The sequence below is a fragment of the Saccostrea cucullata genome, unplaced genomic scaffold (genome assembly GCF_032062105.1).
Source record: "Saccostrea cucullata isolate Sc308-1 unplaced genomic scaffold, CSIRO_AGI_Scuc_v1 ctg834, whole genome shotgun sequence".
Taxonomy (NCBI): Eukaryota; Metazoa; Mollusca; class Bivalvia; order Ostreida; family Ostreidae; genus Saccostrea; species Saccostrea cuccullata.
Window position 1 is genome coordinate 159,325 of NW_026925114.1, and position 72,089 is coordinate 231,413.

Consider the following 72,089-nt stretch of genomic DNA (forward strand, 5'->3'; position numbering starts at 1 on the left):
CACAGTGACTATATATACTTGGTACGTGACGTAATTTCCTCCTTTCTAAGTTAGCAGACGAGCACATGGGTAGGTTGGTTCAGGCGATACAATCATTTCAATTTTGGATCGATATTTTAAAAAACCCACCCTCCCACCACATTCTTATGCAGTTCACTGTTGAAAATTATATGTGTGTTTTTGTTATCATGATACTGCCGTGTTTTTGCATTATATATTTCAGGAAACGTCGAGACGCACGTAACACAACCGTCATCCGTCAACGTCGAGGTGCAGTTACAGATGTCTTTCTATCAGGATTGTGCCATGAAGATGATGTTAGTTCGTAATCGTCAACCCCACCTCACATGAACGAGTGCTGTTGTTAACTGGTATGACATATTGTGGCGCTATTTGCGCATTTACTTTGATTTTAAACATCGTATGACATCTTGTGGCGCTATTTGCGCATTTGTGGCACTATTTGTGCATTTGTGGCGCTATTTGCGCATTGTGGCGCTATTTGCGCATTTACTTTGATTTTAAACATTGATAAATCAAATCTCAACATTTTTAATACCTGGATATGTTAATGGGATATTGGACATTGAACAATATTGTAATGATTTAACATTGATGACATTGTTGCCCATTCATTTGACATGGATACTATTTAAATGGGATATTGGTCCATTGTATCCATTTTGCGTGGCGTTGTGCATTCGCGCAATTTACCCAGTGCACAATATTTAGCCCATTTGGGGTCGCCAGCCACATTTGTTGTTGATTGTTGGGGAGACGACCCGGCGGCCGCTCCCAAATTTGTCATATGTCACCGCGACCAGATACGCCAAACTTCAAATAAATCCTTTAAACTAATTAAGCGTTATTTTATATAATAACATCTGAGATAATAACAATATCAGTCTCCCATACAAAAATACTCTCTAACAAAACGTGAAATTAAAGACATGTACAATAGTACATACTTTACATATAATAGTAAACTATAGGTCACTAATTGTTAACTTTAACTTACCATATAATCAAAAGTTTTATTGCAATAAATCAGGTTATTTGAGAAGGAATTTTATTTGATATAATTTATCTTATTTTCTCCGATTCTTGCAATTTCGTCAAAAAGGAAGTGTTTATTGAAATAAAATAAATAAATGTATACAACCTTGATATATATGATAAAAATATAAATGCCATAAATCTCAAACGTTATAGGGCCAAAGTTCCATAGTATAAAAGTATTAACTACGAGGGGGTATCAAAAAGTTCGTGGACTGGCGCCATAAAATTAAAACCGCTTTAGGTACATCAATGAATTTTAAAATATCTGGTAAGCATCATCTTTTCTATCTATAAAATAAACCACAAATCATAATTTTATTTTTTAATAAATTAGTAATGTTTTTGTAAACTATGGTATGTCCAGGCGGCGCAACCTCGAATACGACGTTTTTACGACCGCAGTGTAACTGAGAAAAACTCTTTTGATATGAACTTTTGACATCAAAAAATCTCGTTAATTTAGGTATATGTTGGGACACTATTGCTTCATAACATGTGAAATTTTCACCTCATTCTGAAAGTTCTATGAATTTTTTTCCGTAAATTTGACATGGAGTGTCCAAACAAATAAGTACTTGAAAATGACGTCAAAAGGGGGGAGGGATTTCATTTTTTGTTGTTTTACGTCCCATTTAAATTTTAAAAGTACAGGCTACATAGTACTTATTTTATAGCCTCAGTCCACGAACTTTTTGATAACTCCTCGTATATTTGATAATGATAAAAATTAATTTGATGAATACTTATTTATGGTAATTTTTGATAGGACTACTTGAACATGCAGTGTTTTCATGGTATTATGACCATGTTAAGAAAATATGCCATGGAGTGTGTAACTAAGTACATTAGAGTTTGAAGTAAGTGTTATGTACGTTATAATGAACTTGTAGGCGAATTGAACATATCGTTAGGTTGTTTTATTTCATATCATATATGCTATATTATTCATTTGGTCATTGCCTCTTTATACGTTTTGAAGATGAAGTACCCCATTTACTTGATAAATGCATAGAGCTCACAACAGGTGTGGTCTTTTGACAGGAAATGCCTACTTCTTCAATGCACCTGGTCCTTCATACGATGTCTTAAGAGGTCCCTGTTGTTGCCCTCGACACAACTCTGATGAAAGCTGCATCGAGGGATGCACTCCAACAGTCTTGCTTCCGATGCTTGATATGACCTATACATTCTAGTTGAGTAAAAGCAGGTTCATGTCAGAATTTTTTTGAGTCTTACATAGATCAAACTAACTCATGTATTTGTTTCATATTTACAATACAGCAGCAGATAACACATAATGCATCGAAAGGTTCTTTTTATGTACATCTGATGTGTTTTTTTTTAAAGAAAAGGTTAATTTGTTTTCACCTGGAGGAATGAAATCTTCTTTTTATTGAGATTAATTTAAAAACCAAAATCACATAAAAAAGTTGTCATATATGATAGGTTGTTATCGTAACAGATTCCATTTACATATGTATTACATAACACTATTAAAAAATAAGACATCCTTATTTCATTGTTGAACACTATTATCGTGAATCTGAGATAAAAAAAAACATATTTAAAAAAGCAAGATATTGGTTTTAGTTTGTGAAGTTGAATTGAAAAATAATTTGTACCGATCCCAATATTATAAAGTCAAATTCAAGCACCAATATCGTAAACGTAAGACAAAAAAATCTATAAAAAGTAGGATATTCTTAATATTGATTTTTAGTTTGAGAAAAAAAAACCCAATGTAGTCTATATGAATGAATTTCATTCGCTTTATTCAAAAACAATCATGTCCAATAAACAATCATTTCCTAGTCCAATTGTGCGTTATATAATTAAACTATCCTCAACATAAGGAAATCAAAAGATTAAAATTTCTATAGATAATAATTTTTGACATTTTGCGTGATTTGAATTTTCCCTAAAAATGTTTAAAAGCAAAAAAAAAAAAAAAAAAAAAAAAAAAAAAAAAAAAAAAAAAAAAAAAATAAAATAAAAATGGTGAGAAGTAAGTGTCCCACAGAGAAAGAAGTCTCGCCTTGTGAAAGTAATTAACACATAACTTCCAAATTAACTAATGTTATCTTGTAAATCTATCCAATACCCAGTGAACACCATTTTTACTGTGGTAATTATATGGGAAGTAAAATAACTAGTATTTTTATTGACTTTTACTATTTTTTCCAGCGATACAGATTTCCATGTTAAAAAGCTGTAATTTTAAACCAAAATATCCTGTTACATTTTAATTATAATAAAAAGGTATATATAATACTCTCATGAGTAATCGTAGTGGTTGTCGTGCAGGAACAGAAGAAAATATGGTTTTAATAAAAAAAGATTTTGTGGTACTGTGTTTCTTTCTGCACTTTACAACTACATGTTGTATTACTCCGCATTCCCATCTACAAGGTATTTTGAAGTTGTAATTTTTTTTGTAATAAAAAAAAAATATATATGAGTACAAATTCAAAATTTACATATATGTAAAAAATAATATTTTCTGTATAGATAATAATATATATCAATGCTTTGTTTATCAGGAAATGTTGAGGCTCTACTGAACTTAACTCCCTGGAACTGGAAACATCTGAACACATCCGTCAAAGTGGACACCCGAATCTCTGTGGATATTTCTCTTCTGTCTCACTATAGACTTACTGGAAAACATTTCAACAAGTATCAGAGTAAGTACTTATGTTACAAATATAAAAGAAAAGAGCGCCCCCAAAAATAAATCTATAGTGAGAAGTACATGTATATTCAATTTTCATGTAAAAATATCTCCGCGTTCCTTAGAAATAAAATTTAATGAATGGTGCCAAAATATTTTTAGAAGGAACTTATATATACTGTTTGTAGGATTTAAATATATTTTAAAGAATTAAGAAGTAACTGTACACGTAATATGTAATCTTCGAAATTAGAACTCCAAAAGCAAAGAGACTACGCATCAATTCTAAAATTCATACCCAACACAAAAGGGAAAGATGGCGTCTATACTATATACCCTGATCACAGGCACCTGTAGTATGGATAATAACCCCCCCCCTTTTTTTAATGAAAAAAAATGTAAGAGTGTATAATATCTCAAAAATATAAAATTTCCCCGTCAAACACACCTATATGTCATTATATGCAAGAAGATTGTACTTTTTCTCACGTTTAAAGAATGGCCTTATTCGGTATAATAAAAATACACAAGGTAAGAAACAAAAGTTGTAAACAAACGGGGAACCCCTACTTCGAGACAGATTACTAAGGTAATAATTAACGTTACCTATCATAATTTTGCAATCACTCTGTCTGGGGGATGTTCTTTGATTAGTCTCTTTAACCTAAACCCCGCTATTAGCGTTTATATGCCGTAATCAGACGATTTATTAATCGGATACATAGAATTTTCTCCATTGGCAGCGTTAAAGGAGGTTTTGGAGCTGCTTTTCTGTTTCGCCTTATCTGATTGGCTAATTATAATACAGTTTAAATATCTAACCAATCAGATAAGGCGAAACAGAAAAGCAGCTCCAAAACCTCCTTTAACGCTGCCAATGGAGAAAATTCTATGTATCCGATTAATAAATCGTCTGATTACGGCATATAAAACGCTAATAGCGGGGTTTAGGTTAAAGAGACTAATCAAAGAACATCCCCCAGAGAGAGTGATTGCAAAATTATGATAGGTAACGTTAATTATTACCTTAGTAATCTGTCTCGAAGTAGGGGTTCCCCGTTTGTTTACAACTTTTGTTTCTTACCTTGTGTATTTTTATTATACCGAATAAGGCCATTCTTTAAACGTGAGGAAAAAGTACAATCTGCATGCATATAACGACATATAGATGTGTTTGACGGGGAAATTTTATATTTTTGAGATATTATACACTTACATTTTTTTTCATTAAAAAAAAAAGGGGGGGGGGGGTATTATCCATACTTCAGGTGCCTGTGCCCTGATATGAAGACAAAGAAACTGGTGTACTGTGACATGACTACCGAAGGAGGGGGTTGGACGGTAAGAAATTTCATGATTTTCTATTTTAACTACACGTATAATTAAATTTTTATAATTCATTTATTTTAAGTAAATTATATTTTCTTTTGGGGAAGATATGTTTCCTGTATTTTGTATAGTTAAAATTGTAATATCGACTTTAAGTTAGGATCTCTTTTGTCTGTAGATTTTTGACCTCCCCCTCCATGATTTTTATATATGCTGATATAATACATTTTCATTATACATGTACAGATGTAGGTTATCAATAGGCGGATGGACGGATCAGTAGAGTTTTATAGATCCTGGGATTCGTACAAAGAAGGATTCGGTAATGTGGAGGGGGAATATTGGTTAGGTAAGATATAAATTGATTGTTCATCATATCAATTATATGGATCCCCCAATAAAGTTCATAGATAAATTAAATTACGTATCCTAATACATGTAGATCCATTGAGTTACATGCATTTAACAATTTAAAACCCATTTTGAACTAGCAAAATTAGATATTTCGAAGAAATTCCATGTATGCATGTATACTGGTTTCAAACTGTGATTTCTTTTTTGAAAAATGGTATGGTTTATTTTGCAAACCTTTAAAACAAGTCTTAATAAAGTATCCTCAGTTAGTTTAGTTTTAAGTCTGTTCAAATCCTGAAGCCCGGGGGTAGTATTTGGCAAACATTTTGCAACCACTGTTGATAAATGATTTTAAAATCTAATTGAAATTCTTGGCCAAATTATTCAAGTATAACCTGGTTATGTCGGTTTATTCAACATCTATACTCTCAATAAATTCATTTATGATTAAACGTCATTAAGTTTTACAAGCTGCAATATTCATTTATTGTTTTACTCCCCCCCCCCCCCACCCCCACACCCACTCCCAAAATCTTTTTTTTAAATTTGGTTTGCTTGTTTTCACATCTTTATTACTTTAGGGAGGACCTATATCGTTCCACGTTAGAACAGCGTTATTTGACATCACAATAGCGACGTTTCTTTCATACCTGTTGGCTTTCGTGATCTGTGGTTCTGTGATTTAGGCCTAACATTGTAAATAGTCAATAACATACACAATTTCAAAAAGAAAATTTATTCATTACTAATAATTGTTATATAGTTTTTTTGTTAATTTATGGAGTTTGTTTATATAAGAATTCTCTTCCGTTGGTTGATGGTTCATAGCAATTTCAGTAGTGAAAAGAGATGTCAATAATAAGCTGATATAAGTACAAAAAAAAGGATAAAATTCAGCAAAGAAAGCGGCTTAAATCAAGAAAAATATGTTAACTAGCAAATCCAGCATTACAGTAGTTGTTTTTCCTCGATAGAAATTAAAACGATATTTTAAAAAAATGTACTTAAACCTATATCGTTTTAATATTTATCAAGATTTAATTGTATTATAAGTATTGGTTATTGACGGGGAAAAAAGGGGGTCATGTACAAAACGATCGGAATCGAGAAGAAAAGATTATATCAGTGTAAGTTATTACTAATCAAAGTAAAATATTTGTTTTCCGCAAAATAGTTTAATATTCAGATGTTCGTCAGTGCTTACTTACCTTTGTCTTAGTACAGAAAGGTCAATATTTATTACCAAAGAGTATGAAAATTCAAGAAAACCTCATATTTCCCGTTTATTTTATCATATAAATTGTATACTATTTTCTTTACTACAATAAAAAAGATAATTCATTTCTTCAAAACTGATGAATTACAACATTTTCACACAAAGACTTTGTAAGATATTTCCTGTCATGCATGACGGAATTGTTAAAAATACGACAGAGAAATGGGGGTTATACTTTCCTTGTGCTCCATTATAATTTTTCATGCAATATGAATTGCAATTTATTTGCCTTCATTTTAAAGATACAAGTCAAATATTTTACATACATGTTAATTTTGAATATGATTTGACATTGTTCGTTCTTTTTAGCGCATTATTCTGTAGAAAAAAATGTCTGTAAACAATCTATTTTTAGCATTTCACACTGTTTCTGCTCGTACTCCTGTGTAAAAATAAGCATATAAAGATATTAGTTTTAATGCCTTAAAATTTAAAGTAAGTGGTCAGGAATGAAATGTTAGAGTATTGAAAATTTCACACAAAGACTTTTCGGACATAGGTCCCCCTTGAATAATCAAAGAATATATTCAAAATATGAAATTTATGTTTCAATTTTTTCAGAGCATAATTCTTATAATAGATTGCCATTTTGAGCTAGTCCTACCAAAAAATATTGTTAATCATAATTAACTAATAGTAAATTAAAGTTTTCAGTATTACTATGAATTTCAGAAATATGTAGATATTTATTTTTTAAAATTATAGAAAGTAATTTTCTGACATAAATATATATTTACACATTTTTTTTGATATTATATTTAAGAAATATTAACGTTTTAAATCTTCAAAAAAAAAATAAATTCTAGAGTAAGGCGTCATAGTAAGTCAAAGTATTTACTTAAGTTAACTATAGTAAGCACTTTAGTTTACTAAAGTGAAGTTTTGTTAGAGAGAGTACTAATTTTTTGTTATCTTCATTTTTCTTTCAATTCGTTTTGATATATTCATTTTGAAGTAAACTGTTAAATTTATATGAAGGATATGATTACACCAAGAAGATGTACTAAGTATAGCCTAGTTTGTTTTAACTGCATCGATTTCTTCATGTTATATCATATTGGTTTGTCTGTTTGCCATATATCTGTATAAGATATTAATAGTGTAAGTTTTCGTGGTTTAGGAAATGAAGCCATTCACTTACTCACTAAAAGGAAAGAACATGAACTAAGAGTGGACCTTCAGAAATTTACGGGCGAAAAGGCTTTTGCCAAGTACTCCAAGTTCTCTGTCGGAAGCGAGTCCCAAAAATTTAAATTGACAGTCACTGGATACAGTGGTACCGCGGGTGAGTTATTAATAACAATAAGAACAAAATTTAATTATTCTCTCCAAATATGAAAATATTTTATGCACATTTATATTCAAATAAATGGATATGTATTTATGTTTAAACTTTCATACGAGTAGAAAAGTACGTGATAGTCCTGGCTAAAAAGTAAGCATTAAATGACTCTACATGTTGAAAAGTAGGTCAAACTTCAAGGTCAAATTCATGAAGTCAACTAAACAAGACAAAAGTGAGACAAGAAATGTAAAAGAAAATGAATGTATTTCAGGTGATAGTTTCAATCATCATAATGGAAGGTCGTTCTCTACGAAGGATGCAGACAATGATTCTTGGAAGACTTCCTGTGCTGTTCGTGGTAAAGCTGGCTGGTGGTTCGGATCTTGTGATGACTGTAATCTTAACGGACCTTATCTCAAATCTGCCGTCAAAACAGATGAGAGTATCAACTGGGACAAATTTGGAAAAGGATTTTCCTTGAAGACTGCAAAAATGATGATCAGACCCGTAAAATAAATAAATCATGGCGAAAGATTCAATAAAGAATAACTTAAGATGCTTCTTTCTTGTGAATTTGAGCAATTGTTTCATCAATATTTTGACCTTCGATTGGGGTATATATGTAATAACATTTGGATCTGTATGGAATAATATTAGAATTAAAAAAAACTCAAACAAACATTAACGGGGTTGATATATTTTGAACGAAAGTTTAAAGAAATATGCACGCTAACTCTCGATCCCCGCCTTCATTTTGCAACCATTTAATTCAATAGAAATGGCAATTTGACCATAAATCCTTTTTTAAATACAAAGAATAGTTCAAAAGAAATTGATGAATTGTCTTAATCACCATATTTTGAAATAGTCTTTGATATGATTAAATGTTTTTATATCTTTTCTCATGTTTAAGGAAAACAAATAAAACATAAATATAGTAATAAAATATACTGTTTCCGTTATAAATAGCTTTGAAATTGGTGGAAAATAAGCATTTTTGTCGTTTTTTGTCAATCATAACAATTTTTAATTATTAACAAAAATATCATATTCAGTATATTGCAGCATAAGAAAGGTAAATAAGGTAATTTGACAATGGAGAATTTGATGTCATCATGTTTATCGTAATGTTTGTTGTAAGGTTACCATTTTATAAAGTCTTTTTCTTGTAAAGTATCCAAAATTGAGACAAACATACAAAAATTTGTTATATATTTTTTTTTATTTCAACCTTACTTGGATATATCGTATGGACATTGAATGGAAGTAATTGTTATTAACTGATAATGCCTCGTCAATGTTAATATTAAGTTGAGGGCCAAAGTAAATGTTTTTTTTTTCTAATGATAAAGATTTTGAAAAAAATCGACTTTATACGAACCAAAATAGGTCTTCTAATAATGATATATAAAAATGATAATAACAATATCAGCCTCCCGAGCTAAAAATACTGCAGAAGTGGAATAATTACAGTGTTTTTAATTTCCCTATATTCATGAATTAAGAATTTTCCTCGAACTTTAAACCATGGTGATAATTATTTAACTTCGTTTCTAACAAAAAACGGGCATAACACCTGAATATTTGTATACAATTCACCGTAAAATTAAAACCGCCTTGAAATGTAACTTTCTATCAAACCGTAAAATTCTAGACATGTGAAATTAAAGACGTCTACAATACTAAATACTACATAAAATTAACGAACTTGTTGGCAAAGGACCATATGGTTGAGTTGTTTTGTTTTATATTATAAGTGTTATTGATTTGGTCATTGTCTTTATATAAGCTTTAACAAAGAAGTACTAGTCTACCTGATCAAGACATAGGCCTCCCGACTGACGTAATATCCGCTGACAGGATCTTACTTCTCCTACGCACCTGATCCCACTTACAGTGTCTTCAGGGGTCTCTTTGTTGTTTTGTAGAATTAACACCAACGGACTTGTTTCGGATGCAAGATCTGACCTACATAGTCTAGATGAGTGATTAAGTTTAAGTAATTTAAGCAGGTTAATTCCAAATTAATTTTTAGTGTTTCATAGAGCAAACTTACATCTTACACAGATGATACTTCGTTGGAGAAGGCTTCCAAACTTACTTCGACTAATGGATTGGACATGCTGTGTCCTGATAAATGACGATGTTATAGCTTTTTGAGCGGGTTTATTCCCAATAACCATTTAACCCATTGACAAAACACGACTGGATGCAACCAACCTCGTGTGCTCTGCATACCATAGCCGACATTTTAGAGTTGTGAGTACATGTTCAATAGCTAGAAACTAAAGCCCAACCTAGACCAAGACTGTTATAAACGAAAAATTTCAGAATTTTATACGTTAACTTTTGCAAATGTGTTTCACAGTGCGTTTTGGCTTTTCCTGTTGGGTTTTCTTTAGTTTGAGCACAATTTTTGACCGCTTTAGTGAAATAACCACATGCTTAATTTTCAAGGAAGAAAAAGCTATAATCGTACATAATCAAATTATATCAATCATTCGATACAGTTCGCTTTAGCATTTGTACAAATATATAATTATTAATGTCTATCGAAGTACTTTAAGGGGGATGTACGGCCACCTTTAGTGCAGTGAGAATAAAATGTAAACATTTCTTCAAATGGCTAAAATACATTATGTTTTTATCAAATTTTAAGTCTTTATGATAAAGATACAATAAATATGCATAACTGAATGCATGTTGTGCATACATAATCTATACTTTTGCAGAAAAATGCTTTTGATATGATCCTTAGAACTGCGCAGCCACAGAATTCAGCAAAGCCTTAAAAAATCCAAAAAAATACGCAAACTGTGCATTAATGTTCTCTCTACAACCATTTGTTGAGAAAATTTCCTAATTTTTGCACTTTTAAATGATAATTTCAAGTTCAAAACAATGTATCGTTGTCTTCAAATAGAGTGTAAAGAACCATGAAAGTAGTTCATGGATAGCAGCACGTGGTCTATTTTTAGCACAAAATTTTGTTTTCCAGACCTCTTCTTAATATGGAGGGACACGACAATCTTTAAATGTAGAAGAGAATTACAGTTGCTAAATATTTCAAATAATATGAACACTTTTAAAAGAGGAAATGTGTTATAGTGTTTCTTGAAGTAATTTATTTAGTATTATTATCGAACAGTTGTTGAATAGTGTACGTATTGATATAAAAAAATCTTAAACTCTTTGATTCAAGTAAAGAAAAAATGAGCACAATCAAAGTTAAGAATTAAGAGTTTGTAAGTTTGCCACAGATAACTTATAATATCTATTAAAATTTTAATTATCACCATTGAAACACAAAGAAATTAAACACATAAAATCGATATGAATGACCTTGTTTTAGTACCTACTTGTACGAGGGGTGATCAAAAAGTTCGCGAACGTACTATCTCTATACATGTGTATCTACAAAACCACAATTCAGATTAGAAACAAATTTGATGCACACATCGCCAAACACAAGTTCTATAAAAAGCATATGCTGAATAAAGTTTTGCTCACAATGTGAAAATGATGTCATTATGCAGGTACTTGTGACGAAAAATGGTTGTCTCAGTGGAACTCGTTCAACAAACGACTAAAATATTTATGGTATATCTTAAAAATGCCTTTGAAGTGGCGTATAAGAATTTGTTCACAGTTTATTAAGATTTAGTGAAGGAAGGCAGATAGTTAAATATGATACTTGTTATGTTGCCCGGTGAAAGCAAGTTTGAAAAGGGATGTGTTTTCAATTAAGCAATATGCTACCAAAGGCCTCCAATTTACACTTTGAAAAATACTCGAATATTTCAACAATAATATAACTATTAAATACCTAAGCTATCGTTTACTTTTTGATCACCCCTCGTATACTCTGTCAAATAAACATTTACAATTTTCATTACAGCGGAGCAACATTTGAAAAGGAATGAAATCATTCAGAGTGGGTTAGAAGATTTAATAAATAAAAAAACTTTTTTTTTCTATTTGCCCATTTTGTCAAAATTACAATTTTACAGTGTAAAAAAAATCAACGTAATTAAATATTTTATACCATCTTTAAAATGACGCGTTTGGTGGTCCTCCCAACTCAGGAAAAAATTATTGGGTCGGTATTCATAGGTGAGAAAAAAAAATCTTAAAATTTAAACATATTTGTTGACGGAAGAAAAAAAAATATCGTGTAATGGGATGTAAAAAAAAAATGAGTCGGGCCATTTCTAGACAGTAGATCGGGAGAGAGGGCAACCAAATATTTTTATAACAAATGGTCTTATAAGGCTAGTACATGTTCCGTCACATACTTAGTAATGCACACTTTTTGAATCTTTGGCACTATTTAGAAAACCAAACAAATATAGGATTTTCGGGGGGGGGGGGGGGGGGGGGGTAGCCTCTCAGTTTTTTTGGCGATGATAGACATAGCATATGCAATGGACCTTTCTTTGCAAACATTGTGCTTGCTTCTAAATTTCAAAGAAACAGATCAATATATTTTATCAAGCTTCGTATGTTCAATGAGCGAGAGCTTACAACGTTGTCAACATAATGAGACATGATGCGTTTTTCATGTCCAAACATTACTCCATACAATGTTTGGGTCATTGCAAACAATCTAGCTATTTATGTGAGGTGCCTGAAGGAAATCTTATAACTGCCTATTGTTTCTATCTAACTGCTAAACAAAATAGACAAATATACCAATTTTTCGAATGTAAGACATGTAATTAATATTTGTTTTTCATGCACCGCATATTGTTAAACATTCTTAAATTAAATGCTAAGCATCCTCCTTTCAGTGCCCCATTTGAAAATAACTTCTATCGCCACAGAAAAAAAGACCCGACGTAAACAAACATGTTTAGGACATTTTTTTTTATCTTTTTTCTTGAGTTTTAAAGAAACAAACAAATTATCAAGACTTGTTCCATGAAAAATTAAATATAATCATGGTAATAAACGGATCTATCTACAACAGATATATGCACATGCCAACCACGTGCTCATTGGAATGATATTAAAAAGGAAATTCGAGCTGTAAACAGAAGTTTTTCCCGATTTGCTGGAGTAGGGTTAAAATCGCATTTTTTAATTAATCAGACGATTCGATGCAACAAATAAAAGTAGTAAGTAATATAACCTAAGGAGTATTACTTATTAATTTCTTGTCTTGGTGTTATTATGGTCGCATTTATTCTAAAATCAATGTTATTGGAACTCTTTGTGACAGAGGAATGGCGGACGAAATAAACACATGGCCTCAGGAAGACACCCATGTGAAAAATCAAATTTTCAAGAATTATGGATAATGACAAGAAAAAGCGAAACAAATGGTTGTAGCCATATTATCAATGAATCAAACTAACACCATTTTCAATGCATTTTTTATCTCGTGAATGCTGTAGCTGCGCAGTTCTAACATGATTAATTTCCTCCTAATTAAAACAAAATAAACTTAATTATTTATTTATTTTGGTCTCTAACAGTAGGTAATAAGTGCATTAGCACTTTGAGTAACTTTGGGCTAGTTTAGTAGAGTATAAAGCGCATTCTTGATATTTCTTATTTTACACCACACTAGATCCAATATGGCTTGTACATCCCCCTTAAATAATTGAGATAAAAATGTTAGTGTTTAAAGATATTAAGCGAACGACCATAGAACTGTGCACAGGGTTTCTTTTCTGGTCAAGGAGCAGATGATCTCTCACGTATCCCAATTATTCAACAGGATTGTTTTGTTTTATATTTACAATATGTGAACTAATACCTAGAAAAGAGTTTACATAGAGAAATGAAAACTCTGTTGTAATGGAGATCAATTTGAAAACCGAAGTCACGCATCAAAAGTTGTCACATTTATTTTTTTTATCATAACTAATTCCAGTTACACATGTATAACATTACAGAATAAAAAAAGCAAGCGATTCTAATTACATCGTCAGTTACCATTTTTGTGAATCTAAGACAAAAAAATTATGAAAAAATTCTGACAGTGGTTTTATTATTCTGCTTTAATAGTCAAAAACGACATTTACCAACAAACAATTCGTTCCAAGTCTTTTAGATAAGTGATATACTTATAATACTATGTTAAGCATAAGGGAAGCAGATGGCGAATCTCTATTGGGATTATATGATTTCACTTTCCATGATATACATTTTCCAAAAAAAAATGTATGAAAAACTTCTAAAACAACTTAATCAAAATTCGACAAATCTGAATAGAAAATACACTTTGTTTTTTAATTAATATTTAAACAACGACAAGGAAATATTATGAAATAATTAAGGAAGTACATTTATATTCAATGTTAACCTTGTGACCTCATCTTCAACTGATGTTGAACAAAATAATTCCTGGTTTAGAACAGACATATTCAGTTATTCACTTGCAACACAACTGGTTCTGTATAGTGATTACTTTGAATTTGCTATACAATATCTCCAGACCAATTTCGGACATGATCTGTAAGGAGATAAGTAATGAAAAACGACAAAGGGAAAGCATATACATGTAACGAGGAAGAACACTGGAAACAGTGGTAAAAGCTATTACTAAAGAACGAAGAAAACATTTGACAATTCCTTTTCTGAATTTCTGTTTTTAAAGATGGTCATGGAGGCCCTTGGTACGAAAGATGGGAACAAATGAAAAAAGAGGCAACGGAAATATTGGAATATGAAAACAGAAAATACTATCTTTTACGTATTGGGGGTACTAAACCGCACTGGTACGTCAGAGACAGAGCCCGTCATGCAGGATCTATCCTTAAGAAGTACAGGAATACACGTTCTCATCTGAAGTTCGTATGCTCGGTGAATGAAGAATTTAAAGATATGACAGGAAAACATGAATCTAACCCACTGCCAGAAATAGAAAAGAGTAAAATGAAAAGAATCAAATAAACAAGCAATTCTGAGTTTTTTTCATAAATACACAAAAAACATGTATTAGAATTTCAAGATATGATGGAAAGCTATGAAAATATCTACATCTAGTGTATGCTTAATATTTAAGGTGGAATGCCACGCTAACTTTTAATATTATAAATCTTTGAGTTATCCTTTTTAAACAATGGTTTCAGCATTGAAAGGTCGATATCAGCTCTTAATTATTTTATATGAATTTTTTGTATTTTTCAAAGAAAATGAAAAAAAAAATTATTTACATCCAAATAAGTTGTTTTCGAGTTAAAAGTTTGCTGTAAATGAATGCATCATATAGATATCTAATAAATTATGTAAAGAAAGGCTCGTTAGACTTTAATTTTTTTTTTATAAAAAAGAATTATGAAAATAAAACACATTATTTGTAAATATTTTTGAACATATGGTTAAAAACATCATAAAACTAGTCACAACTGAGAACAACATGTTTGTCAATCATATTTTAAAAAGAAATTGAAACGAAATTAAGAAATTTTATAGAAATCATTTTTTTTTTTTCAAATTTGGACCTAACCTGATCAAAATTAAACTGTAAAATCAGAATACTTACTCTGCATGCATCTCCAACAATAATTTTGAGATGTGATTTTTCAAAACATTTTAAATAATATATCCAAAAAGTGAAGTGGGCGACGGTTGCACACACGAAAAAAATGAGTCATTCTGAAAGCTTTTATACATTAAACTTAGAAATTTACCAAATTAATGACGTCATATACCCAGAATGGTCCTCCTTCATGCCATATTCTTTAATAATTTATCACATTTATCTACTCAACTCTTAAATTGCTTAAGCTAATTTCAACATTTAAAGAACAATAAAATTTTCATTGCACAATTAAGCCCTTAACGTATGTATATTTCAAACTTTAGAGTAAGTTAGTGATCAGGCGTGCCACATCCTCATTGCTGTTTTGCGCATCAAGTATTAAGCACAAGAAATGGTTGAAAATTAATATGATGCGCGAACCAGATCATTTTTAATTTTGAGATGGAGACCTTCTTGCAAACAATTTTTCATTCAAGAAATAAAGAAATTGATTGTTTTTTTTAACTCTAAATTCATGCAAAAGGTATCTGATGTACGAGACCACTTTACATAATACAAAATAACAAACAAACGTATAATATAATTATAGAAAGAGCATTACTGACATAGTCGAATATCTTCTTAGCTCGAAAAGACATGTTTCTAATGAATTATTATTCGGGATATACTTTGTCTTCATAATTTTTTTTTCAAGTAATGAAGATTGAAATGCTCATTTCTTTTGAAATGCGATTCATCAACAAGAGTTTTTATAAAAAAAATCAAAATTCCTCATGTCTGTCTATAATTCCACTACCAATTTAGGCTTGAAGTCTCTGGCTTAGAGATCTAAGATTTATTCAAACAATTCTTCGATCCTTTGGGAGTTAACTGAGGTACTGTTCAAAAAGTAAGAAGAAGATTATAAGTTCTTTTGAATATTGCTTCAATCAAAACGTCATACCTTAGACGTAAACATAGGTAGTGACTGTTCCTTCGCCAAGCGCTCGGCACTAGAAGTGAAAGTCACGGGTCTTTTGGATATGACCTTAAAAACGTAGGTCCCGTGTCACGGTAGGCGTTGGCACGATAAAGAACCCTCACTGCTCAATGGCCCTGAGTGCCGAGTATAGGTCTAAATTTGAAGCCCTTCACCGGCATCGGTGACGTCTCCATATGAGTGAAAAATTCTCAAGAGGGACGTTAAACAATATACAATCAATCAAAACTTATGATGAAATCATAATTTATACCAAATAATATTTACATCCAATGAATATTTCCTCCTTTATTTCTTAAGAAACCCCATTGAGTTCATCACTGCATAAACTACAGTAGGCAGGTCGCCTGTACAGATTTCTTAATCAGTGGCTGTTCCATCAATGAAACGTATAAAGACGTTCGCATAATTAATACAATAATTAATATTTTTAATCTTACTTGAATTGATTATTTAAACAGATATAAATAAAAAACAATAAAATGCTTTCTTTCAATATTCAAACAAAGAAAGCATTTTATTGTTTCTTGTTAAATAAAAATTCTTCAATGATAGTTGCAATCTTTACTTTTATTATTATCTTAATCAAGTTGAAATCTTAATATGTATGGTTTTCAGATAAATAATGAAAATTTTCGAAAGTAAATGTACACATTGAATAAAAACCCTTAATTAACTATATGTGTATAACGTAGTTTCTAAACGCAAACCTGGATGATTCTTTTTTATTATTTAAATGAAATCTCAATAAGAAGCTAACTATTTGCCTTTAAACAGTGAAGATGTAATGTAGATGCCCTTCTAAAATACGGCCTTCACGACAACAAAAATGCAAAAAAATATAGACAGGAGTGTAATTCTGAAGTTCTTTACGGAACGCCGAGATATTACTTGAGTATAGATGGAATGGCAAGCAAACTGATTAAACATGAATGATGGTCACTTTCCGAATATAAGAAATGTTTGTTTATGTCTCTCAAAAAATACCATACATGTTTGAAAGCAAACGTTTAAAAAGATTCAAATTCATTCCCCGTGGAAAGTTAATTTGATCAAATATTTACATGGCTATGTTACGGATTTTCCCCATGACTAAAATTACCCACAGATTGGATCACCCCAATTATGCCCTGAATATTTAATCTACGTATCGTAATTTTATTTGTAGATATCATGGGAATATTACCAATCATCGTATGTTATTAATGTATGCTTTATAATTCATTGTATATGTTTATTTCATGAATATCATTTCGTTGTATTGTACAAACCCGAATTTCCTCCACAGATCGTAATGACTTATGGTCGTCTGGCATTGTTATTCAATCAAGGTACCCAAAACCAACTTGGCATCGTTACCAAAACAATTCCCAAACAACAAATCATCCCTTTTCCCGCATTTGTAATGCTAAAGCCTTTACTTGATGCAAAAGTTATGAATGTTACCATACAAACGTCGCGCGAATACTGGCGGTACCGCTTGTTATTCGCACGTGAACTAATTCGCACCGGAATACCAAAAGGTATATAAAGAAGGCACTTTAGACTTTTTCTTCAGTCTGGGGGGTTGGTCAGCCCCTTTAACATCTGACCAACTCAGAGTCCCAACTCCCCATCATTGGGTAAAAACTGAGGCCCTCACATTGGGTAAATTTATCCAATATTGGGTAACCCAATCTACCCAATTATTATATATCCTGACCCAACCATAATCAGCTGAACAGATTGTCCCATTGTTGATATTGAGGAACCCAATCAGCTGACTATTATATATATCCTGACCCAACCATAATCAGCTGAACAGATTGTCCCATTGTTGAACCCAATCAGCTGACTATTATATATCCTGTCCCATTAGCCATAAGTATACTCTGTTTGTATTTTATAAATCATAAATCATTATTGTTATTGTTTGAATAAATTCATTTTTATAGATAAACAAATCTTGTTGATTAATCAAGGTAAATCTCAGGAATAAGAGGACCCACATAATTTTTGTAACACCCAAGATCGGGTCACGTTACAATTTGGTGTCAGAAGTGGGATATCCGTTTGCTTATTTCTGTTTACTAAAATTTTTCTATTATAAAGACAAAAGAATTTTTTTTAAATTTTTGTATATTTTTATTGACCCAATCAATTTTTGTACCCGATATTCACAATGGAAACTGAAGATAGTTTTGAAGTCACTTTCAAATCGGGTCCATCTTCGCCCAATGCTAAGGCAGACAGTCGTGATAAATTACCCACTCCCAATCTCCAATCTTCCCCAATGGCATCAGAGGCAGTACCGCCTGCAAAGAACAATCAATTGGACATGTTAGTGTCTATGGTACAAAGTGTTAACCAACAATTGTTGGGTATGAGACATGAATATCATGAATTGAGAGATCATGTTAATCATTTAGAAAGAAAATTTGAAAACCCAACCTATGACAGGGGAGACAATTATCACACACCCAGTGTCTCAATATCCAGACCCATACATCCAGTCCACTCTTATGATGATTTCCAACCCCATGTTCATACAGACCCAACGAATGGGCAAAGGGAATATACACGTCACCCAAGAACAATGTCAGGTACCCATTATTCCCCCTTATTTGAAATAAATAGAAATGAAAATGGAATGCCTCTCCAATCTACACCCAAAACCCATGTTACCATAAAACCCCAAACATTTGATGGATCAGAGGACTTTGATGAGTACCTTGCCCAATTTGAAATTTTAGTTGACTTGCATGGGTGGGACTATAAAACAAAATCACTGTATCTCGCCAGTAGTCTGACGGGTAGTGCCCGTGCCCTCCTAAGTGAACTGAATGAAATCCAGAGAAGAGATTTTAACTCCCTTGTGAAAATCCTAAATAGGAGATATGGCTCTATTGAGAGATCTGAAATGTTCCGTGCCCAACTCAAAACCAAAACTAGGGGTGTAAATGAATCCTTACCCGAATTGGCCCAATCTATTAAAAAACTAACTCGTCAAGCTTACCCAACGGCCGACCCAACCATTATAAGCATTCTGGCCCTTGATCAATTTATTGATGCCCTACCAGACCCAGATATGCGATTAAGGTTAAGGGAAGCTAAACCCAAAGACATAAACGAAGCTGAAAATTTGGCCATTCGGTTGGAAACATATAGATTGGCAGATGCCCAACGAAATAAAACTGTTCATGCCATTAACAAATCAGAACCCATCCAAAACTTGCGGGATGACCTACAATCCCTTACCCAAGAAATCAGAGCCCTAGTAAGGAATTGTCAAATGCCAACCCATAATTTGACAGAAACTCCTTATGCACATTATGGATATGAGAACTCATACCAAAACCCCTATGCAAATTATTCCAATATGGGCTCATATGAAAACTCCAAACCCAACTACCAAAACAATAGACCAACAAATTATGGACCAAGACCCCAAGGTTCCCCCTACCAAGGAAATTCTAACAAATGGAAAAATTTCCCCAAGAACCCAAATCAAAATCAATTCCAACCTCAAAATCAGGGAAACTACCCAGCGTCGAATTCGGGGGTCGGAAGTCGACAGGTTCAAGGGGCAGGCCCCAACACTTACCATTAAACGTGGCTCAACCTCTCTCACTAAAATCTGAACCCAATATTGAAAATAAAACAGAATTTGAATCCAAGAAAGATATCCCTTGTACTGAACCTATCCCCAAAGAAATTTTAGTGAGAGATATAAATGGGGAAAATGATGGAATTTATGTTGCTGGAAAAATTGGAAATAAAGAAACAAATATACTAGTAGATACAGGTGCTAGTATGACTATTGTCAGCACCCAATTCTTCGAAAATTTGGATACTGCGGAAAAGCCCCAATATACCCCGGTATCTATCAAACTTACATCTGCAAGTGGTAATGCAATCCCAGTTAAGGGAGAATGCCCAATCAAAATATCCCTTGAAAATTTTCAAGTTACCCATAAAGTACTTGTGGCCGATATACAATACCCATGCATATTGGGACTAGATTTTATGATCCAGAATTCATGTGACCTTTCTATGAAAAATATGAAACTAAAGGTACAGGGTCTAGACATTCCCTGCTTTAGTAAACCTTGTGTAGAAGTGTCTTGTGGCAAGATAAGTCTTGCTGAGGATATTGGAGATCCTCCCCATTGTGAATATGTTGCTCCTGCAAAGGTAGATAACCCTTTATTTAGGGATGAGGTTGGAAAAATAGAACCTATCCCAAGTTTTGTTGAAAAAAATGAGTTGTTGATTCCCCAAACCCCTTTAACTGTAGACGAAGAAGTCACAGTTTGTCACATGAATATGAAAGATGAAAGTAACAAATTATGTAAGAATACCAAAAGTGCCACAGTCAAATGTGTTGACAAAATAATAGATGTATTGGAAGACCCAACCAATACCCAAACCATTAATGCTTGTAGCCAAGAGCTCGGCCCTCAAACTCCAAACCACTTGCTATGTATTAATGTAGAGAAAGTCCCCAAAGAAATTATAAATGAACCAAAGCAAGAGTTCCATTTGAATGAAAATTGCCATGTAGCTTTCGACAAACTCCAAAGAGCCCTAACAAGTTCCCCAACCTTGTCCTACCCCAACAATAAAGGATTACAAAATAGTGTAGTGAAATCATATATACCATACTTGCTACCTGAGCGAGCCATTCCTAGATCATACCTTGCCTTGAGGGAACCCTCCAAGCCGTGTGATGTACTTCCGAACGTTGATCCTGGACATTTCCCAATGATGCTGGATTCATAGTAGACGGATGCACTGGACCTTTTGGATATTTCCAAGGACTATATTGTATAACTTTGTGAACCGTATAATAATTGTGAATATTTGTGTTGTGGATTGAGACCCGTGATTTGTCTCCGTCGTGACTTTTCCATTCCAATGGATCCAGGATTGGTAAGAAGTGATGAACTGTTATGAACAAAAACATTTTGGTAAAAGTTAATGTATTGATGATTGATGAACTGTTATTCATATTTTGTTATTCATAACTATGATTTATAACTGTTGACCACATTGTAAGTATTGATATGTATGTATTATTGTGGCCCATGATTGTGTTTATTGCAAATATTACTCTCCATGACAATATTCCCATGATATATAGTCCCAAAAATAAGATTTGATAAAAGGATCCAACATTCGGGACGAATGTTTTCATGGAGGGGGAGCTGTGTTACGGATTTTCCCCATGACTAAAATTACCCACAGATTGGATCACCCCAATTATGCCCTGAATATTTAATCTACGTATCGTAATTTTATTTGTAGATATCATGGGAATATTACCAATCATCGTATGTTATTAATGTATGCTTTATAATTCATTGTATATGTTTATTTCATGAATATCATTTCGTTGTATTGTACAAACCCGAATTTCCTCCACAGATCGTAATGACTTATGGTCGTCTGGCATTGTTATTCAATCAAGGTACCCAAATCCAACTTGGCATCGTTACCAAAACAATTCCCAAACAACAAATCATCCCTTTTCCCGCATTTGTAATGCTAAAGCCTTTACTTGATGCAAAAGTTATGAATGTTACCATACAAACGTCGCGCGAATACTGGCGGTACCGCTTGTTATTCGCACGTGAACTAATTCGCACCGGAATACCAAAAGGTATATAAAGAAGGCACTTTAGACTTTTTCTTCAGTCTGGGGGGTTGGTCAGCCCCTTTAACATCTGACCAACTCAGAGTCCCAACTCCCCATCATTGGGTAAAAACTGAGGCCCTCACATTGGGTAAATTTATCCAATATTGGGTAACCCAATCTACCCAATTATTATATATCCTGACCCAACCATAATCAGCTGAACAGATTGTCCCATTGTTGATATTGAGGAACCCAATCAGCTGACTATTATATATATCCTGACCCAACCATAATCAGCTGAACAGATTGTCCCATTGTTGATATTGAGGAACCCAATCAGCTGACTATTATATATCCTGTCCCATTAGCCATAAGTATACTCTGTTTGTATTTTATAAATCATAAATCATTATTGTTATTGTTTGAATAAATTCATTTTTATAGATAAACAAATCTTGTTGATTAATCAAGGTAAATCTCAGGAATAAGAGGACCCACATAATTTTTGTAACACCCAAGATCGGGTCACGTTACAGCTAAAATACCATATAAGATCAACAAAGCTACATAATGATTGTTTCAATTATAATACTGTTTTGTGGCATTCTTTCCACTTAGGCTTACATGTAGTAATGGTGGCATGTTTTCGTTTGAAAAATTAAAGGAAAAAAGGGATAACATTGCTTTATTGTTTAATTCAGTTGGAATATACCATCTAGCCTATAAGTATTTTTTTTTTTAATATTAAGTGTATATTACATAATAATGTTCTATTGAATTAAAACTACATATCAGCATTATTTCTTAAACTGTTTATCAAACCCAAGAAAATATCAGAACATTGATTTGAAATTGTCAACTTACTTTGGCAAAAAGTAAGTAATCTATATTAAGTAAGTTTCAAAGGTAGGTTTTGAATTTATTTAATGTGAATATGCATGTTTAATATTAACAATAGATAGAAGCATAAAAAAGTTTTGTTGCAAAAATTATTAAATTAAATTAATTATATAAGAATGAAAATTAATGTCAATATCCATACTTTGGCAATATATCAATGTGCTTGATACATAAAAAAATAAAAATACTTTTAATGACATAATATTCAGCTTTAAAAAATATAAGTATATCATATCCATAAATATATAAGCACTTAAGACATAAGACGATATAGATCTAATTTCAAATCGGAGCAGCTGCAACATTTCACTTAAATTTGTTCCGTACTGTATATTCTATGTGATAATACATTCTAATGCAATTGTTTTGTAAAACACTTTTTGATTAGCTAATGCATTGATGTTTGAAGCAGTAAAACTAGCATTAACGAGCGTGAAAGCTTTTCGTTGTGACGTCATAATAGAGCGACGCAAAAACACAATGCTCCGTGACGTATTTCATGTAACAAAATTCATCAAAATAAGACGTAAACAACAAACAAAATCATGGATTGCATTAGAATGGGAATAACTGATCTTCTAATTTGGTATTTGCGACCGTTAATGCTGATTTAACGGTCGCAAACATCCGTTTTACCGGCTCCGCTTACGCGTCGCCCGTAAAACTCAACAAAATTAGACAAAAGAAAAACTCAAACAGCATTTTCTTGAGAATAGCTAATGGATCCTCTTCAATATCTGTAAAGATATATAATATCAAAGGGTAAAAACAATGAAAAAAAGAAATTGAAAAAAATTGAAAAACTGTCAAAAATTTATAAACATCACAAAAATTCAGGTGTAAGAGATCCGCTTTAAGAGTGGACTCAAATATCTTGGTACTGTTTTTTTTTTTTTATATAAATAAACTTCAAATTAACTCTACTTACACAAGTATTAAACAAATGTCACGCAAGGACATTGAAAGAAGTTCGCATTGTACATGTATTGTTTTTCAATGAGATTAAGCGAAAATCATTGTGTTTCCAGTCAATGACAAAGACACACATTTAGTGAATTCATGGTATTGAGAAAGGTAGATTTACTTACCGTTTTTATCCAACTTGCATGTGTTATCCTCTGCTACATATAACAAAACAAGCTAGGATGGTAAACGGCCAAAAGCGGTAAAAGAAATTCCTATAACCAAATGAACACTTCGTCTAAAACCTGCACGTTTCCATACTTGTAAACAGCTGACAATCAATGGCGATCAAACGTTTTGGTCATGCGAAATTTCACCGGGTATAACGATTCATTCGGGTGTATACAAATAGAGGACAGTGTATCCTCTAGTCGATGGGAAGTTAATACATATGTCTTATATTATCAAATTTGCATTTTGGGGGGATAGGCCTATATTTTGCTGAAAAAGCATATATGCTTATTGAAGAAATCAAGTTATGAGTATATGGCGTTTTGACACGTAATGATGAATTAGCATATGCACCCCTACTAATGTTATTGTGATTTAAATTCAAGACACGTGGTTTAGGTTGATCTATTCAAAGGTTATAGGGTAGAACCGGTTTTATAAATAAAATTGGCAGTAAACATGATATTGCTATAGCCTGTTTCTTTTGAAAACATGTCCTGTTATAAATGTTTCCAGACCTTTCTTAAAGACTTTCATGATTTTCAACTGATAACGGGTGGCTAAAGTAGGGGGTGTTAAAATAACAATATATCTTATACTTTTCGGCGAAAATTAAAGCTCACTAGTGACCGATTCGCTGGTAAAAAAAAGTGCACTATCATCTACACTGACAAACCTTTGTTTGCCTTATATGGCTATTGTTGAATGAATAGCAACGTTCACGCCAAATACATGTTTACATTTTACTTCGAACACGTAGTTCAGGTCAATCTACGATCATGTTAATGGAAGTGCAAAATAAACAAAATGTTCTTACGAACAAAATACAAAGATAAGAAACTATATAGTTTGTGTCTAGTTTAGAACACCAGCGCTTCAAGGGTAAGGAAAACGAGCAGCATCTCTTATGCATTTAAATGGACAAAACTTTGTTTACGTTCGTGATCACGTGTTTAGCCAAGGAATTCACCTGGCAATTGTATTCATCGATAGTACAACAAAGGAATTAAAACAGACGCAAATCGCTTGTGCAGTATGACTTTCAGAAACCTAGACTTCCGCCGTTTATTTAAAAAATGAATTGTTTGTTTTATAAGCATGAAAATAATATTTTTAAAAATGCTTTTCATTTACCATAAGATTTTCCTTTTTTTTTCAAGCGTAAAATCCCTGTAGTATTCGTAGTAACCCATAATGCAATACTCATTCAGCTGATTGGTCAGTTAAAATCATACTGGTGCCTCATTTGCTAATCTGACGCCAACAAATATAGTCCCGGTTCCCATAAAAAAAAATATTTGTCCAAAAAGAAATTTTAATTCATGACTGCAGAAAACTGTATTATAGAGAATACTTATGTAAGTTTGAATGAATGTAAAAGAGATCGATTGATTGAAGTACATCTCTCCATATATTATCAGCTGATTCTACGGGGGTTGAAAACTGAAACGCAACATAACTTTCTGTTTACCATGCCTCCACGTGCTAGTCACTTCCTAACCACATTTCCGTGAATAATTTACCCTGTCTCGCTGAAGTCTCGCTAACTCTCGCTAGAGCCACTGCCAGAGCTATTCTGAACTCATCGGGTTTTATAATTTGCAGAACACCGAAAAATAAAAGGTTCCGAACACATTAGTAGGGGTGATATGGACAAGCCCTATTTTTTTTTTATCATTTTCTTTGTAATCTAAAAATCTTATTCTAATAAGTTTGTAAATGTATCATCTTATAATTAAATAAGTAAAGTTGAATACATTGACAAACAATTCATTTTTAAAGAAAGGATACGTATTGGGCAAAACACTGTATTCATTGATGTGATATAATGTACATTCCATCCACAATATCGCATGTTGTGTTATACTCAGTGATTTATCGGTGTCAAGTGAATTTGAATCTGATCATTTGGGATCAGAATGGTGTTTTTCCGGAAGTACGCCATGTTGTGACGTTGTAGAGGGCCCCCTCAATAAATGTAACACGCAACTCAAATTGCCACGAAACTTGGGTATCGTGTTTCCTTTTAATGCTGACAAAAAGTATATATAGAATATTTTCTCAGTAAAGTTACTTATAATACAACAAGTAACATGGCATTTGTTCAAAATTTTTTCTATGTGTGCTGTTTCTTCTTGTGCATTCCAACAATTGTTTATAGTGCACAACATTCCAATCTGAAAGGTATTTTCATCATCGTTATTGAAATGTAAAAACTAAATTAAAGAAATAATAATAATATTTTTTTCTTTTTTGTAATTCAAAATTAACACATGTATATCATCGTATTTTTTCGTGATTTTTTATGTGTGAATATTATTTTCAGGAAATGTTAAGTCTCTACTGAGGTTAAAGGCCGAGATTTTCAACCGTACGGTTTTCCTCAGGTAAGTTTGGTGTGGGGTGGAGCTTAATCGAAGCGGCTGAGAAGCCCCGAGGGAACGACGCTGGCTTGTGTATACTATACCTTTATACACAGGATGTTACCTGAGCCCCTGAGTGTATTACCTGTATACATGCGTTTTCCTACGACTTTGTAGACCGAGGCCGTTTTTTATCATGTGTTTTTTAATGAAGTGTTATAACAAAAATACATTTAGCACCAAAATCTGTCGTTGTAATCTGGGGGTCGTAACATAAAGGCTACTTAAGTCTAAGACCGTGCTTAAGTAGGACTTAAGTACAGTCTAAAACTTAAGACCGTAACTAGAAGCGTACTAAGATTTGGCAATCTTAGCAAAACTTAGGCGGCCGGTAGAGGTGACTTAAGTATATCTTAACTTTCTTGTACATATATTTAGAATTATTTAATGTTGATTTTCGATGTTAAAACATTCCTCTATTCATATTATACATTGTAGAAAATAATTATATCTATTTGACGCCGATTTAAGAATGTTAGTTTTTCGTTGGGGGGGGGGGGGTGTCACTGATTCCAATAGCACTCCCAACGCAACATACATGTAAATACAAAATCTAATTATTATACATCTGAAATTAGTGGGACCTCGGTTATAGAAATAAATTGAACACAGTAATAAACCATGGATATGTATGTTCACTTTGAAAATATGAGTTGAAATAATTTGTTAAAAACAGAAAAGAAAAAGGATGATGACAGTAACAGTAATATTATAAAAAGTATCTGTAAAGTAGAATAAATGTAGAACGCGACAAGTGCGGATTTAGACAGGGCTTACTAGTTCCAGAGAGAGAGAGAGAGAGAGAGAGAGAGAGAGGGAGAGAGAGAATTGCTAATATGTGGAGACATACGAAAAAATATCCTGATTTTTTTTTTGTATCCTTGATTAACTTTCAAATGGGTATATCATAAAACTTCTGCAGAGTTTGCTTTTGACATGCATCGCCTAAATAACGGGATTCAAAATGTATTGAACTTTTTAGAGTTTCAATTTCAAGTGGATAGGCGGTCGATTATCTTTTCTTGTCTGCTATAATAACAGGTTAAGTGAACATTAGTCAAAACAAAAGAGTTACAAAAGGTAAACTGAAAACATCTCAGGTGATAAAACAATTGTCGTGAACATTTACAATGAACCACAAATCGCCATTTCTGACCGTGCGGTATTTGTTTTCAAACATTCTGAATAATTTATAACATAATTGTAATTTTAGTACGAAATCTAATCTAACATAACTTAAACCGATAAGTAAGGACGTCAACTTTAATATGTGATTAATTAAAACCCTAACTGAGTCATTTTTAGCAATATATCTATATAAAATCAAAAAGCGTAGGTTAACTCACATGAAATATTTTTAACATAAGTTTGACTTAGCTAAGACCTAGCTAAGTTCGTTTTATGTTACGGTTTAAGACATACTTAAGTAGTACTTAGTCAGGTCCTAAGATTATGCCTGAACCGTACCTACGACCCTACTTAAGTCAAAAACTTAGCAAGCTTTATGTTACGAGCCCCTGGCGACAAAAAGGGAAGTAAATAATTCAAATTACACGTCAGGTATGTAAAACGAAAAAAGAAGAAATTGGGTCATAAAACAGTCTCTCGGTAAATAACAATGAAACTTAGAAACGATGTTTTGAGAATAAAATGTTGAAGTAGAATTTATTGTCTAAATAAATATCTTTTTAAGATAAACCATACTTGATTTTTCCATAACGCGTGGACGGTAAAAATGGCCAGGGCTTCGGACCGGGGTTGATTCCTCGACAGCTATGAAACGGGAACAGAATCATCTGCATCGGTTTTTTTTTCTTTCGGGATTCATTATTAATTTCAAACATTAAATACAAAGCAAGATGTTATATTCCGAGTAATTTCTCTTCTAAAACTTATTGTACCATAACTTCGTCACCATGTCTCGAAGAAAAGCGACACGTACAGGTTTGTCTTATAAATATAAATTCGCTTGAATCATGAACAATATTTCAATGTTGCCATACTTGTTTTAAAACATAGTTTTATTAATTCCATGACACGGAAAATTATCGATTGTAATCGTGATATGAAATCCTCCCATTTAAAATTAAATTTATAATATATATATATTACACTGTATATAGCCATGATTTTCTTGTCATTTATTTAATTATTTGATAGATTAATTATAGTTATGGCATATTCTTATGGATTAAAAAAAAAAGAAAAGAACGATTTGATTGCTTCTTTATCACGTTGGCATACAGTTGCGGTAGGCATCAAAAGCCTGTAAGTTAATTCGATGGTCGGTACGATCTCCAGACAAGGTACACAAGATATACACAGCAGCAGCAAACTAAATGTCAATCAAATCAAAGTATCCAATCACAGGCTTAATTTCAGGTGATTGACAGAGGTTCTAAGACCAGGTAAATTCGAAGGAGGTGCTTATTTCCTCCCCCTTTAACTCCCTGGGGTTGGAAACACCTGATCACATCCGTCAAAGTGGACACCCCGGTCTCTGTGGACATTTCTCTTCTGTCTCACTACAGGCTTACTGGAAAACATTTCAACAAGTACCAGAGTAAGTATGTAAGAATAGGATTTGAATGCACAAGAACGGAAAAAAATATCTTGAAGATTTTTGCTTGAATTATTCCAAAAAGGTCTTCCTTGGAGTGTATTTTAAATCTTTCAACAGCTGTAATGCATGACACCGACACTGACACAAAAAGGTCTACAAATAAACATTATTGTATGTAATATGTTATCTTGGAAACAGAACTTCAAAAGCAAAGAGATTGTGCATCGATTCTAGAATTCATACCCAACACAAGAGGGAAAGATGGCGTCTACACTATATACCCGGATAAGAAGACAAAGAAAAAGGTGTACTGTGACATGACTACAGAGGGAGGGGGCTGGACGGTAAGAAGTTCATTAAGCACTTATCATGAAAATATTTTATATCACGAAAAATTTAAGCATATGTATATTTTCAATTTCTACAATGCAATTTCATCCTCGGCATTTTTTTCAAAATACAGGTTATCAATAGGAGGATGGATGGATCAGTTGATTTTTATAAATCTTGGGAATCCTACAGAGAAGGGTTTGGAAATGTTGATGGAGAATACTGGTTAGGTAAGAGATTATACAATTTACTATCATTTGAATTATGATTAAACAATGGTGATCTTGGGAGTTTCATTGATTGTTTTTAGTTTGAGGAGTTTATTGCGGCCTCTTGGTAAAAATGATCCGCGAAAAAATTTGATGAAATCAAAAAATTGGCATATAATCAAAAAGATGAAATATGCAAAGATATCCTTCAAACAAAACCAATGATTGCATATACAAAGAATGAAATATTGGTGATTTGCTTACAAAAAAGCATTTTCAGAATGTTATTTTCTATTTCTGTATTATAAAATTCATATCTATACATGCGTGGATCTAAGATTTTTTTCCAATTGGAGGGGGGGGGGGTCTGCCCTAGTAAAAATAATTCATCTAAAAAAATTCTTGAAAAGCAAAAAAAAAAAAAAAAAAAAGAAAAAACAAAAAAACAAAAGTAAACCTATTTCCCAAAGAAAAAAACTTAGGGGGCGGATGTAACTTTTAAAGCTTCATACCTACATGTAGGCACCTAGTACTTTTTTATAGCCACTTAGCACATAGTAGCGTGTTGGGGGGGGGGGTAAGCGTTTTCTAGGGGGCGTTCAATATCACTTAAAGTAAGCTTGGTTTAGTAAATGCATTCAAAACTTCTCCCTCCCCCACGACCCCCCCCCCCTACATCCGTGCGTGTCTATATTATTGAAAACTGTTTAATTATTTGGCAATAGTTTGATAAAAGTATTTTTTTCATATTGTCTAACATATAGGAGCCATCTTTGTGCGATTCAATACTTCTTAAATTAACTCATTATTCTAAAATTTTCGTAGACGTCATTCAGTCGTACTAACAAAAGCAAAAAAGATACAAATACAGCTTGCCCAGTGGATGTTCAGTAATCAGCAAATTGTGTAATGCATGAGTACATATACAATAAAATAATGTTCTATGAACGTTTTACGAGTGTAAGAGTTTTATTCTTTTAAAAAGGAAAGCGAGATGTTCAGGGAAAATTTTCTCTTGGAGAAAAATACAAATACTAAAGGTCCTTTCAAGGAAGCAATAAGAAACTGGAATGCTTGATCTGTTTTTAAAATATCTTATATTTATCTGTTAAATAATATATCCATGTGACATTGGACATTTGCATGCAACTTCACAGGATTTTCTTCAATACATATACATAAATACACATATAAGCAAACTACTCATAGTCCTCAGCGTCTCCGTAGACAGTTTGGTACAAACCAACTTGTCGGAAGTTTGATGATTTTAAAGTAGTTTTTACATTGATTAAAGATTAAAACTAAAGTTTAAACTTATCTCAACGATTGTGATATAAAGGTTTGTTTTCATAAAAGCGCAACAAATATGTGGAGCTTTTCGCTCGCTCTCAAGGAATGTCCCCAGTGCACCCCAACCCATCCCTTCTAGATCCGCCACTACATCTCTCCTCTTTTGTGTGAGACGTGGTGGGAAAAACTTGGCATACTGTAGAGAGCGCTTTATCCTTGACTGTTCGAGTTAAATCTCGTAATACTCTGTCTGATAATAAATCATCATTCAATCATTTTGAAATTTTCTTTCGGAAATGTATATATACACGGCATTTTAAAATATATTCAACAAATCCTGTTGAAATAAAGAAAGTAAAATCGTTTATACTTGTACGAGGGCTGCTCAATAAATAATGTCCTGAACTGTATGGCACACAATACAGATATCATATGACATTATACTTGACTTTCTTTGATAATTGAACCATGAATTTATCAAAGATCATGTGACCACTTTTCATCAAATAGTTTAATTATGAGAAGCTGGGAAACACGGGCTATTCGAGACACTGCATTATAAATGAATGGTAAAGAATCGGTAAACTAGAGTGAAAATAAAAGCTTCATCAAAGCTGCTGTAAAACTTGTTAAAAATCCCAAAGAAATATTCACTGAAATATGTGAAATTTACAGCAATCAATGCCTGTTTTATAGACAAATGAGCAGGTGGATTTCAATGATAAAAAAATTATATAATGGGCCTCAGAAATGGGTACCGTCCTTGCCAACAAAAAATTATAACAACTTATGTACTGTTTGCTAAATTTCAACAAATAATACTTAATGATGTAGGATTGACTTTTAGAAACATAGCAAATTTGATAGAAATCACATTGGGGGTAGCTTAAACTTTTTTAAAGAATTTTTTAAATTTTTTTTTTAAAAAGCTTAGTACTCAAAGGTCACCCTATATTTTTGAAAAATAAGTGAAAACGACAGCGTGTACAATTTTTTAAAATATCAGTAATTGAAGTTATCTTCATTTTTTTGATATTCAAACAGATACTAGAACTTGAATCTATTGCTTAAAATCCTCAAACCAAATTAAACATAAGATGTACTTGACAAAACAGCGAAGGTCTGGCGAGAGCAAAGAATTGCAAGAGTACAAAGACAGATTTATATGCAATTTTCTTAAATATTAGTAGTACTGTTGATCAAATTCGTATTCGTGGTTAAAAGTTTAATTTCTGGAGGAGTCTGGAAAGCCAATAGTTTGCAAAAAATCGGAAGGTTTCTTAAAGGAGACACCCAGGATCAGGAATCCACTACATTAAATTTAAATTAAATGACAGCGTCCAAACCCGCATGCCCTGAAAAGTAAAGGGGTTTTCGGGATAAACAGATAGTTAATTTTTTTTCACAGTAACAATATTCGCCAGATCTTTGACCTTTTGACTTGTTTCTATTTCCAAACTTGAAAAAAAAAGTTGAATATGGAAAGAACAAGTCCAGAAAATCATTGGATCTGCCATTCTCCAGTATACCAAGGATCATACCCAAAAATTCTCAAAACAATCAGAAATTGGATAAAACATGTTACAGATATGTGTTTCAATTAAAAGAGATTAATAAGTAAAATAATGAAGAATAAATCATTGAAAAGCGCGTTTTGCTTCTTTCTGAGCACTAAGGGCATTATTTATTGAACAGCCCTCGTATACTGTATAACGCGGCCTTTGCTTTAAACCATACCCAACACGTGTGCTTATTGTCTCCGCACCTCGGTTATGTCAGAATTTGTTAATCAGGATTGGATGAAACGTTTACCCCATATTTACAAAATTTAATTCTATGATCATTTTGCATATTTTGTAAAACATTTCAACACTCTGTTTTGATATTCTATTATATGAATGTTTAATATTTGTATTCAATTGTTTTAACTCCACAGAAACGCACGACGACTTCAAACTTTCATATCAAATAACCGACCTCCTCCTGGTAACAAACGATGATGATTTTAAAACGCATAAATCGAAACATAAACTACTAGAAATATTTCCTTTCAATATCCTAATTTGACGAATTCATTCACAATTTTTTAGGGAATGAGGCCATTTATTTCCTAACGAATAAGGAAAAGCAAGAACTGAGAGTGGACCTTGAAAACTTCTCAGGCAGAAAGGCTTCCGCTAAGTTTTCATCATTTTCAATTGGAAGCAATTCCCAAAAATACAAGTTGACAGTGAGTGGGTACAGTGGAACAGCAGGTAACAATTTAATTTTATATGTATTCTAGCCTTCCATTGGTTGATTTCCAAAAAGGAACGCAAATTATTCTGTATAATCTGGTTTGGTATGGGGACACACCACCTTGACGACCAGCTGAATCATGTTATCCATGCAATCCCCTCATTTCCAGTCCTCGGGATTCATGGAAAATTCCAGATTTAATAAATGTACCTTTAACTTCAAACAGCAGTTCGAATTGACGACGGATTTTTTCCGTTATTTTCTGATCATGACAAGGAGTACACGGCTGGTGTGACCGGTCGGCAAGGGATGCTCACTCCTCAATGGCACCTGATCGCACCTCCGATGTTTCTGGGGTCCGTGTTTGCTCTGCTCTTATTTTGTATTGTTTTATGGACTTTGAGATTAAGGTATCCGATCCATAATAGCCTCGGATTCAATGAATTTGAAGGTATAACAGATATATATTGGCTGAATACTCGGTATATGTAGACATAATCTTCATTTTTTAGTCTCAATATGTAAGAGTGGAATGTGTCCTACTTTTTGACCTTGACACGTCCTTGAAGAGTTACCCCCCTTTGCTTTTAATCAATAAAATTCAATTTAAAAAAATGTATCTGGTGAAAAATTATATTTAATTTTTTTTTCTATTCTTAATAATTATATGCATCTTTTCACCATGGCATTTTTTTTTGATTTTCATAGTATTTAAATTTTTATTTTGAAAAATTTGCTTTTTCCCATAGACCTCAACGCATTCTTAATAAATTAATTACTTCTAAGATAATTATATTTTTGAAAATTTCTCTTGGTAAATCCTTTTCTACCTTAAACTGCTTTGAATTAGTCTCAGAGTATCTAATATAGGATGAATATTTAAGAATAGAAAATTATGTCCTTTTATGGATCGGATACCTTAAATACTGTTCGTTATCTCCATATCCTTCTCATTTAAACAAACATCATGACTGCTAGGTATATGTATCAGTTTTTGTTTCCCCTCGCTTTCCATAATTTCCATTACTACGGTTGTATTACTGAGCGGCAAATTTGAACTCATAAAAAGCAACACAATTATACAACATAGCTAATTAAATTATAAGAAATTACTCTAATTCTTGGCCAAATTGTTAGAGTATATCCTTGTTTGGATCAGTGTACGCTTTTTTATAATCCGCTGAATAATGAGGTCACACCCTCCAGCATATAGCAACAGTCAACATTGCTTGACGATGTGTTATGTTTAGAAAATGTTGACTGCGCAGATTTTAAGCACGCAAGGTTAACTGTAATATTGTTTGTATAAAACATTCAGTATAATATAATAAATATTGTATGTAGTCAAGTGTAACATTGAAAATGTGTGCCCCTCGAAAACCATTGTCAACCTCGGCTGTGCCTGGTTTGACAATGGTTTCTTGGGGGGGGGGGGGGGGGGGTTCAATGTTATACTCAACTACATGCAATAATATATATAATAGTTTGTCGACTAGCGCTATAAAATTCTAACTGTCTCAGGTGCATTAATGGATTTTATACCACATTTAGTTGGCATGATTTTAATTATCTGTCAATAAAATTAGCCATACATTTGTTACGTCGAAATGCGACATTCATCATGTATTTTAAAGATTGAACTGCAACAAAGAAATATACTGGCATAATCACGTGAGGATTTAGTCCTATTTATACATTTAGATCAATTTTCAATACTATATGCATTGAAATCAGCTGTTAATAACATGTTAAAGTCATATGAACAAGACAGTTTTAGTCCTCACTTTATTCTGGAGAATCCCATCAAGAAAAGTAAATTATATGTGAGACAAAGGGCATGCAGACATTAAATATTAAATAATGGCGTTGTCGGGCGTCACAAACCTATGCGACAACGTACTACTGCAAATTATCAACGTATCAAGTTAGCGCTTAAATCTTCAATATTTCTTACAATTTTTGTTGTTTTATTTTATGTATAAATTCCTAAATAAATAAATAAAACAATTATTAGATAAGTGGGTAAAACGAAGACTGACAGTTTGAAAACATTTTACATTTCAGGGGATAGTTTGAATTATCATAATGGCGAAATGTTTTCCACGAAAGATCAAGACAACGACACGTATTGTAAATCCTGTGTGTAACACAATGAGCGTATAAATTATAAGTTTAATTGATATATTAATTTGTACAGTACATTTATCTATGTTTTAATGTTGTGTTATGAATTATAATTGATACTATCAGTGTGTAGTGCGACGGACAATAATATCTTAATTACGAACTTGTTTACAAACTCTGGGAGATAGAATACAATAACAGAGCGTCTTCATTTGACGGACAATTAGTTTTTACGATGTGTTGTTCTCGAGCATTGACACTTCCAGTCACACTTTGTGCAGAGCTGCAGCCATCTAATTTACTGAAGAATGCGCAAGATGCATAATGTTAATGTAAACAGAGGACATTGCTGTATCCTATAAGGAGATGGGAGACAGAGCTTCAGTGAGGGGCGGACAATATTGATATTAATGAAGTGACACTCTAACTAACTAATTGCTATTACCAAATATGTGAACCCTATGATGCAGCTTCTTGTACAAAAGATCCGCGCACTGAGTATCAATAGCTTTTACCATCCTAGCTCCTAGACGGACCATGAGAGCTTTTACGAACTTAGCTCTTAGACCTATGTGACACAATGACTATGTGAGCTTTCACCATCTTGGCTCCGAGATCTTTATAATTGAACTTTTTGATGTACCATTGTTTGTTTGATACCTTTGCTGTGACTTTTTAATAAAACTATAAACTTACAAAAGTCTTCTTAATCCAAACACATTAGCTAATTGTGTTATATAACGGATTAATTGGTGCCCGTGACCAGGACAAGAACGGGAAGTCTCACAACGCTGAAAAGTGAAAAGAAACCCAAGACTACTGTAAGTAACTGTTTTATTATACCTTGATTTTACGGTATGGACAACCAAGACATGGGGAACGGTTTCGACTTAGGGGGTGCCTTTATGACCTTGTCGACTGTAATAGAAACTAAATTTGATGGTCTTGATTCAACAGTTAAAGGTTTATCAAATGCAATTGGTACAAATGGGATTTCAAATATAATAACACCGTATGACGGGGATCCTAGCAAATTTAAAGATTGGGTAAAATCAATTGAAAAGTACTCTTTCATGAACAGTCTATCAGATGAAAAAGTCAAAATTGTGGCTTATGGTTCTAGCCGTGGGGCGGTTTCAGACTTTATTCAACGAATTCTCACGAATAACCCAGGGGGGACCTGGAATGCTTTGAAAAATGAATTATCCACAAGATTTGCTGAAGTAACTGATTCTCAACATGCGTTCATGTTATTACGAAAAGTTCACCAAAAACCCGAAGAAAATGTTCAGATTTTCGCTGAAAGATTATTGTCATTGGCCGAAGAAGCATATAAAGGTCTCGAAGGGGGACCTTCAGTTGAACGTCAATTGATTGGAATATTTATTGATGGTTTATTACAAGACAGATTGAAATTTAAGGTCATGCGTGAAAACTCTGCAACTTTGCAAGCAGCTATAAACTGTGCTATGGCTGAACAAAACCTGTATAAGCGATTCGAACTCAGGTCGGGTACTAAGCAGACCCATATACCCATGGAGGTCGACCATTATAGATCTAAACGCCCTTCAAAAACAACACCAAAGAGAAAAAGTATGTATTCAGTAAATAGAGCAGCAAGTTATCAGAGTGTTGAGTGTTGGAATTGTGGAAAGAAAGGACACATAAAACGAAATTGTAAAAATCAAACTAAAGATCAGTTAAACGAGTAAACTCCTTCCAAATAGGGCCATTGTAAGGAGTAAACATTTGCATTAATCAAAGAATAAAATTGAAAATAAAAACATTCCAAATTTCAAAATTAATATTGCGGGAAATCCAAATTCTTGTATTATTAAGATTAACGGTCAGAAATTTCGCGCACTCATTGATTCTGGTGCGGAAGTCTCTTTGATTCATTCAAAAGTTTTTAGGTCCTTTCATAACATTCCACAATTATCTAAAGAAAGAGTCAATTTACAATCTGTAAATGGTGATACGTTGAAAATCAAAGGAAAAACAAATGTCAGTTTTCAAGTTGGCGGCATGACTTTGAATCATCCATTTTTTGTCATTGAAGAAATGAATAGAAATGTCATATTGGGGCGCGATTGGTTGATCAAGAATGGCGTGCGCTTATATTATGATTTAGGGTCTTTTAGAATTGGGAAAACGTACATTCCATTTCAAGAAGATATTCATATCTCTGCAGTTGTGCGAGCGACTAGGAAATATGTTATCAAACCTCAAACTGCGCATGTTTCTTATGGCAAATTGAAAAGAAGTTTTGTTACAACGGTCTGATGATTTAGTTGAAATCTCATCTCTTGATAATGGTTTTGTGGGAGGTGAACCAGGGCTAATGATAGGCAATTCTTTAACAAAAGTTAAAAATAACAACAGATTGCCCATTTTTATTGTAAATAACACCAATAAAACAATTAAAATTAAACGAGGCTGTCCGATTGGTAGAGCAGAAAATGTAAATAAATCAACAATCGCTTCCATTAATAAAATCGAGAATGCATGCAAAACCTCAAATCAAATAAACTTAGAGCAAGTTGATGTGCCAGCAGAGAATAAAACGAGAATTGCAAAATTGTTAATTGCTAATAAAGATCTTTTTGCTGAAAGTGAAACAGAATTGGGTCAAACAAGCACGGTTAAAATGAAAATTGACACCGGAGATCATAAACCGATCAGACTGCGACCATACAGAGTACCGTTAAATAAACGTCAAATTGTCGAAAGAACAGTAGATGAAATGTTAAGCGCCGATATCATACGAAGGTCAAAATCTCCGTGGAGTTTTCCGATTGTTTTAGTAGAAAAAAAAGGACGGGTCGAAAAGATTTTGTGTTGATTTCAGACAACTGAATAAAATAACTAAAATGAATTCATACCCTTTGCCGTTGATCGATGACATCTTAGCTACTTTGGGGAATGCTAAGTATTTTTCAAGCTTAGACCTTAAATCCGGTTATTGGCAAGTTGCTATGGATGAAGCCGACAAAGAAAAAACAGCTTTTACTTGTCACAGAGGTTTATTTGAATTCAATGTAATGTCATTTGGGTTATGTAATGCTCCACAAATCTTTTCACAATTAATGAGTGAGGTTCTTCAAGGTTATGAACACTATGCTACCGCTTATCTTGACGATGTGTTGATCTATTCTGCAACATATGAAGATCACATAAAACATATTCAGAATGTGTTTGATAGGCGTAGGCAACATGGACTAAAATTAAAACTGAAAAAATGCAGTTTTCTGAAAAATGAAACAAAATATCTAGGTTTTGTTATAGATAAAAACAACAATTATTAGAATAATAATTGTATTTATGTATTTAATGCGATAATTTGTTTGGAGGTTTTCGGAAACATTTACGTTGGTAAATTGTGAAAATTCTCAGATCCACGCCTTGCCTAATTGTAATGGAATGTGTAAGGTCACGTGGTCAGCTCAGCGAGTCATTCACACTCGCGCGCTCACCACCGCTAACATGAAGCACGTCTATTTTGAAGAAGGCTTTAATGACAAAGAAGTAAAAACAAATATACAATTGGAGATCAGGACCCATTCTTTGCCGGGAATCCATTTTTGGCGTCATAGAGGTTTCTGGGTCCTCATGGTGTACGCACGACCAACCTATGCGGAAGTTCCTTCGAAGTATAAGGAATGCAGTTATTCAATCGCCAAGATTATTAAGGCCAGTATAACCTTTTGTCTCATTCTACATGAATTGCACACTGGGGTGCTTATGTTTGTGGTAGGCTACCAAGTTTTAAGGTCATAAGAGAGAATTAATTGCTCTGTCAGTCAGTGCTGTTCGTTAAAGGCTAGTTGATGTCTTGATGGCTGTTTGCTGTTAGGCAATAAAATCAATGTTCGAAATATTTAGAATCATGCATGCATGTTTGGTGAACTTGTTACTGACGAGACATATTCAGGACCAGGTGGCTCATAATGACAATGGTTTCGTCTTATGAAGCAGTCATTTATCTGGGCATTGTTTCGCATTATCTCGTTTCTTTATTGTTTATTCTTTCGTACAATATAGGTAGGAAACTAGAAGTCAACGTATATATTCTGTCTGATTATTATTAATTACAATTGGTATGACGTTTAGGTCTTATGTACTTATCGTTTGGAAGTAGAGGTACACAGTCAACATATGAACCGACCCACGTGTTAAGCAATAGTACAGAGTAGGCCGCATATAAGTACTCATTGTATGGGAGTCTAAGTGCAAAGTTTATCTGTGCTTACCCATGTTTAACAATGGTACGGAGTAGGCCGCAAATAAGTACTCATTGTATGGGAGTCTAGGTGCAAAGTTTATCTGTGCTTACCCATGTTTAACAATGGTACGGAGTAGGCCGCATATAAGTACTCATTGTATGGGAGTCTAGGTGCAAAGTTTATCTGTGCTTACCCATGTTTAACAATGGTACGGAGTAGGCCGCATATAAGTACTCATTGTATGGGAATCTAGGTGCAAAGTTTATATGTGCCTACCCATGTTTAACAATGGTACGGAGTAGGCCGCATATATGTACTCAGTGTATGGGAGTCTAGGTGCAAAGTTTATCTGTGCCTACCCATGTTTAACAATGGTACAGAGTTAAGGCCGCATATATGTACTCATTGTATGGGAGTCTAGGTGCAAAGTTTATCTGTGCTTACCCATGTTTAACAATGGTACAGAGTTAAGGCCGCATATATGTACTCATTGTATGGGAATTTTAGGTACAAAGTTTATCTGTGCCTACCCATGTTTAACATTGGTACGGAGTAGGCCGCATATATGTACTTATTGTGTGGGAGTTTAGGTTCAAAGTTGTTATGTACCTATCTATCCAAGTATTAAATAATAGTACAGAATTGTAGTCTTCCTTCATGTTTTTTTTTTTTTACCAGTCGCACTTGATTAAATGGTTTTGTCTATCAAGTTTCTAAACTGTGCTTATGTTTATGGGTTGTACCTAGGGATAAACATTGGATTTATAAGTTCTATATTGTTTTATTGCTAATGATTGTTTGAGGAAGTTCAATTGCGATTGCACTGTGTGCTTCACTTAAGTAATTGTTGATACTTTACCCAGTGTTTAGTTGAATTAAATTTTTCATTAATTTGCACATATCGTAAGGCGACAAGATATATAAAGTGATTGTTGGGTAACAGGTAAACATTATAATCAAGATTCTATCATTTTGGTATGTTTTACACGATTTTAGTATTGTTTTCAGTTAGCAATAGTACAGAGTATGCCGCATATATGTACTAATTGTGTGGGAGTTTTTGGGTACAAGTTTATCTGTGCCTACCCACAGTTTTAAGCAATAGTACAGAGTAGGCCGCATATATGTACTTATTGTGTGGGAGTTTTGGGTACAAAGTTTATCTGTGCCTACGCACGGTGTTTATCAATAGCACAGAGTAAGCCGCGTATATGTTCTTATTGTGTGGGAGTCTAGGGTTCATTATTTATTTGTACCTATCCACATGTATAAGATAAGAACAAGGCTAAGGGTGTCTTTGTACCAGTAACAGTTTATGTCGTGTTATATTTTTTGATTTGGAGATTTTTAAGTTAATTGTGGTCGAAGAAATGTAATTTCTTCAAGATCAATGGCTTTAATTCGTTGTGCATTGGCATACCTATGTTCAAGGAGTTTGTTCCTGGTATCCTTGTAGATTTTACATATATACCAATAAGAGGTAGTTATCCATTTGTTTGCACATTATGACATTTGCGTCTAATGTGGCAGGATTTCATTTAGTGTAGAGTTATCCGTACGCTTGATGTTCATGTTTTGTGCGGAGTTTATATGTATGCATATGGGTCGAAGTTATCCATACTTTCACTGTTTAGTTTTAAAGTATATATGCCCTATTACATCTAAACATAGTGGCAACTTCATTTCATGTTCATTGCAGTCAATTGCAAGAAAGAGTATCACAATACTTCTTAGTTGCTACAAAGTACGTGTTACAAATAGTGGTATCTCCTATACATGTGACATTTTATTTCTTTTGTAATGGAGTTAACATATTTATTCTGATTTATCGACATTTCTTTAATTTGCTATTTGATAAAATTGGTAGAATCATGGCATATGTAGAATTTCGTCAAAGCGAATCCTCTCAGCAGAGAATTAATCGATTATTATCAGTATGATTGTAATACAATATATATTTGCTATAACGGTTAGTCTACATGAGGAAATTTACTCTTTCTGTTCAATGTTGCTACATTTAGTGTTTCTATGAGCATGATAATGTACATGATGTAGCACTTTGTTTACAACTCAGTTGTTGGTTTTTGGCGTCCTTTCTTTAAATGACACCTTAGACTTAAAAGTATTCATATAATTTTCATGTTTAAGTTGCAGATGCCTTTTGATGAATTTGCCAGTGTGCAAATTTGCTACATCCTAGCAGCCCGAGTGAAGAGGAAGCGTAGCTATAACTGTTAATAGCCCAGAGAGCCTAGCAGAATTGTGCCGGATGCCATGAATGTTAATGACACAGGTTTGAACTGTTTAACAAATATTGACTCAGCGAGCGGTTCTATTTAACAAATTGCATAAGATCCGCACCGCCGATGGATAATGTCCTAAACCAGCCCGTCCACTAGTGTTTTCTAAATACATTTTAACTTTACCAACAACTTTCATGCTATCAGCCGGTATAAGATCCATATGTTTGCTAGCTAAACTGCTTGCAGTGCTGCTACAGGTGTGCCCCAAATCAGCCGGGTAACCAGGATATCCACTACCGTTGGTTCACAAAGCATCCATACCAGCTAGAGCATTCAATTTGGTTTCGAATAAAACATTTACAGGCGAGTCAGCAAGTAAATAATATACGAAGATCCCTCCCTCCATAATATTTCAAATAAGTTCCCTATATAGGTAGTAAATATAGGTTTAATTTATTTTTATAAATTAGTACAGACCCCAAGCACGGTCAGTACATTACAAAATTAGCAAAAACAAGCTGCGGTGATCTTGCCTATAAGCATTAGAAGACATAAAACGGAATTAAACCAGACGAAGATAAAGTTAAAGCGATTCGGCATGTGCCTGTACCAAACTGTGTTAAAGACGTGAGAAGTTTTCTAGGGATGTGAAGCTATTACAGAAGGTTCATACCAAACTTTTCTAAAATAGCCGAACCACTTATTGACTTAACAAAAAAATATGCAAAATTCAAATGGAATGAAATGTCTCAAAGAGCGTTTGATTACTTAAAAGAAAGTTTAACCCTGGTTCCGTTGTTAGCCTATCCAGATTTAAACAAGGAATACATTTTGTATACGGATGTTTCTGACAAAGCAATAGGGGCGTGCTTGGTTCAAGAAACAGATGAACACGATGACGTCATTCATGGGGTTAAAAATGAAAAGCCAATTTATTATTTGTCAAACAAACTGAGCGATACTCAGACGAGATGGTCAACGGTAGAAAAAGAAGCATACGCAATTCATTACGCGTTACAAAAACTAGACCACTACTTACACAATGCAAAGTTTGTGATAAAAACAGATCATAAGCCGTTGAAATACTTATTGCAAGCGCCTATGAAAAACAAAAAGATACAACTTTGGGCTTTGAGTATAGCTGGTTACAATTGTAAAATAGAGTACATCGCAGGAACAGAAAATACGTGCGCAGATTTATTGTCGAGATTGCCAGACGATCCTGAAATGAATAAAGAGGAAAACGAGAAATTTGTTGACCCTGATGTAAATGATAAGACATTTGAAATAAATATCTTGGATTCAAATTCCTTTGATCCTAAACAATACGCTAGTTGCGAACTTGAAAGACCAGATCTACCTTTCAAAAATGACCTTGAAATTTTAAATGAAGAAAATGTTGACATGATCAAAGAACAAATCAAAGATCCAGAAATATTAAAAATCAAAAATACCATCTTACAAGGAAGGGCCGATAAAACAATGTTAAGTAAATACATGCTAATAGATGATGTTGTGTATTTCCTAACAAATTTGGATCATGATCCTATCGTACGCTTGTATGTTCCTCAACACTACAGGGATGGTGTCATTAAACAATACCATGACGATATTGGACATATGGGAATAGACAAAACATTTGACTCTATTAGACAAAAGTATTACTGGCCAAACTTGTACCAAGAATTTTACAGTTATGTAACCAAGTGTGTTACGTGTTCTATGAGGTCCTTAAAGAAGTTAAAACCACCACTTCAAGAGACAGACATACCTCAATATCCATTTGCAAAAATTGGGTTAGATTTGTCAGGCCCATACCCTCGGTCTTTATCAGGGAACAAATATATAGTGGGGTTTGTTGATCTATTCAGTGGCTGGCCTGAGGCTTTTGCTGTGCCAGATAAAACAGCAGAGACAATTGCTCATTTGATTTTAGAAGAAATCTTTCCAAGATATGGGGCGCCTTTGCAAATTGTCACGGACAATGGGACAGAAAATGAAAACAAAATTGTCAGAGAAACATTACAAGAACTGAACATATCACACGTTACTACATCATATTACCATCCACAAAGTAACGCAAAAGTTGAACGATTCCATCGCACAATGCATGATGTTTTGTCCAAGAAATTACAAGACAATCTGACGACATGGGACATACATCTCAATCAGACATTAGCTGCAGTTCGTTTTCACATCAATGAATCCTCCAAGTTTTCACCCTTTTTCTTGCTGTACAACAGAGATGTTGTTTTACCAATCGATAAAATTTTGAAACCTAGACGTAAGTACATGGGTGAAGACCTACATAAAATAGCGCTTCAGGAACAACATAAAACCTTTACGCGCGTTCATAGATTAATGAAAAAAGCAAAACAACAACAAATGAAATATGCAAATAAAAACGCTGTACACGAAGAAATAAAAGTGGGAGATCCAGTTTATTATAAAAACAATCAAAAACAAAGTAAATTAAAAAGTAATTGGAAACCCTTTTATCGCGTTATTGAACAAACTACGCCAGTGACATTCAAAATTAAAAATCAGTTGGACGGTCGAGTCGTGAAAACACATAAAGAACTCTTGCGATTGGCAAAAGTAGATTGGGAAATTCCGAAAGGGGAAGATGGTAGACCTATAAAAAATGCAGCATATGCAGTACCTCCTGAAAGTGACGAAACAGACGAAGAGAACAAGAATATTAATGACAATGTACCTGACACTGATGACCCCAATGACGAAACACCATTAGCTAGACTTGCTGATAAATTTAGAAAGGAAAGAGACGATTGGTCTGATGAGGACGATATACCTTTATGGGAGTTGTCCAAGCGCCTGAAACGAAAACAGACGAACACTGAGCAAGACATAGATTCTGAAGAAATAGATGATACCAATAACACTGAGACTGAACAGGAGACAGATTTTGATGAAATGGACATAAATGAATGTTACATGCCAAAGTCTCGGAGAACGAAAATACAACGGTCTAAATTGTCGAATCATGAAAAAACCGTGAAAACGTTGAAAGCCGCTCTTAAATTATGACTCTAGTCTTTCATTTCATGATTCAGAAGGGTAAATAATCAGATCAATTCATTGGATAACACTAGTGCTACAGTAAGTAGCGTGTCTGCGTATGACATACCGGAATATGGTTTTCCGAACTAGTAATTTAAAGACTGTTTAAATAGGTTTAATCTTGAAGTTTGATGTTGAAAAGCTTGAATGTTCTAGGATTACGCTAAGTAATGTGTCTGAGTATGACATTTTTAGATGATGAAATCTAACCTAGAATAAAATTGAGACTTGATAAAAATGATAACATGGTTGTTTTCTTTCTGTGAAGCCTCTCTGTGACTAATCTAATCATTTCTGGTATTAAAGTGCAATACATTTTGAGTGACATACATCGCTATTTGTGATTTTAAGTTGACTCTTTGTTCAGACATCTTAAAGCGATTTTTGGCTCAACAATTTTAAGAGACCTTCCTGATTTCACATTACCAAGATTTTCTTTATAAATTGAAAAAGATAAATAAATTATGCGAATATACAAATTACTCCCATGACTAAAATGGTTGACAGACAAGGGTACATACATTCACCTGGGGATAATAAATTCCATTATTATGGGGGTAAATGTGTTCTATATTTAAATATGGGTATCAAAGGTCAAGGTCAAAAGTGTATTGGTTGTCCAGAATTAAATGATCTAGGTATAATATCTCAGCCAATTATTCAGAGTCGAGGGTGACCAAGTATCTGGAAGGCAGAGAGACTGACCATAACAAAGCTCTATCTGCACCAGTAACGAGCGTGGAGAATACTGAAAATAACCAGAAAACAGTTTTGCAGACTACAAGATCACTATACCAACAATGGTTCTTAGAAAGCAGAGACGAAATAATCTGATGCTGATGATGAACACTAATGAGGATCAACACCATGTATCCGAGTCTCGGACTGACCAGTTACAATTAAGCAGAAAGCTTTAATTAACTCTGTTGCAGATTACAACATTGTGTTTTTACGTTTGCTGTGATGCATGAACTTTTATCACTATACGATCACAAACATTATGACAATGTGTAATGTCTGGGATGTCACCGAGTTAAAGGGACATTCATCGTTATCCAGTGGATGTCACTGAGTTTTAAGGGGCATTCATAATATCCAGTAGATGTCATCTACCCAAGGGATGTCACCGAATTGGAGGGATATTCAACCCATTCTACGAGATCTCACTGTAATGAAGAAATGATGGTCAAGTGGATGTCGCCGTTTTTCAAGGGACATTCGTTATAATTCGATCAACAGTTCGGGACATTCTTATTGGACATCTCTGTGTTGTGTGTTATGGACATTTTAAAGTGAATAATTCGTAGACATTTTAACTCATTGTGTTAGTGCGTTTTATTTAATGAAACATTGGACAATGTTTCCTCCGGTTTGGGGAGGAATGTAACACAATGAGCGTATAAATTATAAGTTTAATTGATATATTAATTTGTACAGTACATTTATCTATGTTTTAATGTTGTGTTATGAATTATAATTGATACTATCAGTGTGTAGTGCGACGGACAATAATATCTTAATTACGAACTTGTTTACAAACTCTGGGAGATAGAATACAATAACAGAGCGTCTTCATTTGACAGAATACAATAACAGAGCGTCTTCATTTGACGAACAATTAGTTTTTACGATGTGTTGTTCTCGAGCATTGACACTTCCAATCACACTTTGTGCAGAGCTGCAGCCATCTAATTAACTGAAGAATGCGCAAGATGCATAATGTTAATGTAAACAGAGGACATTGCTGTATCCTATAAGGAGATGGGAGACAGAGCTTCAGTGAGGGGCGGACAATATTGATATTAATGAAGTGACACTCTAACTAACTAATTGCTATTACCAAATATGTGAACCCTATGATGCAGCTTCTTGTACAAAAGATCCGCGCACTGAGTATCAATAGCTTTTACCATCCTAGCTCCTAGACGGACCATGAGAGCTTTTACGAACTTAGCTCTTAGACCTATGTGACACAATGACTATGTGAGCTTTCACCATCTTGGCTCCGAGATCTTTATAATTGAACTTTTTGATGTACCATTGTTTGTTTGATACCTTTGCTGTGACTTTTTAATAAAACTATAAACTTACAAAAGTCTTCTTAATCCAAACACATTAGCTAATTGTGTTATATGTGCTGTGATTAATAAAGGTGCATGGTGGTTCAAAACATGTCTATATTCTGATTTAAATGGATCCTACCACAGGTCTGCTGCCAATACATATAGTTCTGTTATGTGGTACCATTTTGGAAATGCTACTCCCTCTATGAAGTTTGCTAGAATGATGATCAGGCCTAAGAGTTAAAAAGTCTCCAATAAGATATGAAGGAGTGTTTTGTCTGTGTTTGCAATTATGATTCGGATGTACATGTAAAAATAAAGGAATAATAAAATTTAAAAAAAGTAGTTTGTCTTTATTTTATACCATGTCAATTTACATGTATAATGAAGGCGAGATACATGGATATATATGGATGTATGAGTACATTCAGCAAAGAACTAAGATATAGGCCCATGTGCTGTGTAATAAAAAGATAAGCAAACTAGATTAAAATATTTCGAAATAGTTTTTTAAAAACATCCCGAGGCTAACCTTGTTTTTTCATAGATGAATTTTTTTAATAGTCTGAAAAACATTAAAACAATTTTCACGATAGATTTTCTGTGCTTTTATGCTATAGAAAGTTTATACCAACTCTGATTTCACCATAAGTCTATAGTGAGACAGAAGAGAAATGTCTAAAGAGACCGGGGTGTCCACTTTGACGGATGTGTTCAGGTGTTTCCACTTCCAGGGAGTTAACCTCAGTAGAGACTCAGCATCACCTGAAATTTTTTCCACACAAAACAATAAATGGTACATGTAGATAAAATTTGTTATTCGCAACATGGTTATTATTTCTATCCAAAATGAACTGAAGCTTTTTTGAAATATGGCGTCCATAGTATTCTTCATATTGAACCTCGATAAATTCCTCTTAACCGAACTGCTTATCGTACCTGTGTTAATGAAGTGTAATAATTGTTATTTATCAAATCTCAAAACTCCTATAGTTCACATTATTTTTGTTTACGACTTCAATATGCATTTAGTCGTCACAGGGCCTGACATTATTCACTGACTGAATCACTGAGAACTGTCCATTTTAAACAACACGGTTATGACTGGTATATCATATGCGGATTTTTTTTTAAAGTCTCATTGAACTTTCCCCCCGTTTCCTTGTTGTTTAATCATTTTAACTCTTTGGAATAGACCCTCTAAGTTGTCTCAAAGATATAGTGCTCTTTATAATGTCTATCTTCTGTAGTGTTTGAAAACATCCCTACATGTATTACTGTAAAAAAAAAATGGGGTGTGTGTTAAACAGTCAATTAAAAAGAACTTCAAACAATACAATATTATGTAAACGTTATAAACAAGGAAATTACTGTAATCGTGGGATCAGTTGCTAGATCCTTCACAATTCATAGATCTATTTGCTTCAAAGCCATAGCTATCACATCATCACCAAATCCTGCCATATTAAGCATTTTCCGGACGCACTTATTGGTTTATTACTTTTGTAGAGGTAGAACTGGAATTGATGAAAAGTATTTACAATTATCACAAACAATTCTCCAAATATTTTTGAAATTTTTGTTCAATTCGGAGGGTCAATTTTTTTTTTTTAGAAAAACAATGAATACGTCATGATATGTTCTTAAAACGGCTTTTCTATACCCTGTCTATGGGTCAAACAAGATTTGACGTAAAGTACATCCTTAAGGTTCTGAACTGCCTCGCAAATTCATAGAATAACTTTGATATGCCTTGCTTCTTTGCAAGAGATATGAACTCATGGGGATACTTGCTCAAAGTTCCTTATTTTAGATGGCCTAAGTAAAGCATTGACATTTATCCAAATCAAATGGTTACCTTTGCGCATTGCTAGATGAAAATATGGTACAAAATTGTCCCACTTTTAAAAGAAGCAATTTCAAAGGAAAAAATAATGAAAAGATTGATTTCTTGTTGTTTTACGTCCCTCTCAAGAGTTTTCACTCGTATGGAGACGCTCTAACCACTGCGCTATGCAGGAGACTAAATGAAGAAGAAAATTAGAAACTAGTTACTGAAAAATGTGATTATATCGAAAAAGTAATTATTTTATGTGCTTTGGATACATTCCACAAGATCCACAGTTCAGGTGTTTAACATCACTTGCCTATATTCTGACGATTATACACCTCTATATGTTGTTGGGAAAATTCAAAGTCGTTATTCTCACATTTAAACTAAAAAGATATAGAGTCCACTTGAGGATAATAAGGGGGTTGGATTCTTGAACAAGGCTGAAAATTCCTGAATTTTCATTACTCTACAAGGAAAGCAATAGGTTAACAGGGAAAAATATGTATGGATACAGATTAAACGCATGTGTTAAGATCTAGAGCTAGTCCAAATCAAAGTTAAGATATATTTTCTAGTGTGTGAGAGAGAGAAAAGCGAAGTTATTTTAAGATGTATGTGATGAAATATTAAAATTTTCGTTGATTCATTGTTTTTTTTTTCGTTTTTGTGGATAGTTTACTTGCAAATCTAAAACAATATTGGATTCGGGCTATAGTTTATAGTCATTTTTGGTATTTCTATTGCAGATCACTATATTTTCGCACTACCTTATTTTCGTAAGTTAGCCATTTGAAATTCATTTATTATCTCGTTCTGTGGTTGCAGTTCTGTATAACTCGTTCAAATATATTTTGAATCAATTTTGAGCTTTTTAGGTGTAATATCCCTCTGATAGTTAGAGAGATAACTTTCCGAGGAAATTTTTCTATTTTTTAATTAATATTTTCAATTCAATGAATCTCTTATCTTATAATTCTTTTAATTGTTACAGAAATTCATATGCAGAATTCGTATAATTAATTAATGAATTTTTTCTCATAGAATATTTTAAAGGGTAATCATGAAAAGATGCATGACTCTGAAAGATTGATGCGTTTTATTTTACAAACACAGAAAACAATATGATATAATGATTTAAAAAGCAACGCTTTACTGTGTTTTCTCACTTGAATTAGATAGGTATGACAGTAAATATTATTTTCATATAAACCTCGAATTTTAATTTTATTGTGAGATAAAAATTATTTATCTCTCAACTTACCATATCAAAATTTCTTCACATCATGATTAGACATAAAATTCAAAGTAAGCAATGCTTCATACTTAAAACAACGTTCTATTTGATTCTTATATTACTGTTGTGGATAAAAATAAATGTTGGGAATTTAAAAATTTACAATTTCTTATTATAGGCTTATTAGAATAAGTATAATTGCAAATTTTATTTTTATAATATTTAATCTTCTATCTGATTTTAGAACTTAACTGAGGAGAGAATATTGAATATAAATCAACGGGTACATACAAAATCAAAGTCAGTAGCTTCTGTAAACAATTTTATTTTCTTCTGGGTAGTTTGATTTTTAGAACTTATTTATTTCTTTATATATATTTTCCACTTACATTACAATTCTGGACAAAATAATTAGTGAAATTGATGGACTCGGATAAAATTAACTTTTGCTCTGTATATTTCAGCTGAATTATTTTTTCATTTGAGTTACCTCCGCAAAGAACATATTGATTACAATGTTCAGAAGGGTTTCTATATTTTAGATCAGAGGCTGAGCTAGAGAACTTTCAATTTTCCAGGATTTGAAGACAATGAAGATTCAATTCGTTGTGTCATATTACATGGACAAGCAAGAAAATGACGCCCTTTTATGAGCATATGCAGCAATCGAGGATCCAAATGAAAGATAAATAAATGTATTTTTAAGTAAAACTGAGTGATTTTGGTCTTTCGAAAAAATACCCCAAGTGAATTTTGTTCTACTCATAAGAAGATATTATTTTAATATAAAAAGTACTGAGTATTCTAAAAATTAAATTACCTTGAAAGTTTTTCTATGCCTTTATGCCATTGAAAATTTATAGCTCTTAAAATAAGAATTGAAAATTTGTACTATGAAACTTTCTCCAGCTTCTCCCAGATTATAGTGGGACAGAATAAAAATGTCTACAGAAACTGGGGGTACCCACTGATGTTTCCTCGTTTAAACGTCCAGGAATTAATTTTGTTTTATTTTAAAAAGATGAACAAAGAGTATTGAAAGAACGTAAATGTATTTAAGGACAGATGATACAAACAAAAAATGGATGTCTGGATTGGTATATATTTTTTGGTCTTATTTCATTGAAAATGATGTAAAAAATAAATTTCTAGAATATAAAGAATTTGTAAACCTTCTATGATGTTCAAAATTCTACCTCTCTGAAACCATCCTTATTAATCTATACAAATATTTTTCACTTCAAATCCCATTTTTGTGAGAATTTGAATAAAAATTCAAAAACTACGCGGTTAAACTTATTCATTTTACTCATTAAAGCATGACTCAAGTTGTAATTTTCAATTTTTTTGACAAAAGTTTGTTTGTATCATCTGTCCTTAAGAGGTAAGCCTGAATGACCTAACGGTGAAATATTTCTTATAGAGCAATTCCTGTGCTATTGTTTAAAAAAGCAGATGATAGTTCGAAGGCTGGCTAAACTGTGGCCTAAATGGACCATGCTATAGGTCTATTGTTAGAACATCATTTTTTGCTCTTTTTTTAACATTTTGAAAATTATACTTTTTTCGAAATTACATACATTTGAAAATATTTCATTTGAAGTACAAATATGCACAACTTAATATAAAGGCGTTTATGCATAATGTAGCGTAAAGACGAAGTTATCTCATATTAAAAAAAGTTCAATTTATATATCGCAGTCAGTACTGCATATACAGTAGGATCGGCAGTTTTATTATTGTATAGTTGTTTGAATCTTTCGTGCGATGTCCACATAAAACCATTGAAAGTGTCAAAATTTGGCAACACCCTCACAATCGTTCTAGTGAATATACAATGTATCAATGTGTACATACATTGTCACGAACTCTATTATCACATTTCATTTTAATTGAGATAGAATAAAGTATATACGTATAGAATGTTTCCATAAAGAAAGCAGTGGAATATACAGACATGTTGAGTGTGTGTTGCTACCTTTTTAATTTTTTTACTGTATTTTGTATTGGACCTTATGCCCCATTGAAAAGTAAAAAACACGACTTTTATTTAACATGCAAATCATTCGCTATTCAATGCATTTTATTCTTTTATCATAAGTTATTGTTTATCATTGTTTAGTACTTGTGTGATACTAATATCAGGAAATGTTGAGGCTCTTCTGAAGTTAACTCCCTGGAACTGGAAACACCTGAACACATCTGTCAAAGTGGACACTCCAGTCTCTGTGGATATTTCTCTTCTGTCTCACTACAGACTTACTGGGAAACAATTCAATAAGTACCAGAGTAAGGACGCAGAATTTTATCTGATACAGATGGGAGAAAGCGTTTTCTATCTAGTGATCATTTGTTTATTGTCTTTTGCGAAAATCTGTGAAAAATAACGAGATACCTTTACTTGCACGTATCTTTGAATTGAAAAAAGAATAATAATTATAAATGGAGTTTTTTTTCTTCAAATCAAATATTCAAAAAAGAGAGAGTGTGCTTCAATTCTACAATCCATACCCAACACAAAAGGAAAAGATGGCGTCTACACTATTTATCCTGATATGAAGACAAAGAAACTGGTGCACTGTGACATGATTACAGAAGAAGGGGTTGGACGGTAGAAATATTCTTGAGTCTCATTTTTTCCCATTATTCTAGTTGAACAAATGAATTTCGTGGTGATTCATGCAATTTTTATGAAGTTTTTAATATACATCTCAGAAAACTTTATTTTTTATAGTAATTTTATTTGTAACTAAGCGTGGTATACACCCACCAAGCGTAAACATCTTGACATATACATATTTACCGTTTTCATATCAACTACTTGTAATTAGCATTTTTTTAAAAGTCTTCTTTATTTCAACATTAGGTTATTCAGAGAGGAAAAGACGGATCAGTTGATTTTTATAGATCTTGGGAATCCTACAAGAAGGATATGGAGATAACGAACAGTATTCAATCTCAACGTCCATTAAACAATATACAAAATAAGAGCAGAGCAAACACGGACCTTTGAAACAAAGAAGGGTTTGGGAACGTGAATGAAGAATGCTAGTTAGATAGGAGATAATATTATTATTTCCATCGTTTGAGTTATGTCCTCATCAAATATGGATTAGATTTCCATTGACTAAATTTCTTTATTTTTAATTTGGACTCACGTTAGAAAAATGTTCAAGTATCCATTAACATTTATTTATTTATTTTAAAGTATTTTTTCTTAATTTTAATCATTTTCATTTGATAACTCAAACGGGTTCAAAAAGGGGACATTTATTAGTCTCAACTATACCATAGCCTTCAAGTCTTTTTTTCTATGTCAAAAAGATCTCCAAGTAAAAGATGGAATTGCATCATATACTATTGTTTCGAGTTTAAACGTATTATTTGATGTTTCATACAAAGGTTTTCAGATACGTTCGCTAACACATTCTGTTCAGTGGTAGCTCTTTTGTATGAATCTAAAGAAAAACTATACAGATAAATAATACAGATATTTTTCAAAAAGCTTCCCGATGATCGATAAAATTACTGTATTTAATATGTTCTCTTTCTGAATAAAAAAAAATACTAGTTTTTGTTTGTTTGTTTTTAATGAAATGTTCTATCTAGGTAATGAAGCCATTCATTTAATCACCACGAGAGAACAACAAAACTTAAGAGTTGACCTTCAGAACTTCTCAGGCAAAAAGGCCTTCGCCAAGTATTCAAAGTTTTCTGTTGGAAGCGAGTCCGACAAATACAAGTTGAGAATACGTGGATACAGTGATTCTGCAGGCATGTCCATGCATATTATAATACAAATAAATGCATTCCATCATCTAATCATAAAGACCCAGTTAAGCTGATAATTATTAACTTTCTTAAACACACCAATTCAAAGTAAAAGAGTTATCTAAGTATCAAAATAATGTTGGAAATTCCATTAAAACTGTTAGAAATTATATTTTAAGAAATAATAATACCATTGATTTACATTTTATCACATATTTATTGATAAAAGTGACGTAAAGTACATAATTGAAATAAATATAGAAATTAAGCAGAAGTATTTGAATCGATTATGAAAGGAAAACTTTATTGAAGGAGATAGGCTAGGGCCTCATAATGGGTGAAAATTTTCAATAACGACAGTTGGGAAAAATCCTGTCCCGTAGAAAGAAAAGCAGGCTGGTGGTTTCAGGATTGTCAAACCTGTAACCTAAACGGACCTTATTACAGATCCGCTTTACGAACGTGGGCCTCTGTCGTCAGGTACAACTTTGGAAATGATTATCGCTCCTTGAAGTACGCAAGGATGATGATCAGGCCTATAAAAGCTGAGACTGTTGATATAAGCACACAGATCTTCTGAGTCATGTTTTGGGATGAATCATTGACAGTATTGACAGTAAAAATTGCATTATGTGACATAATTTATTGTTTTTCATGCTGAATATATTTCATCCTTTAATCATAGTGATTAAGGTTACATACATCAGAATATGTAACATCAGAATGGAGAAAAATTAAACAGACTTCATGTAAAAGGCACAAGGCTGTCCAATAAATAATGTCATCGGTGCTTGGAAGGAAGCAAAAACGCTTTTCTATGATTTAGTCTTAATGATTGAACTAAACTGTTCTCTTTTAATTAAAACACATGTCCGTGTCATTTTTATTCAATTACTAATTGTTTTAGAACACATTTTTGAGTATGACCCTTCGTATACTGGAATATAATAGCAGATCCTAAAATTTCCAGTACTTTTTTCCTTATCTTTCTTAAAATTGTTTTTTTCCAAGTTTGGGAAATTAAACAAGTCAAACATTGAAAGTTCTGTCGTGTATAGTTGGTGTGACAAAACATTAACGCTCTCGCAGCACAGTTAAGGTTACAAAAAGGAGGCGGAGCCTAATTTGTACGGGAAAACTTGACTATGACATCACACACAATATACATCATACAACATTTCTTTAAAATACCACAAAATGAGTTTATCTGCTAATTTAACCAATAAGAAATCATCAAACTACATAAAAACTTACTACAGCGTGTTGTTTTGTCGTTAGTTAAATCCCACATAACAAGTTATAAACAAGTCACTGATCGCAATACACTTGTCAATATGACGTCATTTCTTACAACGTGACGTAGTTTGTATGCAGAAAGAGACAGATCAAGTAATATTTTCTCAACAAAATATGTATTTTCTAATTAAATAAAGTATTATTTACAGATATTCTATGGGCCAATAATTTGAATTTAATGTCTTCTTCACTATTTTATTAATATATTTTCTGTACATTACGTATTTAATTTACACTGCCGTATATTTGTATGCAAGTACATCGGAGGGTAATGTGGGGGGTCTTTATAAATCGATCTAGTGTAAGGGCATACACTCTATGGATCAAAGTAAGCTTTTACATTTCAACTAATAGAACTATTTAGGTATCTGAAAAGTGCTGCGATCCTGATGAAATCTTAAAAACAGTTTAATTATATCAATATTTCATGCCGCTGACCAGGAAAAAACATAGCATTCCGTCATACAAGAATAGTTTAAATAATGAAATTGCAGAATTTAGACAGGATCGCAGCACTTTTTAGAAACTACAATGCGTGTTGAAAATATTTATTTACAAAACTTGGAAATTTAACTTGGTTATGCCCTTGCACTAGTGATATTTATATGTAACATCAATACTTCAAGTCAATGTGCTAAAATCGCGTGACTGCCGCATCACGTGACTAGTCTAAATATAAAATATAATTGTCCTCGATATGTAGTTATTATTCATAATTACAATTATCCGATATAAATAATGTACTAAAAATAATCGCCATCCCGATTTCGAATACATTTTTAGATACAAAATTTAGTTGATATTTCCATTGCGCACCTTAACTGTACTGCGCTGTTTATCCCCAAAAGTCCTTTAATCTTCATGGCCTGTGTGTTTGGAAGCTGTCTTGAAGAAATTTAAGGACTATCTCTACACAAGTGTAAAATTTTTTTTGACATTGAGAAAAATATATTGTATAATGGAGTTAATATTGTGTTTATTTATTTAATTTTCACTATATTATGCGTTGCATTTACCCCCGGGAAAAATGTGCAAAGACAACGCAGTATCAGTGACTAGAAATCACTGTTAATTCCTTCAATATAGAAAATACATGTAAATAACACGTTCAGTTAATTTATCTTGGTCTCTTAAAATGTTAAGAATTAATATATTTGGATTAATTACAAATTGAGTAATATATTGTAAATTTCTATTTTTCAAAAGTTAGATATAAGCCTTAGAGCAGATCACTCTAACTGCAGAAAAATACCTTAGAATCAGAACTCTTTAGTGTGCAGTGTAGAGAAGGTTCTTAATGTCTAACTCATTTTGCTTCTTCCTCTAATACACCCTTCGATTTTGTTTTCAAAATGTTTTTTCTAGACTCTTTCAGATATTGACGTCCTCCCCGAAAAACAATTTGAACAACAAGACCACTAATATTTAGGAAAAAGCATATAAAACTGTCGTTGTGCGCTTGCAATTCTTTGCTTTTCACAGGCCTTTACTGTTTTGTAAAATCATCTTATTGTAAATTTGTTTGAGGGTTTAAAGCAAAATGGATTAAATTTTCATTATGTGTTTGAATTTCAGACAAACGTGGATAATACAATTTTTGATTTTTTTTTTAAATTATTGTTTAGATATTGCTACACGCTGTCGTTTTCACTATTTGAATATATTGGGTGACCTTTCAGTATTCAACTTTTTTACCATCAAATGTTTCTTTAAAACAGTGTGAATTATTCCTATGTCTATCAAATTTCCTATGTGTCTTAAAGTCAATCAAACATCATCAGTGATATTTTTTTTTAAATTTTCGCAAATATGCATTGGTTGTTGTGTCAATCAAACATCATCAGTGATATTTTTTTTAATTTTCGCAAATATGCATTGGTTGTTGTATGACCTTGTCGCCAAGGACGGTACCCATTTTTGATGCTCATCATATCATTTTTGTTCATTGAAATCCAACTGCTCATATGTCTGTTAAACAGACATTGGTTGTAATAACTTTCATATATTTCAGTTAATATATCTTTTGGATTCTTATCAATTTTTACAGCAGCTTTAATGAAGCGTTTAATTCACTCTACTTTACTGATTATGAGCTATTCATTGTTATGCCCATTCGAAGAAGGGAGGGCATATTGCTTTGCTGCTGTATGTTGGTCGGTCTGTTTGTCCATTTAGTTTCCGTTCATTTTCTTCACAACCGTTGCACATACTGAAATGAAATTTAGTATTCATATTTATCAGGTAAATATCTAAGTCAAGTTCTGTTTTGGGTACGATCGCACCATTTTTGAGTTATACCCCTTGACTTAGAAAAATTCCACTTATTTGCAGTTTCCGTTTATTTTCTTTGCAGCGGTTGCACATATTGAAATGAAATTTAGTATACAGATTTTTCAGCTTAATATCTAGGACAAGTTTTGTTTTGGGTACGATCGCACCATTTTTACTCAAGCCCTAGAGGGGCTTGAGTTATCTAAAACGATGCTAGGTCATCGATTTACTCAGATTAAAAACACGAAATTATATTATATTTGTAGATAAACATATTTCTAGAAACAAAAATGAAGCATATGTTGAAAACATCTGTATATTAAAAAATATTAAGTGTTAAAAGTCGGATTCTATTCTACAGCGTATGAACAATGAGTGAAGCGTCGCAGCTGTAACAGTTTCTATACAGAGATTTCGCGCTTTCATTTGCGTAGGAATCTCAGGTACTTTTTACAGTCGCCGACAAAGCATCCTTGGACGAGTCCACTGGTTACTCTGAAAGGTGACGCAGGTTACCCCATTTCTAATTGTCCTTCTCTTAACAAATTTTCGAAACGCTTATTCTCGCAGTGTTGGTCTGATTTCAATATAACTTGGCATAACTTCACAAGTAGACTACACTAAGATACATTATTATCTGTCAAAGTTTTACAATGCGTAGCAAAAAAATGTATGATTGTACCCCCAAACTGAAATTGCCTATAACGGGCCTGAAAATGATGTGCACTTTGAGAGACAGTAAAATAATAGCGCAAAATTAATGTTAATTTCTCCCTCATAGGTTTTTTTTTTATTTTAAAAAATCGTACTTTCTTCAGCTTTGGTAACGGAACCTAAATAACTTCTTTTGGATTCGAACGGAATATGTACTGTACATGCCGCACAGTTAGATGTACCCGTATACCGGTAATTACGTGGCTTTTTGGATCCCTGAGGCCCCCCCCTCCACTTTGAAAAACTTTTCTTCCGACTTGCAACAAGCTATTTAGATTGATGTTTATAACATGTTTTTATGTACGTCATTAAGCAAAATTAAAAAAGCGTATAGTTTGAAGTATATGAAATGTCTACATAAAAAATATTTTATTAATTCAAGAAACGTCTACTATACTCTATAAAATATTCCTGAAAGTGAGTAACGTAAATTCATCGTATAGTACGATAAATTATATTTATTCTAATTAACTTCATTATATGAATTTTGTTTCATGTACATGTATATAATTCAATAGAAGATTGAACTCAATAGCCCACATTATACCATTTTAGGATATTAATGACTTTTCTTAGTTGATTTTCTACAGCTTGAGTATCTCTGACTTTTGTCAGTATATACTTGTTGATATAGTTATATGCCCCTTGGACTTAGAAAAAATCCAATTTGGGGGGAAGGGGGCATAAGTGTTTTAAAAACATCTCTTGTTAATGTAGTGTCTCGAATAGCTCTTGTTTTCCAGGTTCCCACAATGAAACTATGTGATACAAGTGGTCAAATTAACTGTTATCAATTCATTAAAGATTCAATATTGAGAGATAGTCAAGCTTAATGTCATATGATTTCTATGTTGTATGTCATCGCGCTGATGACATTAATTATTGAACAGCCTTCGTATAGTGATACATTTTTAACTTGATATGTACGTAGATCATGAAAAATGTAAGTATGTGTATATATGGGATTTACCTTTAGTGTTTGCGGCACAAAAAAGTCTTCGGAAACCTAGCTAAAGGAGTGTTAACATTAGAGACAATCTTGAATGTTGAATGGAATTTTATCTAGAAGGGGAATAAAACTTTCCTTTAATGTATAATATTTCTTGAAGTTTATTAGTTCCAGGTTTGATTGGAGAGGTAAAATTAGCAATTAAAGGCCTACTTAAATGTATAGAAAAAACTCTTCTACAATTGGATAATCCTTTAGAAAAATGCAATGTTCCAAACACGGATGTAGAAATGCATATAAAATACTTTCAAAAGGATGTATTTCCTATAAAGGTTTGTTATGAATTGTCAACTTGGTATATTTTGAACGTCATTTAAAAGTTAAAGATAAATCAGTATAAGCAAACGATAATCATAGCTCAAACTCATCCTACAAAACCAAAATGCTACCTTTGATTTCCCCTCCCCCCCCCCAAAAAAAAAATTAAAAACAAGAACTGCCAAGAAATGAAATGTTAATGAAGTAACATTGAAATCTTCAACTGCATATTTTTATTCGAACACGAGAGCAATTTTTATTCACCTAAAGTGAGTCTAAAAAGGTCAAAATAATAAAAAGATAACGATAGGAAAAAAAACATAATACATATTTGTAGACATTAACTGTACCTACACGTCATTTTCTGACTTTTTCCATCTGCAAGCAGGGCTCTCTTCAAATCAACGTGTTTTTAATGTGTTTATAAACATCTCGAGTGCGCCACAGGAAGTGACCTCCTATGCCCTGGAAAAATTGTTCCTGTCTAAACCTTTATTTATTTACAAAGTACATAAAATTTACTAGGCACAACTAAGTACCAAAGTTGTAAAAATGGCTTAAAGGAAAACATCTCAAAAGAAAGGAAAATCAATTTTATATGTATGGAACTACATTTGACTAAGTTTCTTTTGATTAGTCAATTACCTGATTACCGTTGTGTTACCTTTATTGTCATAGAAATTGGCTTGGTATGGCGACCTGTGCTTACGTTTGTTTGCGTTTTATTGCAGTAATGAATATTTTTTTGTTTGTTTGTATACTGCACTGACCTGTATAACTGTTGTAATTGTCTTTAGTATCTTACTTCCCTGCAATGGAAGAAGAACAGATTTTTTGTCGCTACATAGTATTGTCTAGCATACGCCCATATACACCGGTGACAATTCATTTCACTGAACAGTGACAAAGTGTCCGTTTCTATTTATAGGGGCCCTTAGATATAGTGAGAGCTATAATAAATATGGTAGACAAATCCTTTTTTTCGAATCGTGGTCAGCTTTAAACTGGTGTGTATTTCCAAATAAATGTGATGGAGAGCTGCAGTGCAAAAGTTCACAAATCACACCTCAGCATGCTCTTACGTATCATGAATATGAATGATAGTCCGTGGGCCGGAGGTCCATGGGTGTTATATATGTATGTATTTAGGTCGGGCTCGGTATACCGAGTTTCCGGCCAGTAATAAACGAGTAGCCATCTTTGATGTGTGTTCTCTGTCTCGTCGGATACATAACATGGTGTCAGAAAGCGGACCAAGCCACGTCCGTCTGTAAGAAACAACTCTAGAAAGTCAGTAAGCATTCTGTCAATCAATTTACAATGTCTATTCCGTTCGAACAACCCTCCATGGACTGGTCTCACCCAGAAACCTACAGTGATTTTCTGCGGTTCAGACAGCACGTGGACTTCGTTTTCAAAGGATCTCTGTGCAAATCTGACAAGAAGGACAAAGCCGGCTGGCTAGGAATTTGGATTGTGAAACACGGCCGCGAGGTATATAAAACGTTTGATTGGGAGCAAGGAGATGAAGATGACCCCAAGAAAATTTTGGACAAGTTTGAAGCATACGTAAGACCTCGGAAAAACAAGAGAGCTGCAAGATTCAAAGTTTTCCAGCGTAAGCAGCAAGAAGGCGAACCATTCGACAACTTCATCAAAGACCTGCGTCTAATTCTCATGGACTCTGAGTATGCTGACACTGATGACATTTTGATTGATGCAGTTATCGCTGGAGTGTCTCATAAGAAAGTTCAAGAACGCCTTTTTGACCAAGGACAAGGTTTGACACTTGCTAAAACCCTCAAAATAGGCCGTCAGTATATGTCCCAAAAACAACTGAAATTGATCCGTGGATTAGAGGAAATTTCAATCTCCAAACTCGGAGTAAAGCAGAAACCGGAACTAAGACGACAGGAGAGTAAAACAAAACGTAAACCTGAAAAAGTGAAAAACCCCTGCACACGCAGTGGATTGGATGCCAATCACGCCAAATGTCCAGCGATTGGAACACTGTGCAGTTACTGCAAGAACCCAGACCATTGGCTAGCTGTCTGTCGGAAGCGCAACCGAGCCAAGATGTACTCACTAGACCCAGAGGGCTCATCCGGATCTGAGGACAATGATGAGGGTGAAAGTACCATGATAGACATTCTTGCTACCAGTGATGGGAAAGCTGACACTTATAAATCAGACAAATGGCTCACTACACTGTACGTTCAGAACAAGCCAATAGAGTTCCGTATCGACACGGGAGCTAAATGTAATGTAATCGTCAAGGCACAGTACACAAAAGCAGGACTACATGGAAATGAACAGAAATCACATAAAATACTGCGTTCATTTACCAACCACACCATTCGTCCAGAATTTTGTGTTGACTTACCGCTTGCTAGTCGTGTTGGTGACGCACAGATTAGCACCAAGTTCGAAATAGTCAACGTTCCCCAGGAAAACGTTATCACAGGTTCTACAGCTGAAAAACTTGGTCTCATTACACGCCTGGACACTGCCGCATGCAACTCTGTACAGTTAGAACAGTTCAGTGACTTACCCGATCTTATTCGTACTACTGGTACCCTCCCAGGAGAACATACCATTAAAATTGATCCTAACGCCAAAGGTGTGATCCATCCAGTGCGCCGTCAACAAGCTTCACTTAAGCCACGAATCATTGAAAAACTGAGAGAAATGGAAGCAGATGGATTCATTACCCCTGTTGAAGAGCCTACTGACTGGGTTAGCTCCATGGTCGTGAGCCTCCGGAACAACAAAGATAGAATTTGTATTGACCCCAAAGACCTTAACGAGGCCATCAAGAGAGAACATTACCCCATGAAGACTGTAGAGGAAGTGTCATCCTCTATCCCGGGTGCAAATCTGTTTTCAGTTCTCGATGCTAAATCTGGCTACATGCAAATCAAACTCGACAATGAATCATCTTATCTCACTACCTTTAATACACCCATTGGCCGTTTCCGCTGGCTTAGACTTCCATTCGGTATAAAGTCAGCCCCAGAGATCTACCAACGCATCATGGACCAAATGCTGGAAGGAATTGAGGGAGCATTTGCCATCATGGATGACATTCTGATCGCAGGCCGTGATCGTGAGCACCATGACAGTATACTCCGAGCTGTAATCAGAAGAGCAACCGAGTACAATTTGCGTCTAAACTATGACAAGTGCAGAGTTCGCAAGACATCAGTACCATATGTAGGACATATCATCAGTGCTGAAGGCGTCAGCCTTGATCCAGAAAAGATACAAGCAGTGTGCAACATGCCAGCACCCAACAACAAGGAAGCAGTAAGGAGATTCCTCGGACTTGTACAGTACCTCTGTAAATTTATCCCAAATATGAGCCAAATAGATGCGCCTCTCAGACAACTTCTAAAATCTGACATTCCATTTCAATGGGACAAAGCACATCAGGAGAGTTTTGACAAACTAAAAACAGCTTGTACGTCTGCTCCAGTCTTAGGTCTCTATGATGTGAACAAGCCAACAGAAATCCAGTGTGATGCCTCAAAAGACGGACTAGGTGCTAACCTCATCCAAGAAGGCCGGGTGATTGCATACTCATCCCGGGCACTTACAGATACGGAAAAACGATACGCTCAAATAGAAAAAGAGATGCTCTCAGTCGTTCATGGAGCATCAAAGTTTCATTGTTACATATTTGGAAAGCCAGTAACTGTCTACAATGACCACAAATCGCTGGAACAGATTTTTAAAAAGCCCATCTTGTCTGTGCCCATGAGAATTCAGAAAATGCTTCTCAAGCTTCAGTGGTATGACATAACATTCAAATATCGGAAAGGCAAGGACATGGCAGCGGCTGATGCATTGTCTCGAGCTTACTTGCCAAACAACGGACCAGATCTCGATGTAGCTGACATCAGAGCCTTTGACCTACTATCTGTCAGCATAGAGAGGCAAGAAGACATCAAAGAGCGGACCCTTGTAGAGCTAAAAGGACTATACACTGTCATTGTCAATGGCTGGCCTGACACAAAGAACGAAACTCCTCTCAGCGTGCGGGACTACTGGGCCTCCCGTAGTGAACTATCTGTAATAGATGGTGTGATATTTAAGGGCATGCACATTGTTATCCCGCCGACTCTACGGTCACACATACTTAGCCTTATACACCAGTCCCATCTTGGAATTGTAAAGTGCAAGCAGCGAGCACGGGAAGTTATGTACTGGCCTGGAATGAACTCCCAGATTGAACAACTTGTTAAAGACTCTGAGAAGTGCGCCACATTCCAAAACAAACAACCACCGGAACCCTTAAATCCAACACCAGTCCCAGACTTACCTTATGCAGTAGTAGGGTGCGACCTATTTGACTTTGAGTCCAAGAAATACATTGTGGTAGTCGAGTATTACTCGAAGTATATTGATTGTGTGGAGCTTCAGTCCCATCATCATTTGCCACCATAGAAACCTTAAAATGCATATTTGGAACCCATGGAATCCCCAGAGAAATCCGATCTGATAATGGGCCCCAGTTCAGTTCATGCGAATTCCGCAACTTCTGCCATGAACTGGACATCAAACACGTCACGTCAAGTCCACACTTCCAGAGCTCAAATGAGGCAGCAGAGCGTGCCGTCCAAACTGTGAAACATCTATGGAGAGAATAGGTGGACAAACAGCTTGCCCTTCTGAACTATAGAACCACACCGATAGAAGAAATTAACCTGTCTCCATCGCAGCTACTTATGGGAAGGAGACCACGTAATACGTTACCTGCAGCATCCGATATTCTGCGACCGAAAGGCCAAAACCATGATATTATTAAGCAGAGTCTACAGTCAGCCAAGGACAAGCAGAAAACTGCTTTTGACATCAATAACAGAAGCAAAGAACTGTTACCTCTATATCCGACAGATCCCGTGCGAATCATGCCACAGCAGGGAGGAAAGGAGTGGGTCCCAGGAACTATCGTACGTCATCATGAAGCACCTCGGTCATATATCGTGCAAGTTGGAAATCGCCAGTTGCGTCGGAACCGCAAACACTTGAGATCATCAACTCACAAGGCCAATGAAGCAGTAAACAACTACGCAGATGATGGAAAATTTCATGATGAAAGTCCGTCCAAAGATAATTTGCAGGAGCCAACCGTATTGCAGGAGCCAACCAACTTGACCCAAACCCCCGCGATCGAAACAGAAATCTCTGATGCTTCCCAAAGAGCCGACACCAGCATCGCCCCAAAGACCACAAGATCAAGGAGACACATTATTCCACCCAAAAAGTTGGATCTGTGAAGTGATGTGTAATGTGAATGTAAAGTGATGTGAAATGTGTATATGTAGTGAAAAAGAAAATTGTCATTTGTTTTAGTATTACAGAAATATGTGCCACTGTTCTATTTTTGTTTCTTCGCATTTTATATCATTTTTATGTAGGCATGTAGCCTGATTAACTTTAAATTTCTATTTCTTAAAAAAAAAAATGACTGGCAATTTGGACTCTTAAAGCAATACTGTATTGAACATTTTCTTGTAACATGCTGACATACTAAACTTTGTTTTTATGTGTGAAAAGGGAGATGTTATATATGTATGTATTTAGGTCGGGCTCGGTATACCGAGTTTCCGGCCAGTAATAAACGAGTAGCCATCTTTGATGTGTGTTCTCTGTCTCGTCGGATACATAACAATGGGTACATGTTACTAAAATTTCTAAGCGACTTACGTTGCTTGTCTAAACAAAAAAGAAAAACAGGATTAACGTACATGTATGCAGTGTGCGTGCTCTGATAAGGAAATTCACAAACGCACTTTTTATGAATATACCACAGTTAAAGTGTACATTACATTGAATAATCATAACTGCCCTACGAAAGCCCAGAAGGCTCATTCGAGATTCAAGGTTCGAAATACGAGATTCGAAATTCGAGTTTCGAGATTCAAGATCCAGATTAACCAATCAAAAGCTCCCAAAAGGCTCATTCGAGATTCAAGTTTCGAAATACGAGATTCGAAATTCGAATTTCGAGATTCAAGATCCAGATTAACCAATCAAAAGCGGGTTAAAGATTTGATTACTCCCCTTTATTATGATTTTACTATCAAGAAATCGTTTAATATATAAATAACATATAAGTAATTTAATTAAATTACAATGCAAGAAAGGGTGTTACATATGTTAGAAGGAAAGAAGAAGGTATGTTTTCCATACAAATTTTGCCCTGTGATTTTCAAAAATGAAACTGGTGTTAAAGTTGAAAACTCAGGCTTTTTAAAAAATTGAAATTCAATGCAGAAAAATCATACAAGTCATTTTTCTCACATGTGTTTTTAAATGCTAATTATGACGTCATAAACATGAGCATTTTCCCGTATTTTCTTAAAAAGTTGCAGAAGACACCAATTTTCAATTGAATTTTCTTTCAGATAACATTGTCCACAGGCATTGCCCACAAAGATCTTGAGATATGTGATTTGTTATTAAATTTTGCACAAAATATCAAAAAATTGACGTGGGCGACGGCTGTGAACACTGTTTTCTAAAGGAAAATCACCCTTGAAATGTGCCATTTTGAGGCTTTTTCTGTTGAAAATAAGAAATGCTTCACATTAATGACGTCATATTTGCAGAATGGTAAACCTTCATGCCATATTCTTTCCTGATTTATCAGAATCATTTATTTAACTAAGCCAGTTTCAAAACTTTTTGATGTCGTTACATTTTTAGGGCGCAATGAAGCTAAAACCATACCTTCTTCTTTAAATAATCATTGGATTTTTGATCAGCAAAATATACTTCAATTTATATTATATTAAATAGAATACAGATATCAGGAATACGTATATTTTTGTATTGTCTACTTTGTTTACGGGGTTGATGACATATAAATAAAGTTATGAATACGTGTCAAGGGTCTAAAGATTAACACTAACCCCACCTCAACCCCGCCGGCCTGCCCATTTTTCCAAACACACTGAAAGGCTTGAAACTTGAAAGACGACGTAGTAATGATAAATAAAAATCGCATTCGTTTTCCTGATAGAGGAAATACATAAAAATTAAGTAATTAATTACTTATCTTCATCTAAGGCTTTGATTTGTTAAAGCCATATATGGCGTAACTGATCAAAAAATATATTTTTGAAAAATACAAAATTAAGTAAAGAAATATATTTAATACATTTAAATTAAAGCTTTTCATACGATTCTGAACACGGAGAACATCTCGTTTCATCTAATAATACGATTTTATCTTCTCTGTAATGTGTTATTTAAATCTTTTGTATTTTCTTCCGAGTATGAGAAAATTTCGAGAATCCAAATTAAATTGTGATATCTTTATAACGCAATTGACTGATTTTGTAATTTACGGTAAAGTTCTATCTTTATATAAAGTAATGATACAACTAATACGTTCTTATAATTTTAGTCTAATAATTTTCATTGTACATACATGTACGCCATATATATGGCTTTAAATTAATCAAAAATTATATCTACAATACAGTTTAGCAATATGAATTAAAATAAATGCGGCATTTATTTTATCATATATCAAATAGTAGATGAGTCTAAATTAGATGCAGAACTATGTAGTGTTATGGTGTTATATTTTAGTCTCTGACCATAGCTTTATAACCAAAGACTAAAATACACTCTTATGAAACCTTATATAAAGCTACAGTTCGATTCAGGAGTCAAGATTCACAAATGTACCCTTTAGAAAAAGTCATGAAATATGTACCCTTAAATTATTGTGCAGTGTAGATACGATTCATAATATTTCATATCTAATTATAATCAAATGCAACATTCTCCATCAACAATGATCTGGTGAAATAAAATTGGTTGAACTAGTTTTTTCAGCAAGTCAACGATAAGACCATATAATATTCCTTATATACGTATTTACTATTTTGTTAAATTAGAAAAATAGATTATATATGTATTTTTCAAAATGTAATCCAAATTTTTTTTTATTTCGTTTTAATGCATAAAAGATTTTTTTTGCATTATCATTTTAGCAAATGATCCATCTGTTATGAATATATTCAACGATTTCTTGATAGTAAAAGCGTAACAAAGGGAAGTAATCAAAAGTTGAACCCGCTTTTGATTGGTTAGTTTGGATCCCGAATTTCGAAACTCGAATTCTGAATCTCGTATTTCGAAACTTGAATCTCGAATGAGCCTTCTAGGCTTTCGTACTGCCCATTACATGTTTAAAATACTGCAGTTCACTGATTTAGGATAAACCTGTGTTTTGCAATGAAATAAATCGAAGCTAGTTGACATTTTTTGCTTTAATTTTGTTTATTTTGCTTTCTTACGTTGAAAAATGAAAGTAAATAAACGCTTGACACCATGATATTTCTTAAACTAACAATTTTCAGAATTGTGTTCAAATAAACCAAAACCAAAAAATCATTAATTCCTGGAATTGTAAACAGGTTTAGAGACGTAAATTCCGCTATTAAGGTGAATAGAAGTCAAAAATGAACTTTTCTTCTGCAAATTAGACAAAAATTTTTCAATGCAGGTTGAAAGTTATTACAATAATAATTATTAATTAGGGAACATGAGAGAAATTAAAATCCAGTTTTTTCTGAATATTTCTGCAATCACTGGTTTCTATGATTAAATTGTTCACACTCATCCCTTCCGATCCTTTTGTACTATTAAACTCTTATCTTTTAAATTTTAAAGTATTGATTTTAAAGCAGTTGTATATTGGTCTTTTTTATTTTCAGTTTCGTATGTACGACAGGTAGGTCGATCTTGCCAATGACAAATATATCAAACGACAATAGCTTTTAGAATTTCATAAAAATATTTATATATTTACTTTAACTTTCCTACTCACTTTATACTTTTTCTATTGTATATATAATACGTTTAATAATCGTAATGCACGTGTTTTTGAAATTATAAATTAAATCATCAAGGGTTTATTGTTTATGGTTCAAAGTACTGTTCTGTGGTTGTAAATCAAGCATGGATTCCCAAGGAGATGATCATGGCGACCAATTTTCACAACAAGGAGATGAAACCCATGTCTCGGATGAGTATCTTGCTGGGAATAGCAAAAAAAGTAACAGAGAGAGTTCTCAGATTGAAGCTAAAGGAAAGTTGAAACGAAGCAAAGGACAAAACAAAGAAATATGGGAAAAATCAAAAATCCGAAGCACAAAACTAATGAAACGCACCAGAGAAGTGTCTTCAGATCACAGGAAAGGACAAAACAATGAAAAACGGGAAGTCTCAAAAATCCGTAGCACAAAACCAAAGAAACGTACCAAGGAAGTGTCTTCAGATCAAATGATTGAACGTCTATGTGCATTGTTAGTTTTATTCATTGCAGTAGGCATAGGATTGTGCTGTTATTCATACATTTCGATGATGTTGACAACGTCTGCTAACACAAACTCTGAATATTTTTGGGGGTCATATCGAGCAAATCTTTATTTTGGATTAAAAACACGTTCACCAAGGTCTCCGGTCGTAGGTCTGATGTGGATGAAACAATTTCCAGATACAAGAAAACAGGGGTCTAATAAATTACGTCACTGGTGCAAAGAAGATGATGAATTGGTAAAATACGGATGGCTGAGACATGACGGTTCTAGTTTTGGCATTCATGAGGTGGAGGAGGAAGAATTCAAATTCAACACAACTTTTGTGAAACGTCAAGGTGGATATCATGGAGGGGAGTGGTCTGCAAGAATAACAGCTTTTTCAACGGTAAATATATAGAAAAATCTTCAATAAAATGTTACGAAGATTTTATTGTTTTACTTTTAAAAAAAATTGTCATTTTGTAGACGGTTTATGCATCTTACAAAAGTTTGGAATAATTAATTTCATTTATAGTTTAACTTACTGAAAGCCAAAGTAGCTTTTTTGATCACATTTTATCTTTAGTCTGTCTGCTTGTATAGTTCTATATCTGCCTGACCCTCACCCTGGGGCCATAAAATTCACAAGTTTGGAAGAGTTATATAAATATTATGTTTTAGCAAAAATCGATTTTTGAACAAGTAAGGGTAGAGTTGATTTAGAGCTTTCTGAATGTGATTTAGATCAATAAATATACACAAAACATTCAGCAATGTACTTGATTTAGCGAATTTGTGCTTTCTACGAAAGGTGCTGAATAGAATACATTACCAAATGTAATACATTTACAGTAGATTATACATATATAGCGAAAATGTAATAATTCTCTAAAATTTTCTTCAATGCTCCTGGGTATTGGGCGAACTCTCTACATACATAGTAATGGTGAGGATGGGTATCTCTTTTAAAATTGTAAATTTCATGGCCCTAAGGTCAGGGGTTCTATTTTAGGATGGCGCTCTATTGATTATATAGTGAAAATGCATTAATTCATTGAAAATCGTCTCTGCTTCTGTTAAATGTTAACATTTGAACATTTTTCACATTCTTCTCTGCATCCTTTAAACTAATTTCTTTCAACTAATTTTTGCTTAAATCATTTATGGGTGATGGTGAACAAAAATGTTGAATTTCATGGTCCCTGCCACTCTGAAGCCTGAAGAATGGGACGAAAACCACTAAAATTAATGCAATCTTTTAAAATTTTTATTACTCCTGAACATCAAGCTTTCAAACTGTTGGCATGATTGTAACCAGCATTGAGTTTTCTACCAAAATTCTGAAATTTACGATCCACAGGACAGGGGTTTTAGCAAAAATCGATTTTTGAACAAGTAAGGGTAGAGTTGATTTAGAGCTTTCTGAATGTGATTTAGATCAATAAATATACACAAAACATTCAGCAATGTACTTGATTTAGCGAATTTGTGCTTTCTACGAAAGGTGCTGAATAGAATACATTACCAAATGTAATACATTTACAGTAGATTATACATATATAGCGAAAATGTAATAATTCTCTAAAATTTTCTTCAATGCTCCTGGGTATTGGGCAAACTCTCTACATACATAGTAATGGTGAGGATGGGTATCTCTTTTAAAATTGTAAATTTCGTGGCCCTAAGGTCAGGGGTTCTATTTTAGGATGGGGCTCTATTGATTATATAGTGAAAATGCATTAATTCATTGAAAATCGTCTCTGCTTCTGGATATTAAACAGACTAACTACATACATGATAATGGTGCAGTAGGGTGCCTCTTCTAAAATTGTGAATTTCATGGCCCCAGGGTTAGGGAGTTCTCGTATAAAGGGGATGCTTTACTGCTACTGCTTATATGGAGAGAATACATTAATTCTTTGGAAATCGTCTTATCTGCTCCTGGGTATTTATTAATTAACCAATTACATAGTAAAGTTGAATAAGGCTGCCTCTTCCAAAATTGTGAATTTTATGGCCCCAGTGAGGGTTTCTGGTGTTAGGGCGGGGCTCTATTGATCATATAGTGAAAATACATGAATTCTAAAAATGAAAATAATCTTCTTTGCTCCTGGGTATTAAACAAACTAACTTCATACATACATATGGTGAGGAAGGGTGCCTCCTCGATACTTTTGAATTTTATGGCCACATGATCATGGGTCTGGTGAAAGTGGCGGGCTGTATAAATTATATAGTGAAAATACATTAATTCTTTGAAAACTTCTCCTCTGCTCCTGGTTTAAATCAATTTAAATGTTTTTAAATGTTATGTTTACATAGCAAGGGTTTAGAGCTTTAAATCTGTCCTGTATCTCGACAAGTGAAATTCACATTTTTGACAACCATTTAAAATACCTTAGCTAAGTATTTATAACTATAAAAACAGAAAATAGAACGTTTTTGCTGGAACGATGGTCATGTCCCTTTAAAGGTCGAATTTGCAGTTACATGTGTATAGAAATGTAAAACTACATGCAGATAATCAGAATATTTTGAAAATTATGATGTTGGAAGTATGAAATCAGAACTACATGTTGTTGATTTTCTATATTAAAATTCTCTTCTAGGAGAATTAACAACTTAACATACTTAATTATGTACACAGTTGTTTATCATTTAACATTTTTACACAAAAAATGTGTATTTGAACTGTAACATTACTGCATTCACTTGTGACGGCATTACGGGTACTTTAATAGTACAACGCTACGTGAAATTTATGCGCAAGTAGATTAGGCGGTATTAAAAAAAGATTGTACATATTATATAGAATGTTCTTATTATGTTCCCCAAACGAAGTTGGGGAACATATTGTTTTTACTCTGTTTCTTATTAAGGTCTTCCGTCTTCACGAAAGACCTTATAGTGATTCTACTGTTTCTTATTATTATTCTTATTATTATTCTTTTTTTTGACAAAATTTTGTACAGGCGATTTCTCGAAAACTATTCGGCGGTTTTCAATGAAACTTTCACAAAATATGTGTCATTATATAAAGTTGTTACATCCGAAGAAAATTTTCGAAAATTCGCTTCTGGTGCCAAGTTATGGACAATTTCCTGATTTTAAAATGCAATTTTGTCGCCCCTTTTTGTCGAAAATGGCTAAAGATATAAACTGGAGACTTATTGGAGAAGATAGCTTGTGACTTTCTGGTTTGCGGAATCACATTTTTATGCGCCGTCAAAACTTCCGGTCGTTGCGAGCTGCGAATTAAAAAAATCGAATTTTCTAACTTTTTTGTTTTCCAGTATTTTCCATTTATTTTTGGAATGTTAATAGTGACCCTTCTATTGATGCTTACTATATAAGTGGCTTGAATATTGGTTAATCTGAACTCTAGATATTAATATTTGAAAAACTGAAGCGGGTCCAAGATGGCGGCTGTCTCTGTCAACTCCGCCATTTCGCGATTAGGGGTTTATGGAGGCAGCTGAGCGTTTGATTAAACCATTCT

At 33.5% G+C, this 72,089-nt stretch overlaps 3 protein-coding genes across 5 annotated transcripts in view; all 3 read left to right on the forward strand.

The window, feature by feature from the left end:
* Positions 1–8,498, forward strand: part of LOC134268081 (microfibril-associated glycoprotein 4-like) — a 64,568-nt gene extending 56,070 nt beyond the window's left edge. For all 3 annotated transcript variants that reach the window (XM_062750281.1, XM_062750282.1, XM_062750283.1), the window contains 2 exons: positions 7,810–7,974; positions 8,246–8,498. In XM_062750281.1, the coding sequence (XP_062606265.1) occupies positions 7,810–7,974; positions 8,246–8,490 (410 nt within the window). In that variant the 3' untranslated portion in view covers positions 8,491–8,498. The remainder of the gene's footprint in view (positions 1–7,809; positions 7,975–8,245) is intronic.
* A 17,691-nt stretch (positions 8,499–26,189) lies between these two features.
* Positions 26,190–54,302, forward strand: LOC134268088 (angiopoietin-related protein 5-like). Its single transcript, XM_062750292.1, is given in 14 exon segments — positions 26,190–26,280; positions 26,423–26,483; positions 28,940–29,082; positions 29,281–29,426; positions 29,546–29,642; positions 33,002–33,166; positions 35,214–35,288; positions 46,940–46,995; positions 52,090–52,232; positions 52,380–52,554; positions 52,818–52,881; positions 53,528–53,725; positions 54,035–54,070; positions 54,073–54,302. Coding segments are annotated over 14 exon segments (1,680 nt in total).
* Positions 54,303–60,590: 6,288 nt separating this feature from the next.
* Positions 60,591–63,716, forward strand: LOC134268089 (uncharacterized protein K02A2.6-like). The gene has a single exon (XM_062750293.1). It carries the CDS (start codon positions 60,591–60,593, stop codon positions 63,714–63,716), a length of 3,126 nt encoding a protein of 1,041 aa, XP_062606277.1.
* Positions 63,717–72,089: the final 8,373 nt, after the last annotated feature.

What these genes read in the sequence shown, in the direction of transcription:
- LOC134268089 (XM_062750293.1), top strand. Translation starts at nt 60,591, where the DNA reads ATGTCTATTCCGTTCGAACAACCCTCCATGGACTGGTCTCACCCAGAA.